The sequence below is a fragment of the Dermacentor variabilis genome, chromosome 8 (assembly GCF_050947875.1).
Source record: "Dermacentor variabilis isolate Ectoservices chromosome 8, ASM5094787v1, whole genome shotgun sequence".
Classification (NCBI taxonomy): Eukaryota; Metazoa; Arthropoda; class Arachnida; order Ixodida; family Ixodidae; genus Dermacentor; species Dermacentor variabilis.
This window is the reverse complement of record NC_134575.1, coordinates 86,878,546-86,950,634: the sequence shown is the minus strand read 5'-3', so window position 1 is coordinate 86,950,634 and position 72,089 is coordinate 86,878,546. Positions and strand designations below refer to the sequence as shown.

The 72,089-nt window shown below is 44.9% G+C and overlaps 1 protein-coding gene across 1 annotated transcript; it reads left to right on the top strand.

The window, feature by feature from the left end:
• The first annotated feature begins 17,903 nt into the window (after window positions 1-17,903).
• LOC142591469 (uncharacterized) lies at window positions 17,904-69,396 on the top strand. Its single transcript, XM_075703796.1, has 3 exons — window positions 17,904-18,016; window positions 28,403-28,571; window positions 69,011-69,396. The coding sequence occupies exons 1-3, from the start codon at window positions 17,904-17,906 to the stop codon at window positions 69,215-69,217; spliced, it is 489 nt and encodes a 162-aa protein (XP_075559911.1). The 3' UTR covers window positions 69,218-69,396.
• The last annotated feature ends 2,693 nt before the right edge of the window (window positions 69,397-72,089 follow it).

Here is a 72,089-nt window from a genome sequence, read left to right as displayed (position 1 = left end):
CGCCCCAGAAGAGTAGTGACAATCCCTGAGGCTCCTGAGGTCCGCATACTGGGTCTCGATATTCACCAATCCGGCAGTGGTGCACACTGGCTCCGTAAAACCAGACAGAGTTCGTCAAAAACACTTCACCTTATTCGTCGCATTGCAGCAAAAGCAGCTGGAGCTCGTACTGACGTAGCTCGACGGTTGGTGCGTGCAGTCTTGCAGCCACGGATTTTATATCAAGCTCAATTTCAACGGCTGACTTTGGCACAGCTGGCACAGTTGGAGACGATTAATCGTGATGCTATGCGCACAATCACAGCACTGCCCCGCATCACTCCGATACCAACCTTACAGGAACATGCCCAGCTCAACACAATTGCAGAGCTCATTTTGCAACGTGAAAAAGCACGTGAAATAAAAAAGCAACTTATTCCGGCTGCCGCTGCGTTGCATGCTCATTTTCACCGCGGCTCTCGGATTGACAATCAGCCCTATCCAATGCCTCCCTGGGAATTCACCAGCATCACAACTAATAAGCCAACGAGGTTACGACGCCGCGATACAACAGGTATTATTGACGAACACAACATCGTCGATGCATCATGCGTTAACACCTGCCAAGTCTATACGGATGCTGCCATTCTCCCAGACGGCGGAAGGACATCATTCCTGAGCACTACGCATAATTTCATCAGCGGCCACCAGCGCTATTTATCTACAGAAGCCAGCGCTCTAGTAATGGAACTTCAAGCCATCCACGACGCTGTGCAAGATGCGACATCTAAGCTGCCTACCATCAAGCAACTAGATATCTTCACTGATTCTTTAGCGGCTATCCAGGAACTCAAGAAGGTTGATAAGGCGATGGAAATCTGCGAGACAATACACACTATGAATAGTAAGACATCTACTTGCGTCAAGGTACACTGGATTCAAGGCCATTCAGTGAACCCTCACAACATTGCTGCTGACCAGCAGGCACACTGCCCTCCTAATCCTGATCCTCCACCTATTCCCCTCCCACCCCAACCCCGTAACTCGCTGCGAGCCCGTAAAAATGTTCTCCGGCAGGACACACGCGCTCTTATACCACCGTGTGTCTGCTCCCTCCCCCTTCACCTTACTAGGGCGGAGGAAGTTGTGCTTAGGAGGCTTCGGGCCGGGGTGGCCCTTACACCGGCTGTTGTCTCAAGGTGGAACTGGTCGCATTTACCACTGGGTGCTACGTGTCCATACTGCTCCGTTCCTGTGGTGGAATCAGATGCATACCACCTAATATGGACATGCACGGGTTTACAATCGGAACGCTCGCGTCTCCTACTGGAAGCCGGCCTCCGCTACAGTGTGATAACCAGCTATGACCGCTGGATACATGACAACAGATTTCACAAAACAATGCTCCAATTCATACACAACACAGGCCTCACAGCACACATATAATACACATATACAGTCCAAGAATTATGCCTTAAGGACAAGCCTTATCGCAATAAAAAAAAAAAAAGAAGCGTCGGTGTTGACTGTAAGAGCCATGGCGCAGTGCCAAGCACTGTTCCCCGCATGGCTGGCGCATCGTCTACCAAGTCGCACGAAAATGAGCCTGTTAGGAATAATAAATCCTTAATACCGCCTTTAGTAAGCTACGATGCTTACAACCACAATGGGAATGACATCCTGCAAAGAACAAATGGCCACGTCTTGGCAGGTGGCCAGACCAAGCCCTTCATGCCAAGAGTGCATGAAATGAGAACATTGTGACAAAGCAAGAACGCTTTATTAAAATGTAATGCTTATGCAAGGTTCGAACAAACTGTGTGAGAAATGCAAATAGAAATAAAAGTACATCAACAATGACAAAAGTCGCAGAAAGGATTCGTAATGAACTCGAAAGTGAACATTCACTAGCACATAAACAAAATTCCAAGTACACATACAAAAATGAACAGAAAAACCTGGAGTGTACTAAAGTGTCTAATTTATCATAGTAAAGTGCGCGTGCTATTAGATGGACTAGAGTTGTGCAGAAGTGACATCGGAGCGAATGGAAGAAGTAGACTGAAAAATGCAAGAGTATGAATTGGATTGTAACTGCCTCCAAGCAATGTTACCAATCATCTAGAAGCTTGAATAGAGCACAAAAAGAAATACCACCGCATACCATCATAAAACAATCCTGTGACAGAAATAAAAAAAATTGGAACAATGCAAAATTGGAAATATTGCCTTTAGGATATATCAAAGAAGGTAATGGCGAGAAAAAATAACCATATAACAAAAAAGCAATAAAGTGAAATTAGTACAGAATACTTAAACGGGGGATTCAGTGTAACAAGTGAACACTACTGTAGTACAGCGAACGATGAGACAGTAATGCTGCATCTTGCCACTCCAGAACGTGAGAAATGAATATGCAAGCCTCATATTAGAAACTTACATAAACATGGAAATAAACTGGAATGCACTGGAAGCTGCATTTGTGTAACAAAAGAAGCAATGGTCATAATAAATAGTGTTTTATCTAAAAAGCCGTTTACAAGAGGCAAAGTTGTACCTCTCTGGCAAAAATAAAGTTGCAACGAATAATTTGCAAACCAGCAAATACATTAATTAGCACACTGACATGTCACACTTTGCGCACATCTCCAGTCTCCTAAAGTAAAAAAAAGCACTCTGAATGAGAAAAACGTTTAACACATGTAACCCAGAGCAAATTCTTTGCCAGTTCACTCACACTTTCACATCCAAAAACATTTGCCACAAAGTCCAGGCACAGTTCCACTGATGTTTACCGATTCACCCCCACTTTCACGTCCAAAAATATTTGGCACACAGTCCAGGCAGAGCTTCATAGATAAACAGCTTGAGAGCACCCTACTGATTATTGTGCAGTCCCGCTGCTGGAAATAGAACTGCCGCACATGCTGGTAGTGGTCTCAACCTAGACACACTTGCTGCCCTGGACAGGTATGTTCAGATATCTGCACTGGTGCTCTATTTTGTCGAAGTAGACACATTGATGCACTACGCTGGTAATTGAAATGTTTTGAATGCACAAGTATTGGCTTCACCAGAAAGACTTGCCCACATACCACCACTGGCATATATATGCACTTGCTCTTCACTCAGTAGCATTGAACTTAAAGTGTTCCCTATGTGGGAGCCATGTGTAAAACCGGTGTCACACGACCACTCTCGATCGCGATCAAGCCCGATCCGGATCGAAATTATCGATGCGACTGGCTCACTCTCGTAGCTTGTGCAGAGGAGCCATCACGACCGAGAAATTGGATTTGTAACGGACTGGATAGCGGCTAAAAGAGCCCCGTGTGAAACCGGTACCAAATAATGCACAGACGTACGCTAGGAAAATGTGTTGCACAAGGACAAAGAACTGCGACATGCCCTGTTGTGCGAAGCGCGCGAACAGAACACATGTATATATATACTAAAAAAAACTGCGAGAGCGCTTCGCGAACTCCAGGCGCACACATGGCACCCGCACGAACTCGGCAGGCCGCCGTAAAGCGCGAAGGGCGCACAGCGTACATTCCGACACATGTCCCAAACTGCAAACAATCGTACTACCTAAAGCATACAAGTTATTTATAAAATCGAATTTGGCCGTTTCATATATTGGACACAATATATAGACACATGTGGTACACGGTAATACCATGAAATACCCATCACGTGGGTAAAGGGGGTGAAAACACAATCGAGAACCTGAAGCGCAAACGATAAAAGCACGGTATAGTGCACGCAAAATTCTGTCAGTGCGCTGTAGCGCGAGGGAAGAAAATAGGGTGAGCACTTGACCTCACCTTTTGGGATACCGCACTAGTAGTGAATCATTAAAAAAAAGCCTGTTTGAACCAGTTCCCTTGTCTGCAACACTCTTGCTAAACGGGAGGCTAAAAGACCACGATGATGGCTCTATTGCGGAGATCGGCAAGGTGCGCACAGACAGAAATTTTGCCGCCTTTCTTCGCATTCTGCAAAATGCTTTCTTGTTAGGATCACGCATAGCGGCCGACCCCGACGCTAGGGACACACAGGCACGATTTCGTCCTCTAACTTTCGTCCTTATACTGCCCTTAACGCCTTAATTACAGCGTCAGTGAAAAGGCGCCTCACATAACATGACAATGAACTTGAAGAGCTGATTAGTGCCCTCCACTCCGCGCCCTCCAATTGAAAACACTACTGATTTCCAAATTAAACTACACAAACAGATCGCACAACCCAAACTAATCACAGAACGTCGTTTTCTTGACGGCAAAACCCTGCAACACTTACATGACAAAGGGCAGCGGCAGCACATTCAGAACAGCCGCTATCATACCACAGCGCAATGCAAGTGCGATAACGTTATTATGCGCGGCTCAAACAGATCGCACAACCCAAACTAATCACAGAATGTCGTTTTCTTGACAGCAAAGCACTGCAACACTTACATGACAAAGGGCAGCGGCAGCACATTCAGAACAGTCGCAAACAGACCATAGTGCCATGCGAGTGCGATAACGTAACTATGCCCGGCTTCACGAATAACTTGGCCGCCTTGGTCACATAACAATTGAAAACACTACTGATTTCCAAATTAAAACCACACAAACATATCGCACAACCCAAACTGATCACAGAATATCATTTTCTTGACAGCAAAACACTGCAACACTTACATAGCAAAGGCCAGCCGCAGCACGTTCAGAACAGCCGCAAACACACCACAGCGCAATGCGAGTGCGGTGACGTGACGACGCCATGACGACGCGACTATGCCCCGGCTCGCCCGGCTGCCCGGCATCACGAATCACATGGCCACCTTGTTCACATGATTTGACGACGGTATCGCCACCTTGCGCAAGGTTGGATCGCGTTGATGGGTTGTTGAATATTGTAGAAGCCGCTAAAGAGGCTGACGCGCCGTGGCGTGGCGGTGGCGTTTTGAGTCGTTTGCAAAACGTATTCACCCTTCGTTTTTAAGCTGTCTGGCTTCTAACGTTATCAAAACGTATTCACCCCTCGTTTTTAAGCTATCTTGTTTGGAACGTCTTTGATGCGTCGATTTTGGTCAAAAATTCGTTTCAGACGTTGAATCCCTTAATACGACGTTTTCAAGACTTTGTGTGCTACCTGGGTATTGAGGTGAAGATAGGACATGAGCAACCTCAACAATGAAAAATGTATCATGGATCACTCCCCGCCAGTAAGAGTGAAAGTATTCATTTCATCTCTTTTCCAATTGGCTTCTAGTGCATTCCATCCATGTAAATTTTTATCTGACGCTTGGGCGTATGAGCCCAGCTGCCAGCTTAGTCGCAGTGGTGCAGCTCAATCGGAGATTCCTGTCGTTGCTGCTGAGCATAACAAGCGGAATGGTCCTGCCGAATGCGTCAGCCTATTATAAAGTGATTAGTAATGCAGTGTTAATTTAATTGAACGCAGGCATATGTCAGTGATGATATCATGTCTTAAGCTATTGAAAAGGCTGTTCAAGCTCCTGACTACAATTTTCTGCCAGCAATAATGAAAATGAAGAGATTATATTTTCGATCTTTATTTATGAGGAGTAACTTAGCTTCTAGTCATATTTTTACTAGGAATTCTGGAATGCTTCCCACATATGCGCATAACGAGAAACGGCTTCTTGTGGGATCGTGGTCCTACATGTAAGAAAAACATATCGCGAAGACGGTTAAGTACTCTAGTGTATACATTTTTTTTCAATTTTTCTTACTTAGCTGCTGATGAAGACGCTCCTAGCACGGGCGACGGCAACAGTGCTGTGACTTTCGCTACATCTAGAACACCGAGCCGCCCTGTAACCCGAGGCACCCGAGGTGGCTCTGGTACGAGCGCAAGAACCATCAGGACAGCTTCAACAGTACGTCCATTAGGAAAGCGATTCTCAAGCTTCGCGCGGGTTTCTAAAATTAAAAAAAAGATGTAAGTTCATTACCACCAGACACTCGTCTGAGGTTTGAGAGGCAAGTATTTAAAGATCGGCCAAACGCGACAACTGACGCTGCAATTAGGCTTTCACATACGTTCAATAGCATCTTCACTGACCCGCGATAATACCGCGATCAGAGGTTCTTCTGCGATGCTATTCACATTTTGTACTTTCTGGGACGTTTGACTCAAGACAATGTAAACGAAGACCAATAAACTATTTCGTTTATATATACATAGAGACAAAGTTTTCCGCATAGGCTATCCTTCATGTCATTAGGAATATACCGCTTCATGGAAGTTCGCCGTACTTAAGCGGCATTGTATAGACTTAGTGAGTTGTGATATTGTCTGTGCCGACCACCGGTATGATACCGTGCACAGCCGTCGTGCCCACCTCGAACTGGTCAGTTACGGTGTACAGGCACCCCATTTGATGATGTCCCCCCTCACCCCCCCAAGTGACTCACCACAAATATTATAGGGGTCATATCCAGAAAAAAAAAACAGTGAAGTGTTTTCTCTGTTTTGATACAAACGGCACAAAATTGTTACACATCGTTGTAGGCAAATTATGCAGAGCTGCGACAGCGGTAAGCTTCTGGCTAAAGAGGAATCGATCAACCAAGATGAATTCTATAAATAGCAGACGTATTGAAATTCAGAGTGCTAGAGATAACTAATACACACATGTGGCACTCTTCTGACGTCGTGCCAATTCTGTCATTTGGCGACCACGGTTCGTTTATTCTTCTTGTTACAATTAACCAGCCCTTCCAATCATTAGGCTCTTGTGTTTGGAAATGGAGCGCAGAAGTTAATTATGAAAAATTCACTTACACGAAAAAAAATGGGCGTCGCTTTTAATTATGCCATTAGGAACAAAATTCTTGTTAAGAAAACTTCTTCCAAGTACTTGGGAAAACAAAAACAAAGTATCTAAATGGGCGTACATTTGTAGCAATGTCTGTTTCATAGTATAGCAGGAACAGTAGCTTCATTGAAAGAAATTACCAATGCAACGTGAGGAGCTGTGTTAATGGTGTATTGGGCTTGCATTCGTTTGATCCTAGATTAATGTAGTGCACTTTGAAGCCAACATCAAAAAGTGCGCAATCGCATTTAGAAAAGATTCTACGAATATCGATACGCTTTATATATAGGAAATATAGGCGCAGTGCTCGATAACAGGTATGTTAAAGCATGTAATTTATAGCTGCAAACAGTTAGAGGCCCGAAGAATCCCACTCACCTTGTATTTCTTTTTCGTTTATTAAAAGAAAGCCTAAAATTATAAACGAAGACACTTGCATAAAGCAGTAGTTTCAAAAACGATGCTTACGAACAAACCACACTCTCCAGGTGCAACTAATGCGAGCCCTACTTGTTTATTGAATCATTCTGCTGTTTTATTTTTTCCTGAGTCTGTAAGCATGGGTTACCTTACAGGATAATTATGCGCAGAAAAACGGTTTTAAACACTGCCCAGATATTACGATAAATGTGCTATTCTTTGTTGGCTTACCAACAGTAAGCCAACAAAGTAGTAGTTCGGTAGTAGTAAGCCAACAAAGTAGTTCGGTAGTAACGAATTTCATTCGTTACTACCGCCATGCAAAGAACCTCAAGACGGAGTTAACGGTACGAATACTCCTTCCACAAGGCGGAAGAAAAAGTTCTGCCAAAGAACGCGTTTTATCTGTCAATTTGAAGTCTTCTATATTTGTAGTGTGGCACTGATTGAACCCAATCTGCAGTAAATTATCTTGGTCAAGGAGCGGAGAAAACACAGAAGGCATTAAAGAGAACTTACACATTCCCGAAATCCCGTATGAAACCTAATTTAGAACTTATTGGCCACTGATCGCACACTCTGCAACAAAAAAACGAGAGCTGACGGCTGATCGACATTAGGTGAATAAGCAGAAACGTGCATACAGTACTTACTCTTATAAAGTTTGAATTGACCTCTTGAGATATTCAAAGCTTGATTTTTTTATCGCGGTGGCATAATATGGACACCCAAAGTGCAGTTCCGCCGTGGGCGTCGCCGTGGCCGTGAGTGTCCGTATAAAGTCCAAAGACGATAACTCCGTCCTTGCGCGTCCTACGCTGTATGTGCGACTGAAGGGGCGCGACGGGACGCGAAGATCACGGCTCAATCTCGCTCGTGCGGAACAGGGGCGCTGTAATGTAAAACTAGTCCAAACATTTCTATTCCAATTCTGCAATAAGCCCTCCCCGATTGCCCACAAGCTTTTTTGAACCACACCCATTTCACCTGTCTGTCACGCGACGTCACGAAAACGGCGTCAGTACCCCATCTGATATAGCGTGTATACACTGATTATGGATGATTTGACTGAGCAAAAAAAATATAGTGATTTCTAATTCGACGCCTTTTCGCCATTAGCCGTCGGCTATTGGTCAAAAGTTATCGGCCTGCACCCACTCAAGCCGCCTATCACGCGACGCCACCGAACCGCCAAAACTCACCACGTCAAAGTGACGTGTACGCGTTAAAGATGCAATAATATGCCAAACGAAACAAAATTTTCTTCTGAATAGCCGCAGGCTGCTACTTTCCAAAAGGAATAAAAGTTGGCTGCCGCCGATCGCTCAGACTCTTGCTACTCGCACCTGTCGGAGAGCGTGGATGTATTTGCGTGTAATAAAACATTTTGCGTGGCCGGGTAACATTGTCAAGCACTTCCGGCACGTTTACGACCTCGTTCTGCCACATCTTCTTTGCTGAGGATCCGTTCGTCATGCTTAAGCTTCCGTTGCATACCGCCGCGATTTTGGATCAACCACCGCAAGCTAAGTAAGGGAAAGCGGACCAATCCCAGACGCCGGCACCACCTTCTTCGTCCGGTTATCGGCTTTCAGTGCACTGGCTTGGCCCTATTGAAACCCTCTACACTTGAGCGTGTTCCTCGCCACTTGTCAGCCAATTAGATAAGACAAACCGCTCAGTCTAGGCTATGGTATTCGTTTTTTAAGCAAACAAAAGTGACCTCCTATGAACGAGGAGAGCTTTGATTGGGCTGTTCAGGCAACGCTGCGGGTCACCGCCCGATGCTTGCGTCGGCTGTTACTCAAATTTGACGTCAGGAGATTGGAATAAAAACATATTGGAGTAGTTTTACGTTATAGGGTCCAGACGAAGTCAGGCAGGAAGCACACCGTCTCCCGTCGTGGACGAGCCACCCCACATTGCGAGGCATCAGGGGAGGGGAGATGGTGGGGGGAGGGGGAGTGGGGGTTGCGGCGTTCTTCTCCGCTTGCAACTGCACATGTGGCGGCATGCTAGGGGCCTCCCGACCGTATCTCGACAGATGTCTGTGGTGAGGGCAGTGTCTAAGTGCCTCGACGGCTCGTAGTTTTGTGCGTGCAGTCTATCCTTGGCGCTCACTTTTCATGAAAGCGATAGTCAGCTATAATCTCACTTTGCTCGCTGCTGCTGCCGCGTTATCTCCCACCAGCGTTTTGACAGGGAGTTTCCGCAGTCATCAAGCCAGATATGTTCATGCTTGCTTGTGTGCGCTTGACACCATGGTTGTAAATTTAGTTGTTTAACCTATGTTTACAAGTTTATACGGCCGATAAAACTACTATCCTTGCTTTGTATAGCTGTCCACTATTTTGCTATCGCAATGGATGGTTCGCTTTTCGGGTGAAACTGTTTTCTTTTTTTTAATTCGGCAAATTATTGCGAGCTCTATAAAAACTCTAGCGACTTTCGCCATCTTCTTTCGACCTGTGATGACCGTCGCGCCTGACGGTCGAACGGGATCTGTCGAACGTGATGTTGTACACGATCGGGTCACGCTGCTACATTCGAATCCCATCAAATCCGCAAGTGACGAAGTTTCCGCCGTTTCGCGAACTGTGCGTGTTGCACGTGGGTACCCAACGTCGATAATCATTTTTTTTTGGTCGCTTCGCTGTGGGAAGATATAGAAGCTACCCCACTTGTTCCAAAGCTGAAGGCCGGTGACAGTCGGGATGCAGTCAGTGGTGAAGTGAGTAAGAGACCGCAATCAGAGACGCCAGTGTTGACACTAAGAATAAATCGGTATTGATTATGAAATTATTCATTTAATTCTTATTATGTCTAGGTTAAGCTAATGTGGACTAATGAAGGTTGTTTGACGTTCCTGCTTGTGGGAAAACCTGTGAGGTGGAAACGCTCTTCCGAAGTAATATTTTCGTCGAGATTATAGTCGGTGGTTTCAAAACACCAAATGACAATTTTATCTTTTTTTAATTTTTTTAGATCTAGACCATCTCGGCGTAGATTACCTCCTTGTAGTCAACGCACCCTGTCCTCAAGATCGCTTCGATTTTTTTGCAAAAGTGAGAGCGAGCATTGTGGGAGTAGATGCGTTACAGCAAAAGAGCAGCACTGAAAGTAGTATCGCTAACCAAGTATCCATAGTTCACTGAACAGCTTGCGAACAGCCTTGCTATCGTACGTCAGCCATACGCCATAATTCAAGGCCTTCTCGTTGAGAACAAATTGTTTGTCTAATAGCGTGTGTTAGTTTTTCAAATGAGTAGTTTGCAGGAGTTTCGAAAACGCGGTAATGCGTATTCCTTAGACCGTACGCCTACGTGGTCGCAGAAAATGTTTTAATATATACGCTTCCTATTCACATTCGTATGCTTGGTGTGTTAGAGATGGCCGTGAGAATCTTGAAGTATCTGTAGTATACCCAGCTATTTGCATTGCGAATACCTTGGCACCAAAACCGGCAAAATGAGTCCTGTCCGCGGTTACCCCAATAGCCATCATGAAAGAAACGGCGCAATCACAAGATGACTCTATTATGCCACGTGACTTACTAACTAGACGTTTTAGCATGATTTAGCGTCCAGCGAAGTATAGTTATTTCGAAGGTGTTTAGCTTCGAAACCGCCCACCAACGCTGCGACCAGCTCAATATTTCGCAAACTAATGATGGTTTTTCAATGTCCGCATCCTTACAGGTTATATTGAAATTCAAAACACCGAAGTACTCCCCTTCCCCTACGCCTACTTAACCAAATGGAAGCTCTGTTTAAGCATAATCTTACAGTCCTAATGATATAACTGCTTGTGTAAAGCCGTAATGTACGCTAAACCGCGTCTTAGTCTTCCTCCTCGTCTTTCGCATAAATTTTTCGGTGCATATTTCCACACTAATGTTAACGGTATATTGCTCCACCTTTAAACAATGGTTTGTGTGTGTAGTTGAAACTTCAAATTATTGTATTCCTGTGAAGGTTTGGCTTGTAATATTTTTTTCTTAGCATTAGCCGTTGAGCAGGCGTTACTCCGTATCGATGCAACATTCAGTTCCCTTCACGCTGTACTTCTTTTCTCCTAGGAAAGTCACAATAATTTTAAAAAATGATAGTTTCTACCACAATGAAGAGCATCAAGAATAGTATGGCCCCTCACCAATTGTAAGGGGCAGCATCTCGTGTTCTTTTTTGACACCATCTTCCTAATCAAACAAGGAGAAAGTGATCGCCCTAGTATCTAAAATCCTCCCGTGTCTACTACGGATGCGGTCACTTCTGGTATTGTCGATACATTTATCGCATGAACAGCACCATCCCATACATACAACCATTTCAAACGATTGCTCACAGACCAGCTTCTAAATATAGCTTCCCTCTGCTATGTCCGCACGAACTACAAGCAGCCCTCAAAAATCGCGTCCGCGATGGCAAGTGGAAAGTAACCACCGTTTTGTAATTTATTCAATTCAGTCAACAGCGCGAATCTGTCTTAAAATCCCGGCTTCGCTAAACAAAACATTTATGTTCATTTTTGCAGAGTTTTAAAGTTTTTTTTTTTTTGAAGGATCAGCAAAGCTAATATGACGATGTTTCCTCATTGTGCACTTGCATGCATTTAGAGCTGTTCGTATCTAAAATATTAATGTGTTTTCACAGGTGTCAACTCCGGCGGCTATTCCACCTTCAGTCGCTCCACTCCCGCGTGAGTATACGGACATTGCATGTTGCTATACACGCTGCGGGAGCGCTTAGAGCTCACTCCTTGCACACGACACGAAGTGCGACGCAAAGTGCCATAAGATGCATCGTAAAGCGGAATACTACTGCGACATGCCGTGTAGAGAACGCGTGGGGCATTTGGTGCTAGAAAAGCTTGAAATAATAGTGCAAAGGAATGTTGTCCTTGATAGCGTTCAAAAAATAGTACTGTCTGAAGGTCAAAGCAGATGGACATCAAGACATACATGAACGGGTGTTCGCTCCGAATGAATTATTCTACATACGGCCTACTAGCCCATACCTTAAACTCATGGTGGTGTAAATTTGGGAATAAAATATGTGCAAAATACTAATTCTAAACAGACATTTAAAAAAACACAGCTTGCTTAGCCTATCGTGGCGAAAACGAAGAATCCGTTTTCCGCTAACTTCTGTGGAGCAACATAAACTACAACGGAAAAACTGCTGGCTATTCGTGCTCTCAATACTTTTCAAGGCGAAGCATTCCTTTGTGAATGTTTGCCAATTTGACGGTATCTGTCCACCTATCGAGACATCTACATCTTGGTGCCCTCATGGTCCTTTCGTTAACTCGCTATGTGCCAAAATAGGCATAGTATGCCAAGAGTCCATGGCGAGCATAAATGATAGGTGATGACCCGAATGTCATGAAATATCCGTACTATGTAGGTCATGTAGCAGACACCTACGCCTTGGTGCTGTCATGGTCGGCAGAGCCCACTGGGCGTGGGATCTGCCGGCATTTTTAATAATTTTCTTCGCGCATTTCCACGCCTTGCACTATGAACGGCACGGATCCTTCTTCCATTGCAGCAAAAAAAAAATTACAAAATCAGCGGTGGTTGAACAAAAAATATTTCTGTAGCTAATGTATGAACAAGGAATCTCAGAAGCGATTGTTGCCCTGGGTAAAAAAAAGTCCTCTTGCCCAAGCGTTGGTTGCTGCGACAGTCCTTGTTCGATCGATAGACATAAAGCAATGAAAAGACCCCTCTCCAGGCCCCATTAAAAATTTTGGATATCTACTGTAAGTCACAAGATGCCGTTTGAGAAGCGTTTTAGGCCAAGAATTTCTGAGAGGCCTATTACACACATGATCCAGAAGATTATTACAGAAGATAAAAGAAATTGAACTGTCACATTGCCATGCAGCCTGTCAATGCCAACGTAGACCCTCTGTAATACTACCTGCGGATGTCACAATACTTTTTCATGCTCATACAACGGAGCAATGCAATGGCGTCAAGTTTATGTCAAAAGCTCTACCTTCTATTTTTCTTTGTTTCCTATCTTTTTTTTTCGGGCAGCAAACTCCCAGTGGTCGTACGGCGCGTTCTGCTTGGATGGCTTACCGAGGTCACGTGCTGTATTCAGAGTTGTGGCAGAGACTGCATATTTTGTACTTTAAATTGTGCATTTGACCCTGGCCCATGGAAGCAGCGCTCGCTGGAAAGAAAGGGTGGATGGGCTTCTCTTTGACATTTCAATTGTTTTCATGCCGAACATCCATTTTATGATAATAAAACACGCTGCCACGTTGTGACTTTCACTCCGTGGTTTTGCATGGGCCAAACCTGGTGAACGGCTCTTTAAAAGTTCTCCCCTGTGCAAGAACAACATCCGCTAGCAGCAAATGCCGCACTGATTCTCTAGATGTCTGCAGCGTTAGACGTGATAGAATTTATATAGACGCTCAGGTGAATACCTCAAGTCATTCGGTGCTCCGTCCTCTTCCTCATAGCCGTTGAGTACAGGCCACCACAGGCGCACTCTATGATATGCACCGTCGGCTGTCATGGAAAGTACGCAGTGGAATTCCCACCCGATGGCATGTGCGACTTCATCTTCCTCGACTCACTCTACAACGGATGTCCAGACCAGTTCGTGCAACACAGATCGCTCAGTAGCAGCTGGCGGAGGTTCCAATCATTAGCTGCGTCAGGCATCAAGACGCAGTTTGGAATTTCCATCGATACGCTGTGAGTAGACGTTGGCCTTCATTTACAGCGAAGCTGTTAACTGGAGCTCTGTAACAGTTTGCGCTTGGCAGCGGTGGCGGCCTACATCAACGTGCGGCGGGGTTCCTGGTGTCAAATGTCGTTACAAAAAGTGTTGCCATATGAATCTGGGTAACTTGTACATCGAAGACAGCGAAACTATGGAGCGCTTGCAGCGCTTAGGCTGCAAAGCGGGGAAGAGATGGCGAAAGATGGCTTCACACTACCAGTGCTTCTGATTGCTGCATATTACGTTGTGAGCGCACCTGAATGCCTGAATCGACGCAAAAAGGCAATGCGTTTCTGCTAAATCCATTGACTGGATGTCATTAAATGTCGCACATATGAAGCAAAGTGCGGCTTGGAACACGTGGAAAAGTTGCTTCCCACACTATGCGGTATCATTGCTTCCTATACTGTCCATAAAGAGAAGCACGAGTACGCTTCTTGTGCAGACAGTGCCTGTTGAGAAACAAATGCTTGCCTGTCCCCATGAATGATTATTTCTGTATATTAGGTGATTGAGCTTTGGAAAATGAATTTTACTCCCACATAAATAGCTACAAGTGTGAGTGAACTAGGAAAAAAATTAGTGACCTTAGATTATGGGGTTTAACGTGCCAAAACCACTTTCCGATTATGAGGCACCAATTTAGTGACCTTCTCTACATTATTGAAGTCGTCGCAATCTCTTCCTTCTTGATAAGACTTCGCGTGCCCTAACCATCATTTTATTACCAGGAGGAGACGCCTAACCAGGGCACAGAGTCACGATGATAAACAAAGAACATCTCAAGCACAAAGCAATGGTCTCGTGTTGTGGCACGTTCGGTAATTAAATAACTTACAGTATTGATGTAGTAGCAATGTCTTCGTTCCTAATAAGACTTCGCGGGCCATAACGATCATGTTATTACCAGGAGGAGATGGCTAACCGAGGCATGGAGTGATGATAATAAACGCGGAACCTGTCACGTAAAAACCAATTTTTGCATGTGGCAGGTTCAGGAATTAAAAAGGTGGTCTTTCACTACAAAATATTTTCTCAGTGTGTAAAGCGTAATGAAATATCCTTAACTGAAGGCAGTTTTGCGGAAGGGTAAAATACCTAGGCACATTGAGCGAGACAATTTTATTGACAGTACCCCCCACCCCCCTACTTTTTTTCTCGGAATACCTAACTCTGTGATCGATGAGGTAATATCTGAAAAGCGCAGCTATTTATTAGTCAGACCATGATGCATATATGGCTCTGAGCGTTTTCTACGGTTATGTATCCCTGAGGACTATGAATCATTTAACATGGTCACGAGAACCAAGGATTCGGGGAGGCAGTGAGAACTAGAGACAGACATTTTTAACGGCACCAAAAGCTATATTATCGGTAGGTGGCTCTCACGTAACCACTGTTATATCAGATTAAAGAGCACTGAGGTGATAAGAGCTACCTACCGTTAAGAAAAAATGGAAGAAAAATAACCTTATTAGAGGCGCTTGTGGCGTATCAGATCTAAAGACGAAGAAAGACGAGAGTGCATGGCTTCCTCTTATTTAACCCTGCAGCCGTACAATATTTAGCCTACCTTCTGCGTGGCACCTGTAAAAAGAAAACGGTCAACGATTTCTCAGCGCTACAAAAGACAAGGTCGACAGACATGCTGGTTCTAATGATTCGAGCTACAAATGTTGTTTAAATGTATATATTCTAGCTCTGTACATTTTCTTGTTGATTTCTGAATCATGTCATATTTTGTCCGCATTGTATTTCACGTGCAATAACGTTGGTGTTGTCATGTTTAGCTTGAAAACTTGGTTGGCTGTTTCCTTTTTCAGCTTTTGACACTTTGAATTGCTCGTCACGACCAAGTTTCTCCGTTGCTGTTTTACACTACGGCGAAGCTTGCGGACTAATAGCTCCCAGTCTTTAAGACATCTTCCAAACACACGCTCAAAGCTATAGGGTGACACGCACAGTCACACGACATGCGGATCCCTGCTCTCTCGGCTTCTCTGCCGCAGTTCCCCTCCCTGCCGAACTTGGCAAATTTGCACCATCTAGGCGAGAGCACGGCAGTTAGGGCGAAGTGGGCGGCGGAGCGACAGAAAGCGACCGCGACAGCGGCAGTCACATTCCAGCTCGTTTAAGCATAATTATATCATTTTCTTTAATATATACTTAGCCGATAATTTTGCTACGCGTATTCGGCATATAAGTTTATCGTCTATTTATCGTTTGCTATCATTGCCATGTTCACACGACATGTACAAGTCACCTAACCAGCCGTTGGTTTTGTGGAAGTTGTAAGAATGTAGCTACCCGTTGTCAGATGCGCCAAGTTTGTCTCGGGTAAACTAAGACCATGTTTTCTAACTTGAAGACTGCGACGCACGTTGCGTACTAGTTCCTACCAAAGACGCTGCCACACGTCGTTTTCAAATATCCTTGGCCGGCCTTTACGGCCGTACGAATATGGCTGCGGAACTTCCCTTAACAGCTACGCTGCCAAAGAGCGAGCAACGCAGCCTGCGTCGTAGCCCCTAATTCGCTTTGAAAAATTAGTCAAGAGGTTTAAAAATTTCGAGGACGCACAAGCCTCGCCTTGAAGAATGAAGCGCGATACCATTCAAATATCCTTGAGTGCTTCCCACGGTTCCCGGCAACTGCCGCTGCGCAACCGTAATGTTTACCAGGAAACGCTGGCGGCGAACGCTATGGACGAAGGCGAGGTGGTTGGTTTTCTTTTGACGGTGTGTAAAGAACCAAGGGGTCCGCGCTGCTCCTCGTAAGACTGACTTCAAACAGCAGCTGGAAAACGCTATCGTGTTTCTGTATGTGAGTTTGGCTTAACAGAATTACGTTTTCCCGTATATTGAAATTACTATCCGACGCTATCATATCTGTAAGTTGTGTGTACGTCGTACTTTATGATTTTCCTGACGCATTTTACTTTAAGAAATTCAATTAGTTGAGTATCTTACTTGCACTACATGGAGGGCATGTGTGGTTGGGTATGCGGGGTTGGGTATGCTTGGTTCTGAATGATTATTCCTGAAACGATCTATGCTGGATGCGCGGCGCCGACACTGGATTTTCTGCGACACGGGGGCCCCTAACACTGCTGCGTTAAAGGTGCCTTGCATGCACCCGGCCAAAGCCACCTAGAAAGAAATAAAATGCCACCGCATCACCTCTTCTTGTCAATACGTCACGAGCGTCGGATGGTCGCGGCAGAATAGGGAGCGCTGTGTTTTAACGTGATAGCGTTAAGGAGCTCGTGTCGCAGAAAAGCCGGTGTCGTCGGCGTCGGTGTCGGTGTCGGCGTCGGCGTCCGCGGCGTTGGCCGTGAGCGATAAATCACGGCAGGCACTTCATAAATAAAAAGCAACTTCCAAGATGGGCTGGGTGGGAATCGAACCAGGGTCTCCGGAGTGTGAGACGGAGACGTTACCACTGAGCCACGAGTTCGATGCTTCAAAGCGGTACAAAAGCGCCTCTAGTGAACGCGGTGTTGCCTTAGAAACGAGCTGTTTCTAAGGCTCAGGCGTGCGTCGCTTGCTCAGGCGCACATTTCGTTGTCGCGCCGAACGCTGCGTTGCTCGACGCTCACCGCGTCCGATGCGGGGCGCGTAGTCGCTGCGCCGTAGCCCATTGTCTTCCACCCCTTGGCGGGTCGACGGGAACGCTGTCGCGTTCCACTCTTGAAGGCGAAGCTTAAGCGTCCTCCAATTTTTTACAACGCGGCGCGCGTCGAGAAAAGAAATTTTCTCCGTGACTGCAACGCTTGAGCGGCATCGCGTGAAGCTTTTTCTAGGTGGCTTTGGTGGAGCATGCTGAACCGTAAATGCGGTTGATTTTCTGCGATTGTTCGTTGTTGTTCGTACACGGAAGCGCAACGATGCCTGGCTGTTGTTGAGCACGAAACTGCAAGTCCAATCATGACGGACGACCACGTGTTCGTGTGCACAAGTTCCCATCTGACCAAGCGATTCGGGCAGCAGGAAGGAGAGCTGTTCCTAGGAAGGACTTCTCGCCAACAAAATACACAGTGGTAAGCATTTCTTCTCGTTGTTATTCTGGATCTCCAGACGAACAGGTTTCGTCAGCATAGTGCGCAATGTTTCCGTGCACGCGTGCACAATAGATGGGTCTCTGCACCTGTCGACGCGCTTGTAAGTTCTACATTTTTGTCGAACTTCATATCTGTAACTGCTTTTTTTTTTAAATTTCAGCTGTGTAAAAAGCACTTCTTGTCATCGGATTACTTGAAGACGACATCTTACACGGACGTTAAGACAGGAAACGTGGTGGAAGTTGCAATTAAAATCATTCGTCTAAAAAAAAACTGCAGTTATAAGCTTGTTTTCCAATTGCCCTGCCTATTTATCGCGCCCCCAAGGGTGCCTTCGAGAAGCGCCGGGTGCGAAAAGAATGCGCTTCTAAGCCGCAATTTTGGAAAAAGCAAAAGTACTTTCACAGCAAACCGAAGCAGAAGAGGACGCCATAAATAAGGTTCGTAGTTTTGCAGACTTGCTGAAGGCCTTGCCAAGCTTTCAGAGCTTGGACTTCTGGACAGGAATGAACATGGGCGCCAAGGTTTTCTTTTTGGACTAGTCACTTCAATCTGCTCCTGCAGTCCGTACTTCGGTAATGGTGTCCACAGACCTGCGCGTCGAAGTATTTTTTGGGGAAACGCGTTTGAGGAAGTGTGGTGATGTGTTAGTTCCTGAAAAGCTGTGCGACTTGAGAGATTTGAAAAATGTGTTACAGACCATAACGGACACATCAACACTGAGCATTCTGAAAATAGCCGTCATCTATTTACATTGCTTTCGACGTTGCTAGAGGAAGTAAGTGGAAAACATTTCGCATGCGAGTTGCAGGAATTGCATTTGGGAGTGCTTAAATTCTTGAAGAGTCAAGTTGATCTTACTTTGAATAATGCTGGGCGATATGCCCCCGATGTATTGGCTTTTTCTAGCCTTTTGTTCACAATTTCACCTCATGCAAACAGATTCCTGAGATGGTCGATGAAGCTTAAGATGGGGCATCCTGATTCGATCAGAAGACTGTGTTCTTTGTACGATGTAAGCCATGGGACGGACCAGCAGGAATGTAGCTTTTTTTTCTCTCCAAAGCGTATTGTAAGCACATATAAAGGGCATGAAAAGACTTTAACGTTAATGATTGATGAGGTTCACCTTCAATCATTTTTTGATTACAAGGCTGGCTTTGCTACGGTTGCTGCGGTAAATTGTCAACCGCAGCAATAACTGCCCACGTATTTATGATACAGAGTCTGCTTTCTTCAAACAAGGACGTTGTACAAATTCTTCCTCTGGCATGAATCGATGCTAAGGTGCTGCACGACTTCCTTCGGAAGATTGTTCTTGATCTAGAGGCATCTGGTTTTAGAATAATAGCAGTGATCTCGGACAATAACTCCATAAACAGAAAAGTCATTTCCTACTTCCCTAAGACGGCAATTGTCGGCATTGTTTACCAGCACCCTGCTGACCTATCCCGACTCCTGTTTCTCGTGGTGGACCCCGTTCACATACTAAAGTGTATAAGAAATAACTGGCTGACTCAAAGAGACCTTGCCAAATGCCTGTACTTTCCTGAACCGAAGAGTGATGAAGCTGAACCAAAGATACTCACAGTGTGTTTCAAGGTATTATGCCAGTTGAACGAAGCTGAAAAGCATGAGCTCTTAAAGATAGCACCAACGCTCACTCCCCTCGAACATGGAACGACAGAACGTTAAACTGGCCTTAAAGATTCTTAACTCATCTATCGTTGCTGCTTTCAGTGCTGCAACGCTCCAGCATGAAAAGGAAACATTTGAATATGGCGACACCATTTCGACTTGGTGGAACATTGTTAACGTCAAGACGGCAAGAAAAGGACGTCAGTTGCGAGATCAGTTGCAAGGTCCAACAGTTTCATCGTCATATTCTCAACTAGGATTCTTGGAGAGAATAGTTCAGTGGCTTGATCACTGGCGAAGCCTTAAACATGACAATGGCCGCCTGACACGTGAACTGCACACATCTTCCAGCCACACTACCCACGCCTTGCACGAACTTGCCATATGCTGTCTTGAAGAGCTTCATTTTGAGTATGTTCGTTTGGACAAATCTCAAACTAACAGCTTAGAGGATCGCTTCGGAAAGTACCGGCAATTGTCTGATGCCAATTAGCACGTGTTCACAAGGCAGATATATGAAGCTGAAAACAAATTGCGCTTACAGAAGGTTCTGGACCTGCCAGAGTTGCACATGTCACTACCACCGAGTGCGAGCACGTTGGAGAATAGTGTATATTCAGGAAACGGCTAGTTTCATGCCACTGTGACCGACTCTGACATTGGGAAAAAAACGTCAAGGCTACCGGCACTAACCTATTTTGCCGGCTCTTGTGCCCATGAAGATTTAAAAAGACGTTTACATGCGGATCTTGCAGTGAGAACCTTGTGATGCAAGACGCCGATCTAGATGATCCTGAGAATGCATTAATCACGAAGATGACGAGGGGTGGGCTGAAGTTTCCACAAGCAGTTGTAGTTAATGGTGTACTCTTTACTGAAATTATATTGGACGAGCTCAGGGCACCAGAATATGCTGCACGATTTTTCAGCCTTCCTAGGTAGAAAGATACCCTTGTCGGCCTTGTGTTCGCTACCCTTCCAGACTTTGAGGATGTAGATGTGTGTGATTTCGGTCATCCTGCGCAGAAGGTAATGAAACATATTAAAAGTTCTGCAGCGAATATACTGCTGAACAACTTGAGCTGCATAGAAAATGACAAATTGCGCAACGCCAAAAATGATTGGAAATTGCAGACCTTGAAGGTCCGAGATATGTTTCTCCTTCTTTGTTTTTTTTTATTCATGAAGCTCAGCTTTGTTGAAGATCTAAGTACGCTTGTGTTGACAGAACCCTTGTAAAAAGAAATCTGTGGCATAGCTAGGATTTATTTGCCTACATTACCAAAATTTAAACCCTCCATTTTGGCCATTCCAAATGTTAGCGTTTGAGTGTATCGTGGTGCCTCTTTATGATTGCAGCTCTCCAGGCTACCGCAGTCCATTATTGGATGTTTTCCTTCAACATTGAGAGTAGGCCTTTCGTTTTTGACTTTCTTTTTACCATTATCTCAGCATTTTATGACGACAAAAAGGCCTGCAAGGAGGGCGGGTGGAAATAAAATAAACAATAAAATAGTAAAAGAACGGCGGAAGCTTATTCTATATGAGAATCAGTTGTGCGTGGCCCTATAATAATAAAATTTTCTCCAGTAAAATGAACGTCGATATTCATGTGTCTAGCGAGGACTGTTTTACACAATTAAAGAATGAGAATAATAACTGTATATGGAATATTTAATACGTTTGTTTCTTACCATTTGGGAATGAAGTGTAGGATGTGTCGTAAATACGCAGTTTTGCTCTTTCCTTCTATCCGTCTCAGGTTAAAGTGAGTCAACAGCACGGAGGTTGCTTGTCTTAGCCCCGACCAAACATCGCAAGGGCAATGAGACAGGTCATGTTACGATACTCGCAGAAAACTATGTCGCCAGTCAATTATTCTAAGAAGGGTATGAAAGAATGTTGCTTTCTATGGTGGCGTTGACTGTGCTGAACCGGCGGATCCCCTTATTTTTTGCGTCAAGCATACCTGTTTTGCTTTGGAATCAAAGCATATCAATTGCTAGGTTGCTGTCGCTTTAAGGACATCACTAATTTTCCGAAGCCATAGTAACCGCGACGCGCAAAGAGACACCCTGCATGCGCAAAGAACCTAGGCGCGGAGACGCCGACGACTGTCCGACGCATCCGACTAGGGTGACGTAACACCGGCGTGTTACGTCACGCTGGTGTTTTTTTAGGTGGCTTTGACCTGACCCAAATAATAGAAGCTGATTTTTGTGACCTTGCCATTCCAACCAATCACTAATTTTTCCCCGAAGTTGCCTTTCTCCCACTTCACTTGCGTAAATAGGCCACACCAACAAACATTTTCTGGGTATCCAGTCGTAGAACATTGGCTGAAACAAATTTTTGTATTCTGTATATACTGTTATGCCGTACCTTTTCCTTCGTATGAATGCATTGGGAAAACGCAGGTATCTGTTCAAAACTCCAGTATAATGAAACATATGAAAATACTCGGGCATAACGAATGAATAGCACCGTATGTATTGAAGCACTTGCAATGTCTAGGGTATACTTCGAACAGTGGCAGAACACGCCCCTGGGACTTCCTAAGTGTATGAGAACTCACTTATGCAGCTTAGCTGTCATTTATGAATGAGTTGAACGCATCGATACACATACACGACAGCTTTTTTTTTTTAAGACAACCTAAGTACTATAGCGTACATTAGGTGCTCTTGACTGTCGATGCTTCTCACACTTGGTCGAATTTAAATTAAAAAAATGGCTCAAATACCACCGTCCCGAGCAGACACCTTCAGCTGCATTTCTGTCGCGAAGCCTGTCCTTAATACGTCTAATAACGCCATTTCTGGGTGAAGTGAGTCAAATACTTTCATACGTGCGTTCATTTGGTCACACGATCGGCGGAATTTCTTGTGCTCTGTCGGGGAGCGTGAGTTATACGGAAAAGGGAACATTGACTGCGGTCCGTGCTTTTTTCGATAAACATTGATGTTAACCAGAAGAAGTGTCTCTTGTGAACTTATTAGTTCATGGCCTCTAAAGCCGGCACATAAGACACTGGAAAAATTAATACCGCCCCACAGGCAATAAAATTGAATTCTAGAAACTGTATTTGCGCCAGCGAAACTGCGCACAGTTGCAGTGCGTCATTTATTGCTATAATTAGCGCGAGAATAACGTTTTCCATCAGGCGGGTTTGTGAGCTGTCTCTCTTGCCCGCGCTTTCAGTCGTAATCACAAGGCCTTTCTTGCCGCCACTGTCGGTGCCTTCGTGACCGCTCTACCATCCAGGGCGCATGCGCGGTAGGAGTGGCGCAGTGCGTTAACGGCCCGCGCAACTTGTGTTGCTAATTCCGGGACCTGGTGAGGTGCAAGATGCAATGAGAGCATGCGAGTGCGAGCCGACGAGGCAGGTGGCGTCGTGCACGACTAGTATTGGAGGTCACGTGATCTGCTGAGTTTTGAAGGCACTGCGCGATCGAAAAGGAGAACAAGAAACACTGTAGCAGAATTTCCCCGCTGCAACATATGTCATTTAGTGCAGTCCTTTAAATCAATATTTCTGGAATTACATTCTGCCCTTAAATTCACCAGTGCCGTATTTTAGGAGACAAGCAACTGCAAACTATGACCATCTCCCCACTAAACTCGTTCGCACAACAGATCTTCTGTGTCATAAACGAAAGAAATGTGGTTGTACTGCTTTTCTTCTGGCATAACTTACTAGCCGGCGCTCGCCTACGTTCCAATTCGTCATCTTCGCAAGGATTCTCTGTTCTCCCAGACACAATTCTGTCGTACCTCGCCTGCGTTATAACTGCTACTCTGTAAAGGCCATATTTCGCATACATTTCCTTGTTGCATTGTGACGTCTGTGTTGCTCTTCACTGAGCAATTTTCTAAAACGCGGCATAGTCAGAGAATTTTTGTATTGAAAGTTATACAAGCAATAAAACAACCCATAAATAATTTCGGGCATTTAATGCGACGCAGTTTCACCGATGTCGAGTCCGCCGGTCACGTGGCGAAAAACTGTAACGACAGTTTGGGCCGTCCAGTTCTCTACAATAATTCTAGAGAGAACTCGGGCGCCACAATGGTTTATTTAACATGAGAATGACGGTTACTGCGTGGCTTTGCCTGATCTTTATTCTTCTGGCTCAGGCGTCCTTTTGCGTCTATCTATAGCGCTTTATCTGCATTCATTGTCCTAAATTTCAAAGCAATCTGGGGCCCTTTTACGTAATACCATTGCAATGTGTTTTTATTCCAATCTCCTTACGTCAAATTTGCCTAACCACTGACGCAAGCATAGGGTGCTGACCCGCAGTGTTGTCTGAAGAGACCAATCAAGCGCTCTTCTCGTTCAAAGGAGGTCACTTTTGTTTGCTTGAAAAACGAATAACATTGCTTACACAGAGCGGCTCGTTTTATCTAATTGGCTGACAAGAGACGAGGAGCACGCCTAATTGTAGAGAGATTCGATGGGGCCGAGCCATTGCAATGAAAATCTATACTCGGATGAAGAGTGTGGTGCCGGCGTCTGCGATTGGTCCGCTTTCCCTTACTTAGCTTGCGGTGGCTCGTCGACAATCGCGGCGGCATGCAACGGAAGCTTAAGAATGACTCTAAAACGGATCCTCAGCAAAGACGAGTTGGCAGAACAAGGTCGTAAACGTGCCGAAAGTGCTCGAAAGCGATACACGGCCACGCAAAAAGTTTTATTACACGCAAATAAACCCATGCTCTCCGGCAGGTGCGAGCAGCCAGTGCCTGAGCGATTGGCAGCAGCCATCTTTTATTCCTTTCGGAAGGGGGCAGCCTGCGGTTATTCAGAAGAAATTCGGTTTTGTTCAGCATATTAATGCATCTTTAACGAGCTCACGTCACTTTTACGTGGTGAGCTTTTGCGGTTTTGTGACGTCGTGTGACAGGTACGTCAAGTGGGTGGAGCTCGGAAATCTTGACAGGGCTAATGGCGAAAAGGCATCGAATCAGAAATAACTATTTTTCTTCTGCTCCGTCTACTCATGCATAATCAGTGTGTACACGTCATATCAGATAAGGAGATATCGCGGTTTTTGTGACGTCGCGTGACAGACAGGGGAAGTGGGGGTGGTGCAAAAAGGTTCTTGACCAATCGCGGAGGGCTGATTGCAGAATTGGAATAGAAAAGTTTTTACGTTATAGCGCCCCTGTACTTGTACAAATGCAGAAGACCATAGGAACACGCATGTTCGCCTCTAATTGCCAAGATTCAAGCTATCGAGGTGGCCAAATCAAAATGCGCTAAGCGTGACAGGGAACCAAGAGGCGGACAGGATCGCTCGAGAGTGCACTAATTACAAAACGTCAAGGTTCCACAGCCTCGAGGGACCTGCACCTGTACACCGAGAGGACTAGGCCATTTTAGACAGTTACAGAGGCAGCAGGAAGCGCTACACCCCCCCCCCCCCCCCATCGCTTAAGTCCCTTAGCAGGGAAGAAGCTGTCGCATGGAGACAACTACGAACATGGCCGTACCCTAACTTAAACGTGCAAGGAGGAATGCACCCCACCAAATGTAAGGGCGAATTTGCGTGGTGCAATGAGAAACCCACATTATATCACATAAAAAGGGCATGTCTGCAAACTGACGCAGTGCCCATCGTAACACACTCAAGTGCGGAACAATGGGAGGAACTGCCGTCCAGCGACTGCTGCGTAGACAAGCTGGTTTAGTGCGGTGTGCACGATGCCAGCAGAGGCCAGGGGAGGCCTGGTCTGAGGGCAGCCGACCATTGCGAGAGAGGATGGACGAAGCAGCGGGTGAAGACCTCCGGGGAAGACACAAGGAGGAAGAATTCCCTAAATGATCCGCCCCAGCCGCAGTACAACACAATTACTAGAGCTCAATACAGTTTTCACTCACTTACACATTCACTTAACGTGCTCGCATGCAACTATAGAAAAATGCATAAGGGTGTTCTGTGCAGCTTGCCTAGGCATGCGTCGTTGTGTAATTTTCAAGTAGCGCATCGCCAAGACGTCCTCAAAAGCGTTGTAAATAACTAGACACCAGCGAAAGTGAAACCATTTTTCTTCAAGCTTCACACCGGCAGCTTTGTTGTTAACCGTTAAAGAAAGAGGAACTTATGAGCCATGGGGAAGCAGATTCTTTCTGTGCAGTAAAGCTGGAACTATTGAACATGTTTTCATTCTTTTTGATAATGCCACTATTTATTTATTTATTTATTTACAGTACACCTTCAGCGCCGAAGCATTATAGCACGGGAGTGGGTACAACATGAAGTGACTAGCATGAGAATATAATCACACAAAAGCGAAGGATGACAATGCAGCAATGCATCAAGATAAAAAAAAGTACATGAAACAGAGTTCAAGAAAAATAGTACAAGAAAAAAAGTTCATTCAGCCTGCAGTCATTGGTTCGGGATATTTTGATGTATACTATAGAGAAAATTAAAGATGGACTTACTAATAAGTCCTCATAGCATTGGTCTTTTCCGTATAAACGTGATTTTCAACAGGTCAGTGGAGGTTATTTTCTTTACTCGGGCTGCATGCAACCTTGCGTTGTCTTTTCGCATATAGACACTGGGCTACCAGAGGTCGATCTGTGCATCAATACCTCGTGGTTATGGCTGGGGAAATATATGATGTGTATGAGACGATTTCTTTTTCGATGAAGGTGGAATGGCAGTGTTCCATTTTTTTTAAACGCAAAACGAGCGTGATCATAAATACCTATTCTGGGGCTCTATAACGTAAAACTATTTCAATGTTTTTTAGCAATGTGCGGTGACCCGCAGCCTTCTCTAAACAGTCCAATCAAACGCTCTCCTCGTTTATAAGAGGTCATATTTGTTTCCTTTCAAAACGAATAACATTGCCTGCATTGAGTTGTTTTTCTTGTCCTATTTGCTGACAGGAGGCGAGCAGTGCGCTCTTGTGGAGACGGTTTTGATGGGACCGAGTCCGCGCAGGGAAAACAATTACCGGATCAGGAGGGTGGTGCCTGCATATTTGACTGGTCCGCATCCTCTTACTGCGCTTGCGATAGCTGGTAGAAAATTGCGGCGGCCTGCAACGGGAGGCTAAGAATGCCGCTAAAACAGATCTTCAGCAAACACAAGTTGATATGGCGATGTGATATAAGTGACAAAAGGGCTCCATAACGTTGCAATGCGACACAAAAAGTTTTATTATACAAAAATAAATCTGTGCTCTGCGGCAGGTGCGAGTAGCCAGTGCCTGAGGGATCGGCAGGCAGCCATCTTCTATTTATTTTCGAATGGGACAGTCTCCGACTATTCAACGAAAAAATTAGTATTCGACATGCTAATAGATCTTTTACAAGTATACGTCACATTAACGCGGTGAGTTCTAGCTGTTTTTTTCACGTCGCCTTACTGGCAGCTGATGTGGGCGCAGCGCGACAGGATTTGACCAGTGGCAGAGGGCTAACGTCAAAAAGGCGCCTCATTAGAAATAGGTAATTTTTAGCTCGGTGTACTCAAGCATAATAAGTAGGCAACGTTATATCAGGCGGGGAGCTATAGCGGTTTTCATGGCCTCCCGTTACTGACACACAATTGGGGGGTGGCCCGAAGATTTTTTACCAATCGTGGAGGATTGATTGCAGAATTGGAATAGATAAGTTTCGAGTACTTTCACATTATAGCACCATAGATTCCTTCCTAACCTGGAAAGTCATGCCCGTGGTGTGATGGTTTCAGTATGCAGTTTTTTTACTAGGCATCCTGTATTCTGAGCTTGCCATCAAACTACTTGAATGGAGTTTACTTAATTACATCTAGCACATTACTTTGACGAAATGATCAGATTACAAAGTAACGAAGCTGTTTGAAGCAAGAATAACGCAGTTTAGGTAAATTTATGTAATGACTCGCATGCTAGCTAAGCCACTCGGTTCGGAATTACAGATGACACTAGGGCAAGAGTCCCCTTAAGTAATTATTGTGTGAACCTCTATCATTTGGTCCTTGGGCGGAAACGTGTCGGCACCTGCGACCTTTCTGGCAAAATATCGCCTCGTAGGCTTGTCCGCTGACAAGTCGGCGCAGCTAAACGTGGAGAAGTTTGTGCAGTGACAGAAATGCATCTAAGCATGGAGACAAGTACGCGAGAACCCAGCTGCTGCGCTCAACATGCCGGCGTTCATCCAATGTACTTTGTTGCCGCGGTTCTCTGCGCGCGAGGACAATATGCATGCTTCGTTAGTAAGTCAATGTGTAACCCGAATTTAAAGAAACCATGAGACTAAGAGCCTTAGTTTTGAGTTATCGTCTAATATATTCTATCGCTCTAAATGTTCCACGCTTCAGTCAATATTAGCTAAGACATTTATAACTAGGCTAATTTATTATATTGAAATACTGCCTAATGAGCATGTATTATGCAATCGATAATAGCAGAGCAAGGAAGTGCAATTAAAATATATCTTACTCCAACAGAGCGAGTTCTTGCGGCACTTCGAATATTCCGAATAGCGTTAGCCTCAGCTCGTTGGTTGCACATTGCACGATTCGCTTCCAGCAGAACCTGTTGACACGGACAGAAAGGGACGACGATACGCAATGGCCGCCATATTCTTTACAGACAGTGTATATCAAACTGAAGAATGGCACAGATCTGTGTCCGCATAATAATCTCAGATATATCAATGTGTGTGACTCGTTCCGTGGGTGTTGCTGCGACATATTTTATATTCTTTGAAACGTGTATATTCAGGGGAATTCAAAAGTTCCTCGGACACCTCAGGAACAGCCAGGTAGCGGAAGTGTGGGCTTCCCAGAACCTTTGGAGCAACAACATCTACCATTGGGGCGTCATGAACATCCACCAAGTTTATCTGCAGTCACGTCCGGCGTTACTGGAGGAGGCATTGGAAGCTCTCAAGGTTCGTCTTATTACTTTCTATTTTTTTATCTTTGAAGATAGTGGTACATGTTCGGAGTGCAGCTCGGAAACTTTTCCATGGTTCAGTGGTGACTAGAATTTGCGAGTTTGCCTGCCACTGAACTCATGCTATGTTTCTGTTCGAATGTAACAACAGATTCCTGTTTCCTTTTGCTACATGGATGCCAATAAGCAGTTCTTTATCGCTCGCTATAATGTATTAAGGATATATATTGAGAGAAGGGAGCATCGTTTTCAATAGGAATCGGGTATATAAGGATATTTTTTCTAAATTTCTGAGAGAAACGCAGCAGAGTAATAGTTAGTGCTCTGTGGCAATCTGCCTTTTCTTTCCAATGCTGCATTGAGGGCACATATGGCGTGTAATATTTTCCTCATCGCAAACATTTTATTAGGAAGGAATTGATGAAAGATGTTCGGTGTCAAAAGATTTAATTTGCCACGTGAGAGACTTCGGACCGGGTGTTTTAGTACTAGATTACTATCCACGTTTCACGACGTAGATTTATTGAAGGGTTAGTTAATTTTCCATAAGTATCCCGCGAACATGAAAGCGTTTGTACATCCGCAAGGGGCTATTATCAATAAACAATGTCGCAATGCATGCAACTAATCAAGCTAAAACAAAAATAAATATACAATTATTGTCAAGGACGTTAGAAATACAGTTACCTAAAAATATTCAACTAGAAACCGGATCAGCATAACTGTCGACGTTTATCAGAATAACACTGAATCGATATCACGACTGATTATATCGTCACAGCCGAAACTGGTCATCTCTGAGACCTGTACTCCAGTTGGGCTCCTTTCTCGTCCTTCCCTCTGAGCCCATACCTACATAACCAGTGAGAGAAGTTGACATATTGAAGTTTAATAGAAGGGCAGCCCATATGTGTGAATAAATTTGACGTGAAAAATATTTATTAGGAGTGGCACATAACCATGCCCACATACCCAGTGACGCAAGTTAACAAGTATTGCTGAACGGGTGAGTTCGTGCATCATAGTCTTGTCTTGTTTTAGTGCAACATAGTTGGAATATGAAGCAAAAGGACAGGTGACAGGATGATCCTGTCCCCTGTCCTTTTCCTTCACACTCGAACTGAGTTGCGCTGAAGAAAGACAAGAATATGACCCAATTTGTTTGAAAGAGATTCATTGAAGAATGGCACATGCCCAACGGTACATTTTGAACGGCCAAGGATGTATTGTACAGAGTTATTGGAAAGCGGCACATACCGTGTCTTGCTATACGCAGTAACCCACTTCGTTATGGTCACGGTTCCCTCAGCACGGTAGGCCGATCCCTATTGCTTTTCACCATGTACAGCCTAGTTGCCCACGCTGATGTGAATGAACTCAGGACAGAGAAACGGTATAGTATAACAGTATAATAGCAAGAGCTTCGTGGCACAACCCACCGCCTCATTTCAAAGGGGACGCTCATAACATCCGTGCATCCATTCATCCTTCCGCAGCAGCGGCGGCGCCATCCAGGCGGTGGAATGAAAAACAAGAGAGCGAGAAAGCTCGCCTTCCTGCAGCCGCGGTTGCGTGGTATCGAGGAAGTAAACGCTTCTTGATGATTTTATGAATTGGAATTGGGCTACGTGTGTAGGCGAATGCTGCCCATGAAACTGTTGCGCGCTCAAGGCATCCGTCGTACTTGCCAGTAGTCATCAACTCGCTTAACAAAAGGCTCGGTATAATTTCTGAATTTGTGTATGTGTGCTCTACATATATTGTCACAGACAAAGCCACAAACGACTTCTGTCGACGCTATAGATATTTTATAAAGCTGTCCTGGCACCTTCGTCGTTGTCTTCTTCTGGGAGCCACCCAACATGCATAGCAAGCGGCACCAAATTGCATTTAGTGGCTGTCAGTAGTGTCAAAGTCGTGGCATTACCCCACTCCCTGGAAGCATCGTCTCGATGCGGAACAATGATGCACTGGATATTGCCACGGAGACTATTAAGGAAGACGTAGATAGTGAGAGACGTGTAGAGCTTTGTGGGCAGCGGGAGTGGTATAGCTTCAACCTAGAGACGTGAACAACATCGGACAGACGTGGGCGTCGGCGACGCCGAGTGGTGCTTTCTCCTTCAGGAATTTTTTCGTATGTTATGTCGCCGAGTCGTTGAACGATCTTATAAAGTCCGTAGTAGCGGCGCAAAAGTTTCTACTACCGACCACGCTGGCGGATTGGTGTCCACACCCATACTTTGTTACCGGGATGATAAGTGCCCTCGCGGTGACGAAGATTGTATCGGTCGGCGTCGTTGTGTTGCTGGTAGCGGATACGCGTTCGTGCGAGCTGGCGTGCCTCTTCGGCGCATCGAGCGAATTCGACAACATCAGTGACATTAGAGCAGTGGGTGGGTAAAAGAATTGTGTCCAACGTTGTGACAGCTTTTCGGCCATGCATCAAGCGAAAAGGGGTGAAGCCGGTAGGTTCTTGAACGGCAGTATTATATGCAAACGACACATATGGGAGAACGTCGTCCCAGTTTTTGTGGTCGAAGTCGACATACATGGAAATCACATCCGCGATCGTTTTGTTTAGTCTTTCTGTGAGCCCATTCGTCTGGGGATGGCAAGCAGTGGCTTCGCGGTGAACTGTACCACTGAGAAGCATGATATCTTCTGTGAGCCTGGCTGTAAATGCTGTGGCCCGGTTGGTTATAACCCCTGTTGGAGCACCGTGGCGGAGTACGATACCAGGTACAAAGGAGGTCGCAATATAAGTAGCATTGCCTCGTAGGAGAGCTCGGGTTTCAATGAAACCTGTAAGCTGGTCTGTGGCAACAGCAATCCAACGGTTACCAGCCCTCGACGTGGGGAATGGTCAAAGGAAATCTATCCCAACCTGCTGAAAAGGGATCCGCGGAGGATCCATGGATTGGAGAAGTCCAGCGCGATGCACAGGGGGTGTCTTGCGCCTCTAGCAGTTGTGACATGTCTTCACGTATTGCTTTACGTCACGGCGAAGGTTAGGCCAGAAGAACTTTTGGCGTATGCGTGATAACGTCCGTGCGAATCCCAAGTGGCCCGAAGATGGCTCGTCGTGAGAGGCCCGCAGAATGTCGTCCCGTAGTGAAGACGGCACTACACGAAGGCAGGCGGTTGCGGTCGAGTGAAAACCCAATTTGTAGAGAACGCCATCGCGGAGAAAAAAACGAGGATGACTTGTGGAAGAACATACGAGGCGGCTCTGGTAACGGTTCTGAAGGTAGTCGATGAGAGGCCGGAGTTCTGTATCATCGCGCTGTTGCTTGCTGATGTCTGATACTGTGATAATGGAAAGAAATGCGTCCTCTTCATCAACGTCGAACGACAACGGTTGAAGTGGAGCGCGTGACAGGCAGTCGGCGTCGGTGGGCTTACGCCCGGACTTGAACACTATCGTCATATCGTATTCTTGCAAGCGAAGGCTCCAGCGTGCAAAACTGCCAGATGGATCCTTCAGATTGGCGAGCCAGCACAATGAATAGTGGTCTGTCACAATCCGAAACGATCGGTCGTACAAGTGTGCTCGGAACTTAGGAATTGCCCACACAACGGTCAAGCACTCCTTCTACATAGTGGAATAGTTCCTTTCAGCTGGTGGCAAAGTGCGGCGTGCGTATGCAATGACGCGCTCGTCTCCATTTTGCCACTGTACGAGGACGACACCAAGCCTCACGTTGCTCGCATCCGTATGCAACTCAGTGTCACTATCTTCGTCAAAGCGTCCTAGAACTGGAGGTGTGTGCAGACGTTTCTGGAGTTCACAGAAGGTCTCTTGTTGGTCTTGCTCCCAGACAAACGGAAAAGATCCTTTCTTAACCGTTGCAAAAGTTCGGCTATCCATGAAAAGTTAGCCACGAAGCGTCGATAATATGCGCAAAGTCCTAGAAAAAGGCGGAGTTCGTGTTTGTTCGAAGGTGTTGGAAACAAAGCAACAGCAAAGGTTTTGCCAGGGTCGGCTCGAATGCCTTCGTATCTGACAACATGGCCCTAAAATTTGAGTTCGTCATCCCCTAAATGCCATTTTTCATGCTTTAAAAACAGGCCAGGAGTGCGAATTGCGTCAAGAACTGCTTGTAAGCGCCGAAGGTGCTGCTCAAGATTTCTGAAAACACAAAGATATCATCTAAACAGACAAGGCATGACTGCTACTTGAGGCCTGACAGAACCGTATCCATCATGCGCTGAAAAGTAGCAGGCGCAGAGCACAACCCGAAAGGAACGACAATGAAATAGTATAGGCGGTCATGTGTAATAAATGCGGTTTTCTCAAGGTCACGGTCATCAACCTCTATTTGCCAGTAGGCGCTCCGAAGGTCCATCGATGACAGAACCGTATCCATCATGCGCTGAAAATTAGCAGGCGCAGAGCGCAATCCGAAAGGAAGGAGAATGAAATAGTATAGGCGGTCAGGTGTAATAAAGGCGGTTTTCTCAAGGTCACGTTCATCAACCTCTATTTGCCAGTAGGCGCTCCGAAGGTCCATCGATGAAAACTATGGAGCATGTCGAAGGCGGTCCAACGAGTCGTCATTGCGGGGAAGGGGATAAACGTCCTTCTTCGTAACGTTGTTAAGCTTGCGATAGTCAATGCGAAAACGCAGTGTACCGTCTTTCTTCTCCACTAGAACCACAGGTGGCGCCCATGGACTCGTGGAGGGCTCTGTATGATGTCGCCGGTAAGCATTTGTTGAACCTGATTTCCGATGGCGTCTTGCTGTTTACGACAAGCATGGTAGACACGTTGGCGCACGGGTGTTTCATTGGGACTTGTAATAATTATGTGCTTCGCAATAGGCGCTAGGTTGACCTTCGATGTTGGGATGAAGTGCTGGAATTCACGGCTGAAATTGGTCACTAAAATTCGAGCACTCCGTGATGACAGCTCCAAGATGCCGCGGGCTACGACTGCCAGATGGATCCTTCAGATTGGCGAGCCAGCACAATGAATGGTGGTCTCTCACAACCCGAAACGATCGGCCGAACAAGTGTGCTCGGAACTTAGCGATTGCCCACACAACGGTCAATCTACGCAAAGCTGTCGAGCCAACAAGACTGACAGATTGCCTTCATCGATTCCGAGATGGGGAGTATGACCATCTGTTTCTACGGTGATCAACGCAGTACCCCGGGGTGGTAAAGTGGCGCAGTCCCCCGAAACGCGTAACACTGTGGACTGTGGGTGATAGTCGTCCGAATGGGTTGCGTATTCGCTGCAAAAAGTGACAAGCAATTCGCGAAGGTTTATGATTGCGCCGTACTCCCGAAGAAAGTCCATGCCGAGTATGACCTGCCTAGAGCACTCTGCCAGTATAATAAGTGAACCGTCAAATTTGGCCTCACGAATTTGTACCCTCGCAGTGCATTTGCCGATCGGCGTGAGGATATGATCGCCCGCTGTAAGGGGCTTAAGTCCTGGTCACGGTGTCGTCACCTTGCAAAGTGTAGCAGCCAGTTGACCGCTAATGACAGAATACTCGGCACCAGTATTGAAAAGAGCGGTTAGCGGGTGGTTATCTACAGAAAAGAGTATGTCAGCTGAAACAGTTTCACGGTTATCGCAGGAAATTGCCAAAGGTATGCAGTCGTCGTTTTCGTCGTCGTTGTTGTCAACGTCGTCGTCGCGGTATCGCAGCGGAGGCCTCTTGAAGTGCGTTGGACAGTGGCCCCACTCCCGGACGTCGCTGTTCTTAGTTTCCCCGACTTGGGCTCGTGGGCCGGTTGCGCACGGAAGCGGAAAACGTAGTGTAGCGGCTAGGCGGCACCGATCGTCGAAGAGGTGGTGATAGTGACTGGCACCTCTGCAGAGACAGGGATCGGGTCGTTGGCAGGCACTGTTCAACGGGTGGGAACTGCGCAGACGGCAACAAAGGTTGACTGGCCAGATATTGCTGAATTTCTTTCGGGAGCTTTCCCCCACATGGGCGACGAGCGCCGGGGTGGTAGCCCTGGAGTCCCATTCTTTGGTAGTAGCAGGCAAGATACGAGTGGCCCGCTTCGCCACAGTGGCAGCAGAGTGGCTGATAGTCAGGTGTGCGCCGCACGTCTGACTTTCGCGTATTTATTCGGGGGCTCTTGGAACCGTACATATTTGTATGTGAAGCTTGGCCCTGGAAGTGGCACAGCGGTTCTTCAGAAGAAGGCGGGTTACGGTGGTTCCCGGGTTGCGCAGGTAGCCTCACTGCTTGTGCATAAGTAAGTACGGGGGCAGCTTCAGGTCTGCTTTGCACGAATGGCTGTGCCACCTGGCGGACTTTTGCGCGCACGATATCTGTGAGGGATGTTGCGGTTCGTTGAAATCGCACTCCCTGTAGTCGATCGAGCTCCTCACACACGCCACTGCGCACGAGCTCTCGAAGCGCATTTGTGTCACAGGAAAACTAGAGAGAAGCTGCTGATCCCAGGCTGATTTGGCAATGGTAAACCGAGGAGCTTTGCTGAAGGGCTCGCTCCATTGTCGTCGCCTCCCATACGAACTCAGCTACTGTAGCTGGAGGCCTTCGCATCAGTCCAGCAAAGAGCTGCTCTTTCACAGCACGCATCACCAAGCGGACCTTCTTCGCTTCTGTCATGCCAGGATCGGCACGCTTCAAAAGCCGCCATATGTCCTCTGCAAACATGACTTCGCTTTCCTTCGGCTTTTGAACCCTACTCTGAAGGGCTTGCTCTGCTCGCTCTTTTCTTGCACGACTACTGTACGTATCGCGTACCTGCCGTTGAAATTCTTGCCAGGGGGTGATGGATGGCTTGTGGTTAGCGAACCATGTTCGGGCAAAGCCATCTAGGGCGAAGTACACGTTCCTTAACTTTTTCTGTTCCTCCCAAAAATTGACGTCAGCCACACGATCGAAGTCATCGAGCCAGTCTTCCACGTCCTCAAAAGGCTCACCATGGAACAGTGGCGGTCAGCGTGGCGTGTGTAGAACCAGCGACGCAGGAGGCTGTCTCGTACTGTATGTCTCCTGTGTCTGGCTTGCGGTTGTGGTGGACATCTTCGGAAGATCTTGCAGGCCGTCGCCTTCAGCGTAGGTTGTCCGCTTTCAGTTCCTCGGTGTCAGAGTACATAGACGGGTACCCAGCAACTCCACCAGTTTGTCACAAACAAAGCCACAAAGAGTTCGGTCTATGTTATAGACCTTTTATAAAGCTGTCCTGGCACCTTCGTCGTTGTCTTCTGGGAGCCACCTAACATGCCTAGGATATGGAACCGTATTGCACCGAGTGCCTGTCAGTTGTGTCAAGGTCGCGGCAATACATCAAACATAGATTCCAACTCGTTTGATCTGCTGCATTTATCATCTGCTGCCTTTAGCTATTCACACATTCACACAAGTGAGGAGCTTGGTTGCAGGACACGCCTCATATCTGACGCTCTTCGGCTATTCGCACACTAGTACCGTCATCGTAGGTTAGTCTGCCTGATCTTCTACGGCACGGGGTCCGTTTTCAATCTAGGCTACCGATAATAACCGGCCAAGCCGTTCGCATGGCCAAATGAGTCAAGGAACTATACTTACGCTCTCTTTTTCCTTTTTTGAGCCTTTTTCCGGCCTTCATTTATGTGAAAAGATTAAAAATGAGTGTATTCGTGAGCAGAAAACCCTTGAAGCACACACTGATTTTTCTTTTCGGGTTTCAAAATGGGTGCTTCGTGCAATATATACACCTTGAACAATGTGCTTAGAAACTTTAAAATCTACAGCAATTAAAAACTCATAATCGTCTATTTCAGAGTAGCTTGCGTCATGTCCCTGTTTGAGGGCGTCATACGGTCACAGTAGGCTTAGTACGTTAACCTCAGGCGCTGCAGTGACGTAAAGCGATTCCAAACTATTCCAATACTGCAACCAACCCTCCGCGATTGGTTAAAAAATTTTCGGGCAACCCTCATTTCGCCTGTCGGTCATCCGACATCACCAAAACGATCATAACTCCCTATCTGACATGACGTGTGCATACTGATTATCTATGATTAGACCGAACTAAAGAAAACAAGTTGGAGGACCCTTAACCGTCGCGTTTAAGAGTGGAACGCGGTAATATTGAAAGATCCCTGACTGCTTCTCATATTTCCCGGCAACTGTAGCTTTTGTAGTCATAATGCTTACCTATTGTAACATAATGCTTAACACTATGCATCAAGGCGAGCTTTCTGGCAGAAACGCAGCCTCTTGCGTGGGCCGATCGCAAGGTACTGAAAAGCCAGGCCAAGAAAATTACATTTTAAGGTTTCTGTTGTTATTTCGCACTCCTCTGAGAAGTATGAGAAGGTTTAACATAAAAGCACGCGCTTTCAGTGTTTTATTTACGACACTAGTTTGTGGGCTGTCGTTCTCCAAATTCTGAGGAATAACTTTGTCAAGAATGTACTGCAAGATACCTGCACTTTTAGTGAGGTAATATCGCAATATAACCCACATACACTGCATGTTATGTACCAAGGCACGGTATATACATATACCTAAATATATACGGCAGTTTTCGCTCACAAGAAGCCGATGCCGAACACTGACGCCAGATTTTATGCGGCAAGGGGCCTTTTACGCTATAGCGTTAAATTTATTTCTGATTCGACGCCTTTTCATTATTAGCCCTCTGCTCTTGGTGAAACGTTTTCGGGCTGCAACCACTTAGCGTGTCGGTCAAAGGACGCCAGAAAACCGCGAAATCTTACCGCGTCAACGTGACGTGCACGCCTTCAAGATGCATTATTGTGACGAACAAAACTGATTTTTTTCTGAATAGCCGGAGGCTGCTTTGTTCCGAAAGGAAGAGGAGATGGTTGCACGCTGATCGCTCAGGCACTGGCTTTTCCCACCTGCTGGAGAATATGGGACTATTTTCATGTAATAAAGCTTTTTGCCTGTATTTATAAAGTTATCGAGCCTTTTAGGGACGTTTAGACATCGCGCTGCCAATACTTCTTCGCTGAGGATCCATCTTTGCGTCATTCTGAACCGTCCGTTGCACACCGCCGCGATTTTCGACCAGTTACCTCAAGCTAAGTAAGGGGAAGCCGACCAATCACACACGCTGGCACCACGCTTTTCATCCGGTTATCCATTTTCACTGCGCTGGTTCGGCCCCATCAAAACCTTTTTCATTTGAGTGTGCTACTGGCCTCTTGTTATCCAATTGCATATTTAAAAAGTACTAAACGTAGGCAATGTTATTATGGCGAAAGCGTTAGATCTCCATGTTCCAAGGTCGCATTTTGAGGTACAGAAACTATAAGGTCAACCAAAGAAGTTCAGAAGTGAAGCAAAGCATGTTGAGCAGTTTATAAGATATTATTTATTATTAGAAAAGTTAATGTGGTATTAGTAGATGGATTATGGTAGATTTGAATACGTTAAGCTCTATTAAGAAGGATTGCGGTGAGTTAAAGTGCATTAAGCTCGAAAAAGGTGTACTAAGGGTGATCAAGGTGGATTAAGGTATATGATGGGGTATAAAGGCTGATTAGTGTGGATTAATATCGATGATGGAGGAATAATGTGGATTATGGTGGATTAAGAAGATTAAGGTGAATTACTTTAGGCTTTCAAGACTTAAGCTTTCGCGTCTCTCAGCCGATAGCTAACGACGCCTGGGACTAAAAAAAGCGACCTACAAACGAGGAGAGTGTTTGATCTGGCTCTTCAGACAACGCTGCGGGTCTCCGCCGGATGCTTGCGTTGGCGGTTACGTATATTTTACGTCAAGAGATTGGAACAAATATATATTGTAATAGCGTTGCGTTACACGGCGCCTGTTACTTCATGGAAATTATGTCATCAGTAGTGAAGTAGAAAGACATAGCTTTGTCCTTTATTTCCAACCTTTCCTTTCATTTTTTTACTAATGATTTCCTTAAGGTTAAGTAAAACATCAAGACGCAGAGATTCAGTTATTATGTTTTATTTTTTCTCTAAACTTTAATTCCTATATTCAAGCAACAGATTGCAGAAAGAACAGATGTTGCTTTGAATAATTCTCCAGGTCGCGTGTCACTATGAGCGACGTCAAAGCACAAACACGTGTACGTAGGCACACTAGCACGTGTACGTCACCCTGCGGCTTGGAGCACAGTGGTCGCGAGGGGAAGGGCGAATGGCACTCAGTTGAAAATTTCAGGTCTTTACGCGGCGCGCAGCGAAGTAATATTTAGCAGACACCATCGTTAGCGTGCATTATATGGTCGGCGCTTGTCAGCTCAAAATGATCTGAACTGGTGAGGCGCCCTTTAAGAAGCGTGACGTCAACCTGGCAGAGTAGCTGAAAGCGTCACTCTACTTGCAAGTTGCTGTACTCCCCTCGGTAGTGTCGGCAGAGTGGTTGAGAGGTCACATTCCCGACCGGCAATTTCAGGTGTACAATTCAAGTCCAGGCTGGACAGCTTTTCTTCTCCTTCGCTTAATTTTTAAATGCATTTCAGAAAACACTTCAGGATTACTTTGCCGGACATCTGTAAAACTGGGTTACTGAGAGAATGCAATATACTGCTAAAACATAACGCAGCGTGCATTTGATGAAAAAGCGCATGGAGGAAAACATTTAATTTCAATATATCGCCCTTTCTAATTAGTCTCATATCTCGCCCAAACGCCCATTTTATGAGTTTAAGAATGCGAATTACAGACGCGCACAACACATTTTAGGGTTAAATTTCCTTTCGTGTTTCGGGGAAAACCAATTACTATGCTGAAAATACTTGGTAAATAGAATGTAGAACGTCCAAGGGGTGTAAACAAAGGATTAGTGTACTAAATATCATTATGATATTATCTAGCGACGCTCAAGAGACGGGCCGCCGCGACAACGACAATGAAGTTGGTCGCTACCCTTAGCGCGAGTGAGGGTCGGCCTGGCCGTCTCGCTCCAGTGTAAATAGCCTGTAGATAGCCTCTTTCCTTTGTGTCTTTTCACACGTAACAATATTAAAGAAACTGTGGAGCTCGCTCCAGTGATCCTGAATTCCAAAAAGTGCAAGTGCTTTGCTCGGGGCCCCACGACCATTATATACAAGCAAAATCTTGATTAAGCCACGCCCTTAGTGGTTCAGTGGCTGTGGCGTATGTTTTGAGGCACAAGGTTGCGGGTTGAATAACTGGCAATGACGGCTGCATTTTGACAGCATGTAATGCGAAGAACTGGAAGAAACTTGTGTACATCACTCTTGGTTAACTATGAAGGTAAGGTTTAGCTTCGAGGCTTATACCTAAATATATGGCAAAAGGAAAATATTTATTCTCGCCAACCCCTCCATTAAGTTTCATTAGGTTCATTGAATTTAAAACGGAAAGTTACAATCTAGCAACCGAAAGAAACAGTGCTGATGTTTAAGCCATCAATATTGTTAATAAACATTGTCAAGAAGAGGTAAATTTCAAAAACCTATATTATGAAGTATAACTCCGTAACTCAGCCACGAAGGAGGATCTCGCAATTCAATACATCGCACCCAATAGCACATCTAAAGTGGACAAAATTTCCGTAACATATGTCGCTCCGCAGTGTGTCGTCAATTTGCGAGTAGTACATTTTCACAACCAGCTAAAACACTGTAAAACATTTTCGTACAATGCACAGCCCTATGTCAAATGTGATGTCTACAATGTGATCTCAAATGTGATCTATTTCTGATAATTTTTGCGTATTTGTACGAATGTTGGCGCTCTTCATCAACATTTTGGTTGATTGAGTCAGTATAGCTCACTTTTCACTGCAAAATGCAACACTTTTAATTCAAATTTGTGAAGTTGTTGTCTTTTAAAAAGATCTCTTTCTTCAACCCGTATTTCTGTATTGAATTGGGAGCTTCACTCGACCTAGCGTCTACCTCCTAGAGAACCCCATATGGTTGGAATTATTCCTGAGGCTCATACCCCTTAAACTGTTTATAGAAAGTCTATAGACAGTCTATAGACATTTCTTTAGACTCAGACTTTTTATGGGCTAGTCTATAGAAAGTGTATGGCCATGAGTATATAGACTGTCTATAGACAAGTCTAAACAAATATCTGAGTCTATAAAAAGATCTGAGTCAATAGACTGTCTATAGACTATCTATAGACTGTCTATAGATTAAGGAAAATCCATGTTTGTGGACAATTGCCTGCAGAATGTCTATAGACAGGGTACAGGCTTATAGTTCTACATTTGTAGACTAAGTCCATAGAATGTCTATAGACTATCTATATACTATTCCTATAGATCAGTCTATAGACTTATTGCCATACACATTTTATAGACCAGTCTATAAAAAGCCTGAGTCGATAGACTGTCTATATACTGTCTATAGAATAATTAAAATTCACGTTTGGAGACAAATGTCCGCAGAATGTTTATAGACAGAAGTGTACAGGGTTATACAGTTCTATTTCCATAGATTGAAGTCTATAGAATTTTTGTAGACTATATATAGACATTTGTCTATAGACATTTTATAGACTTCAGTCTACAAAGTAGAACTATATAATCCTATAGACTTTTTGCTATGATATTCTGTAGACATTTGTCAACAAACAAGAATTTTCATTAATCTATAGACAGTATATAGATAGACATTTTATAGACAAGTCTAAAAGAGTGTATAAGGCCATAAGTCCTTAGCTATCCGCTATCTACATGTTAGTTTACATTTTGTTTATATATGGTCGCAAAAAATTTTGAATTTTCAAAATGTATGTGCACCTGTTGCTTTTCGTCTGCACTTATGCATTAACGTTAGTAGATTAATAATGCTCCTGAAGCAGCTGTACTCATATATGTTGCATAAAGAGAAAGAAGTGAATAGTGAATCATGCAGTGCAAAAAAGAAAACAAGTGCACCGCCAATGAATTAACTGTTTTTATTGCGCGATATAAGAGATGCATTTCTTAAATACGTGTGTTATGCTATTGTGGAAAAAGGCTAAATATTTACACTAGTTCCCTTTGGCAAGCGTGGTCGCCAGGCTGGCCTTGACCTTTGCATGATTAGTGCCAAAGGTGCTGCAGGTGCATGCCGCAAATAAGTAGATGCAGCAATACGAAGCAAAAATACTAAGTGTGTATTCTTTGCATGTTCATTATGCAGCTTAATATATTTGCTCAAACCGTCCCACACAATACTTCTTGCGGTTTAACTGTGACTAATGTCTGCTTGTCAAAACAAATCTGTGCCATTAAAAAAAGTTTTATTTTATGGTATGGTGAAAAATTAAACATTCGCAACTGCTGCTCGCGCTAGCAAAAGTATGTTGCCTTTTATTACAAGTTCATGTATGATTTAATAATGTACTTATCCCAAATGATCTGTATATTTAGTGCTGAAACATTACCTAGTTGTACTGTCTGTACATTTTTTGCTGGTAGTTAAATATGCCCGTGCAGAGGGCTATGCTCAGAAGACCCAACTGGAGTATTCACAGAATGATGCCGAAGATTGTAATTCATATTGCTTAATACACAATTAAATGACATTCTCATACTCTTAAATGAATGGATCATTGGCCATAACTTCAATAGAAGGCAGATGGATTGATTGTATTAATGTGGTCACTTAGTTTCTTACAGATAATGAGGCCTCTTGGGCACGCTAACAGGCTTCAGGGTTACGTATACCACATGAGCACCCCAAATACCACGCGGGTACTCTGTCTCATGGCACGACAGTTATGCACCTCCTAGGAAACAAAACTGATACTGTAGTTTGAATGAATTCTATCACATGAAATTATTTAATGTGCTTTCAAAGATAAAAAAAAATGTCTAGGGTTTCGAGGTTCAGAACCTTTAGATAACGCAAAAAAAGAACAAATTGAGCCATAAATGTCCTGTCAGTATCCTTGACTTTAATATTTTTTCAATAAATGGGACCAATGTTCCTCAATTTTTGATGAGGTGAAACGTTTTAAAAATATATTTAACAGATTATCGGAAACTTTGTATGACATATAACAAGACAGCATGCCTATGCGGTCATTTTAGTATTCTCCGATGTTTTTGCAAGCCTTCCCTGGCTGTTTTCATGAAAATGTTCTGGCAATCTATGACGCCCGCAGCCTAAATGCAATAAAGAAATATTGTAGTTTAACGCTTGCCAAGTATTGCCAGTCCATAATGTAGGGATAAAACGAATAACACGTCAGTCACTTGACATGCAGTATTAGATTCAACTGAATTGAATCCATTGTTTAATAAAGCTGACAAGGGCTTGGGCAAGTTCGTAATTGATAGCTACACGAGTACAGCGCGGAAGGCAAGGAAACAGACACACGTAAAGCGAATGCAACAATGTGAGGCAAAATTATTGAATTAGTTATTTTTACGGTTCAGTAGTAGTTTTCTATATAATTTGCTCTCGTCACTTAAGCCTCTAGTTAACTTTGTTTACCTCTGACTAAAGACTACATGGTAATATGAATCAGTACCATTATGATGTTTTGGTATGTTACAGTATGATGAGCAGTGAGACATCTGTAATAGTCGCCGGTGCCAGCAACTGTACGTTTCGTTTCAAGACAGGTTCATGTGACACAGTGCATTTGTAAAAATAAAAGAAATTCGAGAATCCCAAACGATACCTTTATAATAAATCTTGAAACAAAGACACCCGGCGGGACTGTGCACATTTTTCAGGTGTTAATGCAATATGCCCGTGCCGAACGAACATGCTCAGCATAGTGACTGCAGTTTTCAACAACAACGCTAAGAATTGAAATTTATTTCCGCTTAGAACAGTCTGCTATGTCTCTTTTCTCATACTTCGAGATCAATACATTCGCCACACGTCAAGTTGAATGCACATGATTGGGGGCGGATTGATAAGGTTACTTATCAAGTAAACATGTTACGATCTCTTAGGTGTGTTGACCAGGGTAGAACAAATGCAATGTCCACTAAATTATTTGAATAATACGTGTGTTATCTACTAAGAAAAGACCACCAAATGTACAATCTGGCTTTTTTTTTCTTTTGTACAGCGCATATAGTATAGTCTGTCCAAAAAGACGGCACTACATGCAACAGTAATGAAAACCGGAACACTTATTACGCACGCCAAGGGCACTATACCATGCACGACTGGTATAATGCAAATCTGCGCCCAGCAGCTGCCTAGTGATTAACAGCACGTAAACTGCATAACGCGGAAGCATCGAAAGGTGCTTAACGCCTTTCACATAGCCCGAAAGGTAACTTCCACTGCTAAACTGTTTATAAAAGAGACAAAAACAAAATCTTCCAACTATCCTAAAACGGAATGCCTTCAGTTTGAAACGTGTAAAGGTGTTTCTCGGAGTGACTAAATTATTGTTCTCTAATTTTTTTCGGCTAAGCTGCGAGTGACTCAGCTTATCACATGTTTCATGCTCCAAAAGCGTTTGTGGTTGCAGATATCTGGATTGTGTGAATTTAGTTATTTCTTCTAGATATTTCTCCAGGTCTCCTGTTTTGCTTGCAGTAACTTCCCAAATTATTTAGATTGGTTGCCAGGAATTTTAAAAACACTGATACTTTTACCCTATAAGATAACCCTATACCCTTTACCCTTTACCCTATAACCCTTTACCCTATACACACTGCTGATGCATACCCCGCAAACATGGCCTTTCATCCGAGTACGCTAGCAGTTACTCAACTATACGTCTCTGTTTGAAAATCCTTCATGCTAACACAATTTCGAGATACATACGTAAAGCGCGTCACGAGAATTTCACTACACATGCGGCGCAGCATTCATTGCGGCCAGATAGAGTGCCACGAAATTATATCTACCACACTGGCTGCCCAACAAACACAATCCGCTTAGTGGCAGCTCAGTATCAAGTTAAAACATGGCGTACTTCCTTTTTTACGCACATCAAAATCAACAAGCGTGAGCAATCGTTTGCCGTAAAAGATTCCGTATACTAGAAGCAAGAAGAAGAACGCGTTATCAAGTCATGAAATCGACAAACCGGTGCTATGCCTGAGTCGCCCGCGCTACAGGCAGCCAGTTCGCGCCACGAAATGCGCTCACCTAATCAGGAGCTATTGACGCAAAACGTCTTTGCTAAAGCTTACCGGTCAGTGTAGTTGACGTGGGATTCCACAAAGAAGACACGCATACAGAGACGCCAACGTTCTGGCAGACACCGCACACCGCTACAAGCGTTTACGTGCCTGGCGTACTCGTGGATAATTCAAATTTACGCGGAGAGATGGCGCACCGCCGCGCATGCACAGGAGTTCCTCGTGCCAGGCCGTGCGCGCTCCGAGGAATCTAAGCGCCTTTTCCTTTTTTGTCTTTTCTCTCTCTCTCTCTCTTTGCGCGCAATGCGCGACGGTGCTGGTGGCTTTTATTTTTCATTTTTCATCTTTTTTTTCATGGACGAAGGAAATTCGCTGGTAGGTTGTATAACAAACACTGCGGGCTATCGTATGAGACTGAAATGCACGCATGGATGAATGCGCTGTTTGTAAAAGCCGTTACAGGGCCCTTCAGGCCCTTGCATTATCGCCAGTGACGATGAGTAATACAGCGCATTTGTAGCATATCTTACAACGTACCGCCACATGTGACGCCGGCACGTATGTTAGTGCTAATTTTCCGTTCCGATGATAGGCCAAAGCAATCAGTACAGCAATGAGGTACCCATATGCGTGGCCACGCAGACATATCGCCTGCGAAATACTGGGTGGGCTCAGAGAATGTGGCACATAATTTAAGTGAACGAGAAACCTTGACGAGTTTATAGTGCAGGACATCAGTCAACAAAAAACCGCCCGATGTTAGTGATGCAGTCGAGATATGAAGACAATGTGAAAAGCATCTGAGAATCGGACGACACACAGCGCGCACACCATATGCACGACACCGGTTCATCGCACACTCCGAAATCCGCGTTGTCAGCTACCAACATTACGATTCTCTGTGCTGTTAGCTTGATGCCTGTTTGGAATCCACTTGTAGCTGAAGTTGACGTTCATAACATCTATTATCACAAATGGATCGGCGTTTTGCTTTCTTTATTCTACTGCTGCAAAAAATCATGCTATAACAACTGTGAAGACTGCTTTGGGATTACCCAGAGCGACTATGCAGATCATATCATGTGGTTAACATATGCGGAGGTATACACTATGTGTATACTAAAGTCTAAAAATAGGCTCTACAGCAGTCTGAGCAGTATACAACTTCAGTGGATTATATCAAACGTAACTCCGTATTATCCACCGGCACCTGCGTTTGGTTACAGCGTACACGGGTTCGGCCCAGATTAACGATGTCTGTCTATTGTCAATCTATAGAGTAAACCTGAAGCAATATGAATGTTACAGCACCGGCTGTTTCATACTTCATCTCACGCCTTACCACAATCGGTATACGGGCAGTTCGCACAAGTTAACATGACTTTTGGTGACGTCCTACCCTATGATGATCACCGGCGGGGATATAGGAAACCGTGCAAAATAATTCGAATAGCAAAGAAATATACGGAGTGTTTCAGCTAATTTGCGACAGATTTTAAAATATGCAAATGCTATGTCTCTGGAGAGAAACAAGGTAATCTTGATTGCCATCGTTTGGAGACACTCAGATTATTTTTTTTGCATTCCCCTGATTACGCAATTAGTGGTAATTCATTCCTCAATTATTTTAATTAAATGAAAATTCTGAAAGATAGAATTGTAGAGCACCATTAGAAACTCCCGATGCAGCTTTCTGTTGCTCAACACGTGCTCCATGGTGTTTTTCCGAGCGTGAAGAAGCCCGCGATTACACTTAATGTCACTCGAGCGACCGGTCGTGCAGCAATATATATATATATATATATATATATATATATATATATATATATATATATATATATATATATACATGGGGGGTGAGTGTGTGTGTGTGTGCGTGAATGTGTGCATGTACGTGTTTGAAGAACTACGCTGAGTGGGAATAGGCCAGAAGAAATATACACCTTATCGACTGCCGTCTATGGACCATCTATAGAGCGCAAATAGACAGAAGGAAATAGAAATCTTATCGACTTTCGTCTATAGGTGTCTGTTGTGGGCAAGTAGACAAAAAAGAATCAACCGCCATATCGACTTCTTTCTATAAACTCTCTATAGACTGCGAATAGACAAAAAGAAATAGAAATCTGATCGACTTTCATCTAAAGAAAGCCTATAGACAAATAGAGAGAAATAAATAGAGGCTCTATCAACTTTTGTCAGTAGGTCGTCTATAGAGGTTAAGTAGACAAAGAAGAAAGAAACACCTTTTCGACATTTTCTATAGACCGTCTATGGACTGCAAATAGACAAAAAGAAATAGAAATCTTATCGACTTTCGTTTATAGCAAGTTTACAAACAATAGACAAAAATAAATAGAGACTGTATCGACTGTCGTCTATAGGTGTCTGTTGTGGGGAAGTAGTAAAAAGGAAACAAACATCATATCGACTTTTTTCTGTAGTCCGTCTATAGACTGCGAATAGACATAAATAAATATAAATCTTATCGCCTTTCGTCTATAGAAAGTTTATAGAGAAATATAAGAAAACTACACTGTATCGAATTCGTCTATAGGTAGTCTATAGAGCGGAAGTACACAAAAAAGAAAAGAACTTCGCACTTTGATCTAACCTAAGTAAAATATTTATCAACACGGCCGCTTGATAAGGACATAGCAAGTGTTTGCACATTGCACCGCAAGCTTGTTAAAGCAATCTCTCACATGCCCACCAGGAAGCAGCGGAATTCTCGCTGCCGTCACCGACAAAAAGAGTCGCCTCCTACACCTTCCTTGGTTTCTACAGCCCTTTGCCCAGCGGCTGTGATTTGATGGGTCAGGAAGCAGCGTGAGTAGCTGTTCTGAAGTTATTGGTAACACTACAGTGAAATAAAAAAGAAATTAATCCAGCGGACTGCTGAACCAAACTAAAAAAGTTCGTGGGCTTCGGCAAAAACGATTCGACATATTTAAATAATTCTACCTGTTTTGGCAATCTCCTACTCATCATGGGAGCTCATAAAGTAGATAGACCACCTCATAATAACGTCAGCGCTGGAGGGATCGATTACACTACCAGGGTGAACTTTTCTGCTACTGCGAATACTTCCTTCTAATGAAATAATGTGGGCCTCCATTGCAACTTCTTTGTGCAGTAAGGCAGATGACAATTTTTTATATCGTGAATCTACCTAAGCACTCTGTGCTTTCATAAACCTTATATGCAATGCAAAATTGGCACGCACTTGCGCCAGAGTTCAGTTGGAGCAGTCATAATTGAGGGTTGCGGCGCTCCAGCTCTTTTTTTTTCATTTTTAAGCTGACGATATTGTTTAGCTCTGCATATATTGAAGTCTGTTGCAGATTTTTGGTTAATCCTAAGAAATCTGTTGAAGTTTTTGAAGCGAGGCCTATTGTAATGGTTTTTTCTGCAATAATTTTTAAAGGGCGCACAACAGGCAGTAACAAAAGATAATCAAGGAACGTGATCACATTTTCCTTCTAATTCGTTTCATACACAGGGGATCCTGAAATTTGAAATACATGTATTTATGGTACCTACTTTGAAGAGTTTATATATTTTGCTTGCGCTGGTATGCAAGCAGCGAATTAGAATCTGATGAATTGTCTTAGATGTGAACACAAGGAACTTAACACATTTTTTTCCGTGACCTCCTTCTGCGTCAAAATGAAACTCTTCCCATCATTTTTATCGTAACGTTTATAAAGCGTGGTTGCGTTTTTAGTACTTAACACTCCATACACCTTTAAAAAGCCTTGTAAGAACACAGGGCCAAAATGGATTACGGACAAGGTAGTTGTAGTACGAATAGGAACAAGCTCTGTACAGTATAATTAACTGCTTTTCACTGTAAACGTAAACACGAAGACTTCAAGCTTTCCGATGCTTAGTTCTTGCTAAAATATTTCAGGAATATCTCATATTATGGTCGCGATTTCTTTTATAAGATGTGGTACCTTACAGGCCGACCTTTTCAGAAAAAAAAGGACAGGTGGCGTTCGGTTATGGCACTCTGCGGGAGTTATGGTTAAAAGTTGGCATCTATGGCCCTTCTGGCATCTTCTGTACATAAATCATGGCTTTCGAGAGTGGATTCCGGTATCCGTTGGGTGAGGGAGGATAATGTGCAATTGAGACTATGTTGAGATTACTTCGCTCCACCTTGCGGGTTTCCGCAAAACTACTACGTCAAACACTTGCCTTTGCTTCACGTTGTCGACAAATTCGACTTCGCCCTGTATCTGCTAGCCACCTGGTTAGCTCAAATGGTACAGCGGCTGCCCCGGAAAGGCGGTGGTCGTGGGTTCGAGTCCCGGACCAGGACGAATTTTTCTTCAACACTGAGACTTTTCTTTCGAGGAATCCGTATGGGTTTCCTTTCTAGCAATTGCTGCGAACGGCTGGATGTGTGATTTTCCCTTTGATAATTACTTCTCTCCACCTTGAGGTTTCCGCAAAACTACTACGTCGAATTGAGAATATAAGAACCTTACGAAAAACCAAATTAGCAATTTTACTGCGAAACCAGGCAAGTAATGTTGTATTTTGAACTATGGCAATCAGAAAATGCTATGTGGCGAAATTTGGGCGAGATGACTGTAGCCTTAAGGGAACATTCTATTCTTTACTCATTTGCAGAAAGAAAAATAACGCAGCCCTCTGTCGCTTGTCAGCCTGCCTCGTTTTTAGATAGTTTATCTGTATACGAAAAAAAGCCGCTTCTTATCATGGGAATATATGTGGATCTGATCAATCTAGAATATGCTCTTCAGTGAAAAACGTTTCGGGTTAGAATAACTTCAAGAGTTTGTGAAAAAGCACGAGGATATAAGAGTGACGTAAACGCATCCTATTAGTTGAGTCTATTGCGTTTTCTGAACAACGTGGTTCAGCCCCAAGCATTCTTGGCTAGAGTCCATTTGAGAGTTTCTTTGAGAAGAAATTACGATCATTAGTGGGGCATGAATGCGTAGAATTTGTGAACTTTACGCCCGAACGCCTTTACATTTAAATCTTGCTAGAGGCATCTGCCCGTACTCTGATCAACTCACGAGACCACTCTCTTGATGTTTTCAGGTCTATTTTTATGCCAGACGCAATCGTTGTGCTTGGACACATCTCGTTTCAAGAAAACAAAATTCCGTCTTTGCGCTGCGTCCTGCTTCCACCTAACATACACAAGATTCCTCCAGGTGTGCGTGCGAAGATTACGCATGCGCACACTTTCGTGAGTATATATTTCGCAATGTATATATTCAAAATTATGGAAATTTAGGCTGTCACCTTCTCTCGGCGTCAGACAACAGGCACGGTGCGAACATAAGAGTGCTTTGGGCTATATATCCGGTCTTAAAAACCTGTGAAAACGATTGACTGAAGTACAGCCGTAAACAAGCTGGTCCTTAATACTGGCTTAACTAACCCACAGCAACCTACGTACTGAAAGGGAAGCAGACACCATGCTCGAGCTAACTGACAATATTGTGATGTTTGTAATCTCGACCACGTTTATTTAGGGTTATCGGGCCTGTCACACACAAGTGTTGCCTGTACAAAATAACACACAATGTCGACATAGACTATAGATCATCACGCAATAATTTATTAACGTATTAAATACAAAAGAAAAAGCACACACAAGAGAAAAACGTGTTGTCGAGATCTGCACAACAATCCATAACCACAGTAATGCTGCTCCCACTGTCGTCAACAAGTCCCATAAATTCTATTTCACATTTCAAGTTCTCGGCTGCATCCTCAATGAACACGTTTTTCTATAGACGATGCTCACTGCTTTTTCTGGGTGGCACCGTACCCCGGACAGCACTTCCTGCAGCTATTGTGTTGAGCCTACATTCACTATCAAGAGACTGCGATACCACTCTCGGATATGGATTGCTTCCCACTTCTACGACAGCAGAGCCATCTCGTCCTCACAATGTTGCTGCAGATAAACCTTAGATGAGTAAAATTACTGACTAAAAAAAAAGAACTCAGTGCCCTTCCACTCTGGGAAGAAGGATGACCAGCGAAGCTGTGTATATGGTCCCCTAATGGCGAAATGCACCTCCACCGTGGGTCGGGCCGGCATTGCACTATCTTAGGGACCGGCCCACGTATGGGGAGTGCTTAAGGCCGGCTTCACCACTGCGGCGGGTGGGGCCGGTATTGCACAGTCTTCGGGATCGGCCCACGTATGGGGAGGGCTTAACGCCTGCTTCACCTCCGCCGCGGTTCAGCCTGGCACTGCATTATCTCTTCGATCGGCCCATCTATGTGGAGTAGTTTTTTTCTTACTACGACAACGACACGAAAATTTCCTTGGATAGCGGAGGTATACAGCTTCACTGTAAAAATATACCTAGGTATATTGAGCCACTTAGAATTCGTATGACTTCCCTATATTATCCGAAAATATGACATTTCATCAATGCGCCCGTAATGCTTTTTCAGAGAAGTGGTAATTCCTAGCACTATTCAGTCATGTCCGGGTGGAGGGTACCAACGTGACGTACGACTACGGCAGTTAAGTTGATTTTGAAGTTTCTGCTTTCCCAAATAAGTTTCACCAAATCTTGCAAATCAAAAGAGCATGTTGTTAGCAGACATAAAAAATCAGTTTTGGTCCATAGATTCGTCATTTATCTGCACCGTGTCAAGGCAAGTCAATTTCTCGAGTGCATGATCGTTTCCTAAAGCAGCTATGGTGATTTCTATAAATAACCAAATAGTAATTCTCATGGTATGGCCATCTGGCACAATACTGATTGTTAAGCCAATCGTATATTTAAGCTATTTAAAATATACAAGAAATTTTCTGCCACAATCTTCCAAAAATATGCCAGTTAGGTTTCCATCCGGTGTTTAAAAAAATATCATGGATACCTTTTTAGCCAAATCATTAGGTAAATGTCACACAGAAGCATACGTATAGGCAGCAGTGCGATATTCGGCTTTCTGAACTTCGTAGCTGCGTTCTGAGGCTCGGAATGTTGAAGCTCGGACGACGTCTTGTCTTTGGTGCACGCATCAAGGAATGGTTCTGTGGCCGTACACTCCTCTGTCAAGGGATCCTATGACCAGTGCATTTCGCATCTTGAGGAGATGCAATCAAGAGTGACCGAGCAAAGAATACCTCTGAATGTCAAGTCTTCAGCGACATTTGTTGCTCGATGGCTCCTTATAAATTCCAGCCTCCATCTTTATATGAACTTCGTTCTTGTTTAGAGTTGATGAGATCCCTGTATATGTGTGCTTAGGTGGCAAAGAATACACAAAGTAGTGAGGTATGAATGCCAGAATGCATTATTGACATAATTATCCGTATATTTATTAGCCTTCTATTGCTTTAGCTTCCCTTTTGCTTGCGCATACTTGGCGACTGAACTTGGTGCGATGGTTGGTTTCAAGCCCGGTTTCCCGAGTACAGCAACTCGATGCACACCACACTGCACACCACGATGGCCACGATGGCCACGATGGACCACTGGCTACCCAGTGACCACGGAAAGTGGGAAAGTAATTAGATATAAGCATACATAGGTACAGAAAGCATACGAACATATACATATGGCAACGTGAAGGTGATTTAGGTTGTACACGAAACAATTTTTTAAGAGAATAGCTTATCAATAATGTGGCTGTTTCCCGAAACCATCTTTACCCTTTCCCTGAAACCGGTCACTACCCTCTCCTTTTTTATACGCACTATCCACACTAGTTGTGTTCACTTTGCTAAATACTGTTACATCATGTATGCTCTCCAACCTGATTCTTACATAACGCAACTAGCACCCATCTACACGTCTTTTGTACACTTAAAACTGGATCTAGACATATTTTAAACAGTGCTATACAACACCGACATGTACAGCTGTCGCCATAATATACCAGACTCCCTTCTTTCCTGCAGCTCGAAGCAGGTCTGCTCGCGCAGTGTCTTCGGACGCAGCAGAAGATTCAGGTTCCCATTGGCGTGTCATTTACCATGAAGGGCCGCTGGTACCATCCGAAAATTGACGACTACGAAAACGCTGACATCGGCGAGTACGACCTATTCAAAGACTGCGTCGTCAGTGACGAAGATCAAGATGCAATACCAGCAGCGGTAAGGAAGCGCCGTGCTGAGGTGGTTAATTGCTGTGCCTGACGCCTCATGAAAAATTAAGAATGTGCATCACACAGCATAGAGGCACGCTCAAGGACACGTGTTCACCCCTAGGTGAAATACAGCAAGAGCCGTTAGGACTTCGCGAGTGATTCCAGCCAAATAAGTGAATTTTATCAGCGCCACGTTTCGGCGCCGATTCAGTTCCTTCTTCTGGGGGGTATTCTGCGGGCGTAGCGGTGTGCAGCTTTTAAGACGTCCTTCGCAAAAATGAAGGGAGAGCGCGGAAAGCGGTGAAACACTTGACCGGGAATTTTTTCCTAACAGACGTGATGGGCGGAGAGGATGCGACGCCTGCGGCGGTGCTGATGGACTGGGATGACCAATGCTGGGGGCGCTCGACGCTCGGGAATTTTCGCTCTGCATTGTGAACTTGAAAACCTGCAGAGCCATTTCAATTCCGTCAACCCGGATATACTGTTCACGTATCAGGGCGAAGAGAACAGATTGCTCCAATACCTGGTTGTACAAGTTACAAGAATAGACGGGATTCTTAAATTTTCAGTCCAGTGGTAACCAAACCCCACGTGCCGTTTCACTTCGAACCTAGTCATGCGCGAAACCCCAGGGCATTTGTTTTAAATTTTTTATCCACAAGAGCCGAGACTTATTGCTCATTGGAATCAGATCAAAAGAAAGAAACGAGAACGGTTCTCAACAACTTTAAAAGAAATGGCTACGCAAAAGACTTCTTATGAAGAACCAGCCGACAACAACAACTACAAGAAACGGACTACAGGACCTTCAACTGTAGACTTCCCCACTAATACAGAAATGAGTGTCCTTCCGATACGTCAAAGGCGTCAGTGAAGCTCTCAGACGAATATTGAGAAACAAAAGTCCTCCATGTCGCACGCAAATCTATAAAAACTTTGAATATCCTTCTCTTTAAAACAAAAGACCGTCCAAAGAAAGAAAAATCGCAAGGCGTCGTCTATAATATGAGTTCTGCCGACTGTCCGGCGACATACATATGGGAAACCATAAATTTGAAAGAAAAAATTAGGTAACGTGCGAATGACGTCAGAACATTCAGCCCAATAAGCAGCGCCGTCGCCGACCATCCTGAAGATGCAGACCAAGAAGTTGCTTTCCAAGAAACCCAAATTTTTCAAAAAGAGGCGAACTCCACAAAAAGGCGGCTACTGATGTCATGGCACGCTGATAACAGGGCGGGCAATATAAATCGAGTGAAGGGCAACCTACCTTCTGTGTATATCCATAGCCTTGGCGACACGACGAAAAGAAGGAAAGGATACCCAGCCACGTAGATCACCGCTATAGGTCACCAGCACCAAAACGACTGCGCTCCCCTCTCACACGTCCCACTTCAACGGCATTCGAGAGGGACAAGCGCCCCCAGCATCGGTCATCCGAGCCCATCAGCACCGCCGCAGACATCGCATCCTTTCGTCACTTCACGCCTGTTAAAAAACGATTCCTGGTCAAGTGTTACCCCACTTTCCGCGCTGTCCCTTCATTTTTACGAAGGACCTTTTAAAAGCTGCACACCGCTACCCCTGAAGAATACCCCGTAAAGAACTAGCTGAATGGACACCGAAAGGACGCGATAATAAAATTCACTTATTTGGTTGGAGTCACTCTGAAAGCCATAATAAATTTTCTCAACCAGACAGGTAACAGTGTCGAAATGTTTAGCTTCAAGCATGAAACGTGCTCTAGATTACAGCAGCGTTGTTCTGTAATGGCACAGATGCCATGCTAAAGCCAGTGGGCATCAGCAATAAGTTTATTACCCCTAACAAACTTACGTATATTTGTGTGGGTCGTATTGGGCGCCTCGTATTTAAGCTTCCAGTGATTGTTCTGCTGAATTGCTTCAATGACAGGAGAAAATTACCACTTACTCATTTCAACGAAGAATCATTCGCAGCGTCAGCCTTCAAATCTTGTACGATGTTCATTATGAGTTCCTTCAATAACTAAAATCCTAAGCACTCGTTGGCGCTGCGCCATTAGTGATATCGTTTTTTTTTGTCTAGCATTCGATTGGCCAAGCATATTGCAGCGGGACGTCAAATTGTATATGGTAGCGACATTGATCTCGTCCAGACGGCGATTGTGCAGACTCCATATTTCTGTCAGCTTTCACCGTCGTCATATCGCTGCGCGTAGCTTGTTGGACCTTCTGAAATCTCGAAAGTAGTTTTGCTGTCTTTAATGACCCCACCATTACACGTAGCCAATGCAATTTCATCTCTTTTTCTGGGCAGGTCTGCAATCAGACGAATACAAACTACACGAAAAACTTGGGTTTAGATATCAACGCTCTCACGATGAGAACATACGACAAAAGTGCCAAAGAGAAATATACCGAAATCTTTGACAATCGAGTGACGTACCTCAAAAAGGTGAGCGACGCGTCTTGAAGAGTTTCTTGTGTTTCGTTGCCGAGACCTCATCGCGATACTGAGCAACATTTTTACGTACCTTTGAAAAATAAAGAAAAAAATTAAAATACGCAGTTACCGCGTTTAGTGGCTATCGGTTTAAACGCCAAAACATCTTCTGCTCGTCCTACGCAATTCCACAACGTACGGAATTTCTGTCATCGCGTACTACGCTTTCGTTGTTTGAAAAGGAGGGAAGAATGAAGGAAAAAAAGAAACAAGAGAAAGGAAATGAAGGAATGACTTAACACGGGGACCCCTTGCGTGGGCGCCGCCACACAGTTTCTGAAGGCGTCGCATAGTTATACACGGCTCCAATGTCCACTGAGTTATACACTGCACCTTCACAACTTGCCGTGGTGCAAGCCAATGTGTCATGGGAAATGAAACAGCGCCTTTATATCGGTTCACGCTCACGTCCGTATTGGCGAATGTCAAAGGGTTGGGTCTTCTAAGATTTGCTGCTCGTCCAGTATGTATAGCGTGGTTAAAACTGCTAATCCTTGTTGGCTGTGGCAAGGGCAAAAATAAAGCGGGCAGTTGCTTCACCACAGTTACGATATTCCCAAATATGGCCTATCGGTCATCCCAATGAAACAGGAGTAGATATCATAATATGCCGCATAACTTCTAAAAAATCTGCCACGAGTGAAACGTTTAAGCTGTCACGCTCTCATTCCTCCGCTTCTCAAAATAAATGTGCCCAGTGACTCAAAGAGCTACATCGCGCGAAAGAACTACAGGTGCGATCATACATTTTTTAAAAGAAATAGATTTTTAGGGTATAAGCTCGGCGCTTCTTTCTTTCATTTACCGTAGCATGATCGTGTAGTTGAGAAGCTTGCCTTTTGTTTAGACGTTTTTGCTTTGAGAAGGTATTCTTACCTTATTTCTTGCTCTTTATCTTTTGAACTTCCCAGTCATCTTATACTCTAAAAACAAAGTCAATAGCCCTCGCACCTCTGCACATCCATTGCAAATGCAATTTTTTTTTTCATTTAGAATGCTATATTTGTTTTAAATGGTTATTTTGTATACACGCATAGCTGTTGTATACCAAAATAATGAAGTTTGAGGAAATGCGAGTATGACGTATAGTTGACGTAGTATGACGTACAGTATGACGTAGTAGTATTATCGTGCATCTTTCTCATGGTGAATAAACCGCCACATTAGCAGTTCCAGAAAATACTAGTGCCACAGTTCTGTGCCGCAATTTCTGAAGGAAACTATCTGGAAAAGATTGCTATCCTCGTGTACCATGCAGGCGTCTTTGTCCTAATTGATAAAACACCGGGCTGCTGCATTCACGTAACGGGCTTCAGATTTTAATATTCTAATTCCTGAGGGTTTTATTGAGGCTACAAGGGAGATCGCATGAAGAAGACAAGAAGATCGTTGCTAATTGTGATCTTCCATGTTTTCCAATGTCATTGTGATCCAACACACCAAAGATGATCGAACGCTTTGAGGAAAGCGTGGTTTTTATGCAAGGCATGTAATTGTACACAGGCCATGACCTGATAATGAGCGGCCTGCAATTGCTTACCACAAAACTGCTAATTGTTCATGGCAAACGCGCATTGTTCTATTAGTCCGCCGTTTTTTTATAGTGTAGATTGCGATGTTACCGGGATTAGACGCATTAAACGCTTGTTATGGATACTGTCACGGCGTGTAACACCATTCACCGTTGGCGCGAAGTCGTCGACGGGGTATACAAGCCGGTTGGTCATTCCGTGCTGAAGCGAACACAGTGAAGGGTTCAGAGTCGGGAGAAAGGATGAAAAAAAAATATATTTATCGACTGACAACGCTACACAAATAAAAATAAACACAAAAACACAACGCTAACAAGCATGCACTTAATACAGATCAATGATGATGACAAAAATATACAAAGAGCAATTGACAGTGGATATAAAAATTAACACGACTCAAGAATACACTTAACGGTGGTAAACTAAACAGAGCTCAAAAGAAAACAAATGATGGCATACGCAGCAGTAAGTCCATCAAGCGTCGAGTCAATGGCAGAGAGCTTTCCTGAAGAACTCTGCCAATTCGATCTCGTTGAGGTGGGTGGGATTGTTGGGCTGGGTTTCCCGGCAGTCTCGGTCTGACGTGTTCCCACGAGCATGTTGAGCTAGCTTGAGGGGAGCTACCCTGAGCTTCGTTGCAGACGTCGGTTTGTCGTCTCTTACGCCAACCAGCAACTCGCAGTTCAGACGTGGCTAGGCGGCCCAGGCGATACTGGACGGCACTAGCTCCTTGACGCATTTCAGCACATTGTAGGCTCAGCTTCTAGACTGCTTAGCTGAGTCTAAAACCTGCGCTTAAATAACTTATCTTTTTCCTAGTGCCCTGGATTGGACAACGCCAGACATTGATGGTGATCCAATCAAGTTCATCCATTTTTATACCGGCTCCTCCCAAGGTCTTGGCCTCGCCTCTTTAAATTATGGTCGAGGGAACGGGTGCTCCCCCCTGCTTATAGAGTTCGCGGACTCGTAATGCTCCACACACGCACACCCTTGAGTCCGTGGCGGGCCTCCGTAGTCCGTTCCCAACATAGTAGAAACTACGGCAGCCGCCATACGGCACACTTGGTACACATACACTGTCAGTAATTCGTGGACACGGGATTGCACAGACACACCACATACAATCTCAGCACCTTGTGGACACAGGCTTGCACAGATACACCACATATTTCGGAATATTCGTACCCCCGCCTTCTTAGTGAGCTTTTCAATGCACGCGCGGGGCAGAGAATACAAAGGGGTTCCTACAAGAAGCACTTGGGGCGTCACGGTAGCACCGACAACAAAAGCTCGTTAGCTCGCTCATTGGTCGCTGTAAGGCGAGAAACAGGGCGCACGCTCTCGGGCAAGTGAGTAGCGAGGAGGAAGCGGATGTAGCTGTACGAAAGGATGTTGGTTGCATGTTCCCTCACTCGCTCATTCGTCTCACCTTTCGCTGGCCTCCCGTTGGTAGTCAGGCCATTGTGGGTGATGCAGTTGACGAGAATCCGCAGCGGATTCTCGGCCACGAAGAATACACTGAAGTAGCAGGTGCGCGTTTCGTCGAACGCTGACGGCGTTGACGCTGACGCAGCAAAGAGGGCTAGAATTGGATGTGTTCGCTCTCCTGAACGGCCACGAAGGAACCCCGTGAAGGCGAGGGAAGGCGCCCAGGGGAAGCTTGCGTGCTCTCGGGCAACCTAGCTGCGTGATGGGCGGTATGGAGGGGGTAGACTGTCTTTCGCGCTCCTTCGTTCTTACGTTAGTTCGGGCTATTCGCTTACGTTGAATATCCAACGTCGTCCATGGTTTCTCCATAATTTTTCTGCGAATGGAATAACGTGTTTCTCTCTTACGCCCCGGCAAAACGTTTCACATTGTCTTATGATCGTGTTACTGCAAGAAATACATTGTCTGAACAACTATAAGAGATTATTACTTTTCTGGTTCTTTCTGGCTGGAGAAGTTTATGATTTAGTATTTTGAGGGTACTTCACACAATTTCTGGACGTATCATATTTATCTGTAGATTTATCTATGTTTATATCTAGATACCTATCTATATATGTGTGTAAATAATCGTTTTGCCGCCTACGTGGGTCACTGGGTATACTTGGTCGGATGGGTGGGGCAACGGGCTGCTGTGCTGAGGGAACAGGCTTCGAAACCAACCATCGGAGAACATGGGTCACCGAGTATGTGATAACGTGCACATGCGCGCCGCTCTCCGAAGAACCTCTTTGACGCCGACTGGGACTGCTAGGTTTATGCTTCCCGGTCTGCGCTGGTCCTCCTCAATAAGCCTCGGATGCAAATTTGGGTCACTGGTTATTTACCATCGACTTTAGGTGCGTGACACTCTTCAATGATCACCTTTGACGGCAACTTGTGCAACATTGTATGGGCCACGCCCACTGTACATTGACGAAACATATTCCACAAGTTTGTCCAATGCTGAGCGGAATCGAACCATCGAGAGAAGGGATAGCTTGCTGGACAGTAGCCCGAATGCATGGGAGACTGTGCCAAAAACACGCTGTTTATAGGCCCCTTTTCAATGAATGCCACTTACGCCAACGCTTTGGTGCGCTGTACCATGAATGCATAGTATATGTGCCGCTCTTTAATGAACCTCCCGCTGGTTTTGGTTACGTAGTATATGCCATTGAGGTTGCGTCAAATGAGGGAAAAATTGTCGGCGATAGCGGGCACTGGCGCGCCACAATTCTTTTTATCGAAGTGCCACTAGACGGTGCAATGTGTGCAGAAAGAAGCGCGACAAGGGGCCCTGCTTGCCGTATGGCGTCTTTATCAGCTTTCGCCCGCACCGGAGCGCCATGCATTTAGGAAGCCACGCGCAGGCTTCGCGTAAGCGCTGGCACATGGTTGGGGGGATATGCACTGGACAAGTTTTGAAGTGAGCGAAACTACGAGTAAAATTGATTTTGAAGAATGAATGACGAATATCAAAGAAAGTAAATGAATTGCGAGAGGGTTCAGCCATTTGCACAGAAGAAAACATTGAGTCACAGTGGAGGAGAATTATCTAGGGAGCATACCAGCAAGTATCCGACCGGTATGCTGAGCGACATGGCAACAAAGAACGTCAAACGCAAAGTCATAGAGGCTCAAATAATCCCATGGTAGGCCGCAATGGAAACGAAACCTGCTATGAGTGGAGTGACTAAGAGTAAAAACTGAAATCAGGAAACAAACAATTTATGATACCTCAAAGGGAAGTTCCTTGCTTCTTGAAGCGAGACCAGGATGCCTTAGAAGGTGTAGTTATAGAACGAGGTGCACGAAGGAAGGAGCATGGGCTTGCTGCGGTAAAAGTTGAGTAAGAATGGAACATATTAGAATGTCAATGTGCCTGCCCAGCTATTGGTTTAGGGTCTTCTGGCCTCCTTGAAGCCATTGTGTTCAGGATTAACAGGGAGAAGGTAAACATGTCCGCAATGAAGATTAGTAAGAAGCTACTGAATGTTTGATGGCAAGAAAGTAGACAGACCAGAAACAATGGAAGCATACTAAAAGAAATTTACCAGTAGTGGTAAAGAAATCTGTTGCTGGGAATTCTCTGTGTACGCGTTTATTTTCAACAATATATGTAACACATTAGGCAGAATAAGAACAAGAGCTTCGTGGCACAACGCACCGCCCCGTTTCAAGATGGACAACCATAGCACCCCTATATCCATCGGAAGCTCGAAAGAGTCGTTCCACTACAATTAATGTCCCATACATAACTTGTTTCGATGATGACATTACGTTGTGTCGCGATGTTGATTCCGTGCCAACGCGTTACCTTCGAGAGTCATCGTGAGGCGTGTGCTAGCAGCCACAATTCTAATAGCATCCCTATCCATACTATATAGCTATTCCAATACGAATACAGTACAAGAGAGCAGCCGGCAGCGCATCTCAACCAGAGCAGCTCAGGCAATCTCGAGCTCGCGCCTCCCGGACGACTGGAGATGTGGCTGCAGCGCCGGGCATTCCTCTTCACTACAATCGCCCCCCAGCCTTCGAGGAAAAGGAGCCATCCTGGCGACTCATGGTGAACATAGAATCATGGGGTCGTAATACGGCTGCAGGCTTGCAGGTGGACGGTTTCACGACCATGACTGCGTTGGTCCATGGGTAGCGTCACAGGCTCGACAACATAGTTCACAGGCGATGTCTGTGCTACAACAAGGTATGGTCCTTGATATTTGGAGACAAGCTTGGATGAGAGTCCAGCAGGAACGGCAGGAACCCAAAGCCACACTGGGGAGTTCGGAAGAAAGGGACAATCTGGGTGATCATCGTCACATCGAGATTTTGGTTGCCGTTAGTCGACGGCTTTAAATGAACGGGCGAGCTGACGGCATTCCTCTGCCAGGCGAGCAGCTTCACAGATGGGCGTACATTCGGTTGAGTCGGGTGTTTACGGAAGAATGGTGTCGAGAGAAGTCGAAGGTTGACGGCCATACAAGAGGAAGAATGGGGAGAAGTTTGTGGTCGCCTGTGGTGGCTGTGTTGTAGGCGAACGTAATGAACGGCAAAATGAGGTCCCAATCAGTGTGTTCAGAGGTGACGTATTTGGAGAGCATGTCGCCAAGGGTGCGGTTAAATTTTCCCGTCAGATCATTAGTTTGAAGACGGTAGGCGGTCTTGGTGCGATGAACGATGCGACATTCAGCAAGAAGCGCGCTTACGACTTCGGAGACGAAAACACGTCATCGATCATTCAAAAGTTCGCGAAGTGCATCGTGACGGAGATTGAAGTTTTTCAGGAGGGAGAATGCTACATCACGAGTGGTGGCAGCAGGCAGAGCTGCTGTTTCTACGTATCGCGTCAAATAGTCGATGGTGACCACTATCGAGCAGTTTCCGAACGCCATGCTCGGAAGGGGTCCATACAGGCCAATGCCAATGGGATCGAAGGTCCTGGTGGGATACGGTATTGGCTGGAGTGGACCAGGAACATGCTGAGCAGGAACGTTGTGGCGTTGTCACTGAGGGCATGACAGAATGTACTTGCACACAAAGGGGTACATGCCGCGCCAATAAAACCTGGAGGGAAGGCAGGTGTACGTGTTGAACACACCTGCATTTGCACACTGCGGATCAGTATGGAAGGCAGAACATATTTCACCACGAATATGTCGAGGTACAACCATCAACCACTTACGGACGTCAGAGATGTATTTCCGGCGATAGAGAAGTCCATTCCGAATATCGAAGTGAGATGCTTGACGGCGCAAAGCTCGAGAAAGTGAAGGAACAGTCAACGGGTTTGAAAGGAAACAGATAAGAGCACTAATCCAGGCATCCTTGCGTTGCTCCGAAGCCATTTCGTAGCCTCCTGGGAACTATAGGACGTGGTCAACGGCAGAAAGGCAGGCGTCGCTTTCGGTTGACACGGGCGAACGGGATTGTCAGCATCGGTGTGGTGGCAGCCAGACCTGTAGACAACGCGCACGTTGAAATCTTGCAATCGCATAGCCAAGTGAGCTAAGCGACCTGAGGGGTCCTTCAACGTGGACACTCAACAATGTGCATGGTGGTCTGTAATCACGTCGAAGGGCGACGGCTATAGAGGTAGGGTTGAAATTCACCAAGTGCCCAGATTATGGCCAAATATTCCTTCTCCATAACGGAATAATTTTTCGCGGTTTTGGTGAGGATGCGGCTTGCGTATGCACAACGTCCAATACTGCTGCCGTCGGTGTGGACTTCGGTGTGAGCTGTCGGGTCCAAGTGACGCAGTACAGGCGGCAAGGTCAGTAGACGACGCAACTCTTGGAAGGCATCGTCACAAGCGGACGACCAGGAATAATCATTCCAGTCGCTCCGTAGAGCTGATTCAAGGGAGCGATGGTGGACTCGAAATTTCGAATGAAGCGGTGAAAATAAGAACACAGGCCAAGGAAGCTGCGAAATTCTCTTACGAAGGAAGGTTTGGCAAAATAAGCAACTGCGCGGAGCTTGGCGGTGGCAGGAAGAATACCGTGTTAAGATACTATATGGCCAAGGATGGTGAGCTGACTTGCGCCAAAGTGACATTTCTTCAGCTTGAGCTGAAGGCCGGCGGCTGTTAGGCACTGTAACACTTCCTCCAGCCTTCAGAGATGGGTGGGAAAATCGGGCGAAAAAATAACCACATCATCTAAATAGCGCAGGCACGTTTTCCACTTGAGACCACCCAAAAGGTTGTCCATCATACGCTCAAATGTTGCGGGGGCATTGCAAAGGACGGAAGGCATGACACGAAATTCATAGATGCCATCTGGCCTTACAAAGGCCGTTTTAGGTTGGTCTTCGGGAGCCATGGGGACTTGCCAATAGCCGCTGTGTATGTCGATAGACGAGAACTCCGCGACTTGGAGACTGTCAAGGGCGTCATCAATTCTCGGAAGAGATTAAACATCTTTACGAGTTATTTTGTTAAGACGACGGTAATCGACGCAGAATCGAATCGATCGATGCTTCTTCTTAACAAGGAGAACGGAAAATGCCAAGGAGCTATCCGAAGGCTGAATGACGCCGCTCTTGAGCATGTCAGCTACTTGGATGTCGATAACACGGCGCTCTGTCCCGAATACACGATATGGCCTTTGTCGCAGTGGCGCACTGGTACCCGTGTCGATGCGACGACAAACAGTAGACGTGAGGCCCAAGGGAACATGCTGGCAGTCGAAAGACGAACGGAACTTGTCGAGAAGGCGTAGAAGCTCGGCGCGTTGAGAAACAGTCAACGTGTCGGCGATGGAACTATGTAAATCATCGGGTGAAGTCGTCTCCTGCGCGGGGTTACAGATCTCTCCGGCGACCTCATGAGTGGCGATGAAATCAGTTGGCATGTCAATGGTGGCAGCAGGGCCGACCCACTTGGCACGGCCAAAGCACTCCCCAGGAAGCAGTGAGAGGACAGGACAATCGGTTGGCGACGAGAAGTCTGCTAACGCTGGCATGAACATTCAAAAGAGCGAAAGGCAGCGGGGAACGTTTGCAACCAGCAAAAATTGCAGATTGCATAAAAAGTGCGCTGGCATCAGCAACAATGTTGCACGACACTGTGGCAAGGGCAGATGAGTGCGGTGAACACATCGTCAAAAATTTGACGATGTAGAGGAGGCCGTTGATCTCAACACGAGCGGTACACGCGGCCGCAGGCGTGATGCGGTCTGCGCTGGCAGTACAGAGTGGCGCGTTTGACAGTGGCGTCATAACTTGTCTCAGCGAACGGCAAAGTTTGGCTCTATTAACTGAAACTGCGGCACCAGTATCAACGAGAGCGAGTGCAGTAACGCCGTGCACATATACATCAATAACATTAGTCGGAAAAGGGAGATGCCTTGGTCTGTTCGTGGGTAGCGCAGTTGTTGTCTCTGGAACTGCGACGATTAAAATCCCCATTCCGGCGTAGAAGGTCGACCACGCATCGGCGAAAGCGAACGGCGTCGAGGCAAGGGCGAACGGCGGTCCACAAGAGGGCGGTAGTCCGAGTAGGAAGAGACCTGGCCAGGGTTCTGAGACGCGGAGGATGACAGGTATGGGGAACCGTATGGTTTTGTGTCGAAGCTGCGGTGGTAGGATGTAGCGCGGCGACGACAAAATCGTGCTACGTGGCCAGGTAGATCACACGCAAAACATATTGGCCGGTTCTCAGTAGTGCGCCAATGTCCACTGCTGTACCGCTGCTGAACGAAGTGAGCAGGTGGACGCAGTGGCACGACCGATGGGGATGGCGCAAAGGTCGGAGGTGGTGGCCGAGCGAGAGCCTCGGCATAGCTGAGAGATGCAGTCACCTCGGGAAAAGCAGAGGGCGTCGGCACCGATGGAGTCTCGCGGGCAGCAGGGAGAGCAGCGCAAACTTGCTCGTGGATGACCTGGCGAAGGTTGGCCGGCTAAGGCGAAGATGGTGGCGTGGCTGAGGACAGCGGCGAAAGCTGAGAAGTGACCTCAGCATGGATGAACTCTTTTATCTGGCAAAGCAGGGAGTCCATCTCAGAAGCCGCTGTCATGCTCGCGAGGGTTTGCTTGGACGCATGGGGGCGCCGCGTGAGAAGACGATTTCTGCGGAGCTCGTCGAAATTCTGGCAAAGTTCAATGACCTGAGAAGCAGTGAATGGGTTTTTGGACAGCAGCATATGAAAGGCGTCGTCGGAAATGCCCCTCATGATGTGGCGTACCTTGTCCGCCTCCGCCATCGTCGGGTTCACACGCCGGCGCAGGTCGAAGTTGTCCTCTATGTAGCTGGAGGACGTTTCACTAATTTGCTGGGATCGCCTTCGTGAGCGTTGTTGAGCTCAATTTTTCTGGACTCCAGGGCGGCCGAAACCTTCTGCGATGCTGGTTTTGAAGCTAGCCCACGTCCGGTGATCAGCTTCGTGGTTTGTGAACCACAGCTTGGCGACGCCCAATAAATAGAAGATCGTGTTGCCGAGCTTGAGGGGATCGTCCCATTTGTTCGTGTTTGTGGCGCATTCATACAATTCCAGGCAATCTTCAACGTCTTTCTGATCGGTGCCGCTGAAGATATCATGATCCCGCTGAGGCTGGGCACCGGCACATACGATGGCTGGAGTAACCGGTGGGGATGTCGGGCTGGGGTCGTCCGGCATGACAGATTGCAGAGTTCGGGCGCGTAATTGCAGGTTTGGGGAAAACCGCAGCACCTCCACCAGAATCGAATACGAACACAGTACAAGAGGGTAGCCGGCAGCGTGTCTCAACCAGAGCAGCTAAGGCAATCTCGAGCTCGCGCCCTTCGGATGACTGGCGATGTGGCTGCAGCGCCTGTCATTCCTCTTCACTACAGTATATACACTCCGCCGTTATGTTTATTTGTTATTTGGCCGAACTTCAAATGCAACGAAGATAATTTGTCAGCTTTGGTCAAATTTTACAAGAAACGAAATAGACTCAGCCAGAGACAGCCGTTGTAAGTACGATTTTACAATACACCCTTATGTTTGCATCGCATTCTTCTGTCTTTTAAATAGCTGGGATTGGATATAAATACCTGAGCCACGATTATCAGTCGAGCATGCTTACGCTTGTTTTGAAGCAATAGCCGTGCCAGTTTTATAACGTCGACGCAGAGCGTCTCGCTGTTCCTCTTTGTAATTGCGACCGTGAGGATGCGGCCATTGTGATGGGACATTTCTTCAGATTGTTCAATCTAAGCAGAAATCACAGGAAATGCTGTTGCGCTAGGATTTCCCAAAAGGACGCGCAAACTGTAAACGAAAATGTAGACAAATGTGTACACAACTAAACGTCGCCTCCTTTCCGCTCCGCTTTTTCTTTCCACGCTTCCCCCGTTGACTCCTCCACGACAGAGGGCGTGGCTTCTTGTGGGAGTCTGTCGTAGCTCATTTGCTGCCTTATTGTGCCAAGTGCCACCTTATTCTTCAAAACAGCAGAACATACCATCCTGAGGTAAATGGCCTCACAGAGCATTCAATCGAATGGCCGGCAACGTGGTCGCCTTATATTATGTCGTACCTGACCACGAAGATTGCGAAGCCATTCTGCCATCTCTGTTATTCGCCGAAAGCACCGTCATTCAGACAAACATGGGCGTTTCTCCTTTCTGATCTACGGTGTTTACCGATGCCATGCCATGATCAGCATACTCTTCAAATGAACTGATGCATCGTAGTTTGCTTAGGTGCCCGTTTATGCTGCAACACGACCTGCCTCGTAGTGCCGAAAGTTAGCCTGCAATTTCATCACTACTGTGTAGCGCCACTGGAAAACGCTCGTTTGCACAAACGATGCCATATTGCAGAAAAGGCTGACAAAACGACGCCTTCAGGGGAACCGGCAGGAGATGTCTTGATGGAAAAGGATGTTGTCATCAGCATAAATGATGGTTTGTTTTGTTTAAACATCTTCAAACAGTATATGTGGAGCTAGCCAACTTTTCATTGAAATGGTGCCTGACGACTGCGGCCGTTCGTTGCAACAGTTACCTAGAATGAAAGCTGCAATATGTCGTCAAGATCAAATCATCTTATTTGCTATAGTCCTAGCCTTTCTCTCAGCGCTGGTAGTTGGAAATTGAATAATCACTGGTGGGACACGAGGTAAATTTTCGCCATTATTCGTTGTGACAGTGAAACACGTGGCAATTCTCCCTCTCTACAGAAGCTAAAATAGGTTCATCCAAATTGCGAACATTTATGCCGTGAAATAACTGCTATTAAAAGCTGCTAATTGTCATGGTCTATTTGTAGTGCTTATTTCTGACACATATTCATTCAGAGCTCTGTAAGACTCGATCAAATTAATGCCATGAACAGTAAGTGCTCGTAGGATACTGTACTCGTATTGTGTAATATTTTGGAAGATGTCATTCATGAAAGGTTGCCATCATTTTCTACTAAGGACAAAATCTTTACCAAATCTAAATGTGGTTTCCAAAAGATAAATCTCCTAAACAGGCGTTAAATATAATTAAAGATAACATTATCAAAAAATGCAGAAGAATAAATTACGCTGGGTTTAAGTGTCGGCCTTTGATTCCATACATTAAGGCAGATTATTACAGAAACTCTCTAGGTGCAGCATACGTGCTGTTTTTCTTGAGCTTATATAACGTTACTGGCTCAACCGGCGCCAACTAGTCCTAAACAAAAAAAAAACAGAGGTGTTAAGCTAGTTTATATATTGGGTCCTTTATTTTTCCTGCTGTACGTGAATGATACTATCTCAATATTACCCTCCCCGAACTAGTTTAAATATGCATACGACTACGAAGGTAAGTTTTAGATCACAACACTTTGAAGTGTATAAAAAAACGTAAATGAGTATATGACGATAGTTTCAGCTGCTTAGAGCAAAACACGCTACGTATAAATACTACCAAACACTATGTCTATTTCACCAAGTATATAAACGCGTAAAGCATGAGATGAAGACAAACTTTGACGTGTACCCTGTAGAACGAGAAGAATACATCAAAAATTTGTCGCTCGGGTAGTGTCGTTCAGAAAGGACCTAATACGGAACGTCCACATTATTGAATAAACGAAACAACTTGTGTAAGCAGTCGGATGCCTTTGCAGGATTGGTTCTCTTATTCCTCAGTGGCTAAACAAGTTGTACACTTCGCTCTTATATATCAGATTCCGTTACGGCGTATCAGTGGGACTGACAAGTAAAAACGCATAATAATCTTCAATATTATGATAACTACCATGTTAGTACCGGCCGCTCGCGCACAACTCTGTTTTATAAATATCAAATATTGAAAGCACGGCAGATATAATATTTTAATCTAGAAAAATAGGTATATAAGAGTAAACTGTGCGCAATCAAAGAAACTGGTGCTATCGTACCAAAAGGAGTTAGAAAGAATCCGAAGGAGGAGGACATATGATGGAAAAAAAAAACGATACAATCAAGGGCAATGTGCTTCATTCATGAACGGGAGTACAGCCTATATTGTCGATTTAGTCTGTAGGCTTTTCAAAATTAAGCTAGTAGATTCTTAAGGAAAAACCAACAATTTCGCAAAACTGAACTTTGTGCGGAGCTTATATGGAAATTGTTTTTCCCATGCCTAGTAGCATGCTGTTTTTGTTTACTTTTTCTTTGCTATTTTATAAGAAGTGTCTATTATTTAGCTGCTTTAGTAAGGGCGTAATATCCATTTGTTTAGCTCACTTTGTTCTACGGTGCGTCAAATTTGTTTTGAAACACCCGTGTACTTAGATTTAGGTGCCCGTTAAAGAACCCCAGGTTGTCAAGATTTCCGGAGTCCACAACTACGGCGTGCCTCATAACCGGAAAGTGGTTTTGCGACGTAAAACCTCATAATTAAATTTTTTTACATTTGTTTTGTGTAAGACATTCAAAACACGAAGTTGGGCAAATTGGGTACGCCCTTTTGAAACATGGTTTTACGGCGGAATTATGGACAGAATTAAGCGAGATACACAGAACACAAGCACTGTGTGTTTTGCTGTGTCCCGTTTAATATTGTGACTTAAAACAGTTTAATAATAATGTGTGATATGCGTATCTTTTTGGGAACTACTGGTGCAAAAGCCTTCGTTAATAGCAAATATATATATATATATATATAATATTACTGCTAGTACTACTAAATTTAGTCTGCGGCAGAAAAATTGGACAGAATGTGCGTTTCTCAAAACGATGCGTGAAAACTGAGAAATAAAGAGCACGGAGCCAGGTGTGAATGAATAGCGCATTCGTTTATTGTGTCATTAGAACGTGTCGCTACAAAACGGACTGTTTGGTACATTTACACTGTGTGAAAATCAATGAGTTGCACACATTTCTGTTGGTGTTCTGCCCAATGCAGTTCTGCTACGCAAAGTCCAACCTGACGCAAGTCCAGTTTTCCATTGCGGCCTATGACGTGAACTTCGATAGCAGCGGTTCCATCTGCCAGCCGGACAAGATCGTCGGAAACTTCACGCGAACTGAGCTGCTATACAACCTCAATAGGTTGATGAGGGACGGCGAGGACCTATCAAAAGATATTACTTGCATCGATATCGTTCATTAGCGCACTTGATACATTTATAATACATTTATCCCAATTTTTTTCTACATGAATGCACTTCTCAAGGCAGCATTCGGAGCAACTCGAATAAACACATGCCCTTTGTTTTAGGTCATCGCTGAGTGTCAATCACGGGAGGCGGGGCTATGATTCATGCGGCCATGTTTCTTGAACTAGGCACTCCTCACCTCTCACCTTCACGGTTGTTTGTTGTATACAAACCACAATGGGAGTGCTGGCAGAACCATTGCTTCCAAGAAAAGGTGGCCCTCTGATACGTGCTCTTTTCGTGTGTTTCCGTTTGAAGTAAAGAGTTTCTTCATATGTTTCGAACATATTCTTAGTATGTTGCTCTTTTTCTTAAAAGCGCTAGCCCCATTTTCACAATTTTATTTGTTCTTCAGGCTTTTCTTGGATGTGTTCTTCGGGGCTGCATTACTCTCAATTCACCTGTCGCTCTGAGCGCTTACGTTCGTCTGAAAAACTATGCATGTCCCACACATATACAAAAATTTAAGCTTACACTAGGCACGCACAAGCAGTTTAAGCCAAAATTTTCGTACCGTTGTGCGGCATGTGTAGTTTTCCGCACGACCACAGGAAGGCTTGGGTCCCTCTTAGTCATAAGAATACCAGTTGGTTACGCACGCATGCTGATTTCACCATATATGTATGTATATATATATATATATATATATATATATATATATATATATATATATATATATATATATATGCATTGGTTAGAAGCATCCCATAATGAACCTATCCGTCGGAACAGAAACGTGACAATGTTCACAATGAACCCATGGTGAAATCCATTATATATTTATATCCAATATATCCAATCCAATATATATATGTATATATACATATATCCGTTTCACGCCCGGGGCAAATGTAATGAAGCAAACACACCTCACGCTTTCGGTGACAGCTTGAAAACGACGACGACGAACGATGACCTGTGCGGTGATTGCGAGAGAGCTCGTGCTGTTCGCTGATGCTAGAGTGATCCACGATTATAACCTTTCCAACTGATGTGTATATATATATATATATATATATATATATATATATATATATATATATATATATATATATATATATATATATATATGTATGTATATATATATATATATATATATATATATATATATATATATATATATGCCCCGGGCGTAAAACGGAAGCATCCTGTCCACTCAGACAGCAGACTAGAGGAGGGGGTTGTCATATGGCTTTAGGCGCTTCAGATGTACTGTCTGGCGACTCCGACAATGAGGGAACGGCGATGGGGTGACGGGCTCATCGATATACTTGACAGGTGAGGTGGTCTCGATGATACTGTACGGACCGTGCTACTGTTCAAGTAGTTTAGAAGGAAGTCCAGGGGTACAACGTGGTATCTAAAGCCAAACAAGGGAGCCGGCAGGTAAAGTGGGCATGGCCTGATGACTGTCACGTCATGTCTTTTGATGTCCCTGATCCTCTCTGGTCAGCGAACTAGCCATGTGGCGGCAATCTTAAGCGTATCGGTCTACTTCTGAAATTGTAGTACACAAAGAGGCGTTAGGTCGAAAGGACAGGATATTATACAGTGGAAGCGAAGGCCCACGTTCACAAAAGAGGTCGCGGTCGCTTTGCGTGGCGGTGTTATATACGAACATAACGAATGGGAGTATGGTGTGCGAATTGGTGTGGTCGGTGGAGATGTAGATCCCAAACAGTTCGTCGAGGGTTCGGTTGAACAGTTCCGTGAGACAATTAATTTGCCGGTAGTATGCAGTCGATTTCTGGGGAATAATATTGTACTCGTAAATGCGGGATCGCATGGCGCCTGATAAGAAGACACGGCATCTGTCTATGTGCAGTGCAAGAGGAGCACCGTGGCGAATTAAATACGTAGTTACGTATAATCAACATCGGAACCTCGCGCGCGGTAGCCGCGGGAAGGACCTCGGTTTAGCGCTTCGTGTAATCAACATCAACAATAATCCAGTGGTTTTCACATCCGCTGTATGGAAACGGTCCATAGAGGTTGAGGCTGACACGGTCGGACGGTCCTGCAGGACACAGTAGGCTCTGTAGCGCGGTCGGAAAGGTGGTGGCGATCGAATGCGCTGCTTAAGAGGAAGCTTTAGCTCGAGTGCTTCTATCTAAATACATGTAAAATGAGAATTCGTTTTTCTCGGCAGCCACTGCACCAAATTTAACGAGGTTTGTTGCATTTAAAAGGAAAACTTGAAATATACTGACTGTAGGCTTCGAATTTTCGAGTTAGGCTGTCATTTCTTCATAAAAAAATGCCAAAAGTGGAAAATTTTCAAAAAACGACACTATCAAGTTTACAACTCTGTAGCTCAACAACGAAAAATGATAATACAATTCTTTGAAATGAATCTAATAGTACATCTAAAGCCGACAAAATTGACATGTTGCGCATGCATATAAGAAAATTTAGCAATAGGGGAAATACAACTTTTGCAGAACCCTTGCAAATAACGTAAGAAATTTACGTAACATGTAAAATGACATATCGAGTTTGTCCGCTTTGAAAGATCTAATGGATGCCGTTTACAGAACCCCGATATCAGTTCTTTATGCAGAGCTATGAATTTGTAAACTTCGCGCTTCTATTTTTTTCATACGGTCATATATTTGAATTTTTTTAAAAGAAACCTGAAGCCCTAAATCGAAATTCCGCTACCAGCAGTAACTAGAATTTAACTTTTTCTTTCAAATGCAACAAATTTCATTAAAATCAGTCCAGGGGTTATGTAATAAAAAGTTATTGCGTTTTGAGCGTTTGGAGTTCATTAAAATCAGTCCAGGGGTTATGTCATAAAAAGCTGTTGCGTTTTGAGCGTTTGGA

Bases quoted from the DNA above. Each gene is read 5' to 3' on its own strand.
- LOC142591469 (XM_075703796.1), top strand. From the start codon at position 17,904: ATGACGGACGACCACGTGTTCGTGTGCACAAGTTCCCATCTGACCAAG. The intron at 18,017-28,402 runs GTAAGCATTTCT...GTGTATATTCAG, and splicing joins CGCCAACAAAATACACAGTG to GGGAATTCAAAAGTTCCTCG. The intron at 28,572-69,010 runs GTTCGTCTTATT...TGCCCAATGCAG, and splicing joins AGGCATTGGAAGCTCTCAAG to TTCTGCTACGCAAAGTCCAA.